Consider the following 72,089-nt stretch of genomic DNA (forward strand, 5'->3'; position numbering starts at 1 on the left):
ATTAATGAAAATTTGGAGTTTTGAGTAACAGCGATGGTCATTTTTCATGTACTACTTCCATATAGCAGCACAGAAAAAACACCGACGCGAAACTCACTTCGACTTTAGAGATGGGATAGTTTCATTTACAAAACAGCAAAGGTAGATTTAACGTTGTTAATTCATTGAGCGACATCAAGTTTGGTGCCATTTTCGGTAGAAATAACGTTACTTAGATATACAAATTTTTTATCGCCTTCGATGTTCTACCCATTAAAGCGGTGACCAGTTATACATGAACCTTGGCTTTCTTAATGTTTATTTTCTGTTCAACTCCACTTCTTTTCATGACCTGGAAACATTTGACAAAGATTGATGACCTGGTCAGAAAGCAAGAAGATGTCATGAGCGGAGTCGAGATGTTTGACGCAAAATGAGATCGTTCATTGAACCACTCCACGTCCTCCAGCCAAGGCAGCATGAAGAACATTACCCATAACAAGAAGCAAAAGTATCAGCGAAATAATGCAAGCCTGGCGTCTTTGGCTCAACATTTCCTATGAAATGTTACCTGGATACAGCATGTGACATTTTGGGCCGTCTTATGTCGCTCTCATAATAGCTTTCTTCGGAAGAAAATGAAGAGTAGATTGATTGAAGATCGAATCTCCGCATACTCGTTCGCGATGATCCGAAGCATATTAATATGGCCGGTACGGGTCATTCAGAATGGAAACAATCCTGCCCTCTGCCGATCAGACTTTCGATATATTTTTCCATTCGTTCCAGGATCGTTTTAAATAGTATATTCGCGGCGGCAGGAAGCATGCAAATACCTCTATAGTTGACGTACTCAACCATATTAACCAGTCATTCAAATTATTCCCTGCTGGTCTTTATCGGCGATTAAAATGGATAGAAATTTTTGGTTAGCCAGCTTCACATTTCCAAACTTTCGTGCTACATGTCTCGGATAATAATAGGCAACGAAATCCAAAGCCCCCAGAACGCTCGCTTTCTCTAACTGCCTCTTGCGGCATTGTGTTATTGCACTCCGGAAAGCCTGACGGAAGCAATCGTGAATCCGGTGTTGAATTGAAACTTACTCGAGAACTGGTTTCAGACAGCATATTGACAGACAGACGTCACAGAATGAGAAACATTTCAGTAGTCTAGTGCTGCAAACAACCGGCGAGCTTCCGATTCAGAGAAGAAGAAGGCGTTCTATGAGCAATTAACTACAATCCGGGATAGTCTTCCTGAAGGTGATATTGATAGGTGATCTGAATGTCAAGGTGGGCTCTGACCCGTTGCTCGGACATGTGATGGAGAAAAGAAAAATTCTAATAGATAGTATTTATGTGGTTCTTCCAACAGTGCGAATCCCAATGCAGGGGTTCTGCCAACTTATTAGGATAGTATAATTACACAACTTTTAGGATTAACAAGGTATATGTATAAATATAATAACATATTGGTCTTTACCTTGTTAATCCACTGATGTAGGTGGTAAGTTGCTACTGAAATGTGCATATGGGATAATAAATAACTCACTGACTTAAAGGGATAATTTTGCTTCAAAAAAATTTATATAAAGACAGTCAGTGCAAACAAGCAGATTCTACTTAATATCCACCATCTTATTTTGTTTTGGCAGGATGTCGAGGTTATGTATTTCGCCGGATAACATTCTGAGGCTGTGAGACTAATCTGTGTCCGATGCACTGTTTATGTTCCGACAGCAATCCAGTTTAGCAATTTGCGGATTACTAACCCATGCATTTTTTAAATTTTCAATCCCCATTTACAACAAGCAGGGGATTCCTTGAGTGGTCTTGCTTAAGTTAACTGTGGTTAATATTGATACGGTATGGAACATTCTTCCTAAGATGCCTGGGTATTAAACGGCTATTTAGACTATGGTCAAATTTGCAACATTACACATTGACTATGTATATTTTTAAGGTTTTGTGTAAACATAAAACCTTATTAAAATCTATTTACTGTCTGTCTGTCTGTCCGTCATACGCATTTTTCTCCGAGACGGTTGTAGCGATTGGCCCCAAATTTGGTAGAAAGGTGGGAACTGTGAACGCTCACGCATATAGTGAGTGAGTGCAAAAAAGAGGCAAAAGAGGGGTTCGTTTTGAGAATGAAGGGGGTCCTAAGTCCGCATCAACTTAATGCAGGACCGGACCAATTGAGGAGCAACTTACTCCTTCTTTTCTGGTCCACGGACCCCTCGCTTAGGGCTTGCACCCAAACTTTTTTAAAAAAAAGCACCCAAACTTTTTTAAAAGAAACCGTAAAGCCGTCGTCGCTTGACTTTTTTTTTTAGAGGGGTGTAATTTTTTTTTCATCAAATGTAGTCATGTGGGGTATCAAATTAAAGGTCTCGGTTAGTACTTTTCGAAGCCGACATTTGTTGAGAAGGTGGGGAGTGCGGGGGGTTGAAAATGATCATTTTTTCAACGAACCCATTCTCAGAAACTACTGAACCGAAAAATCTGAAAAAAATCAGAGGGCTGCCACTATATGGTGCCTAGGCTCCGAAATACCCTCCATACCGATACCTGTTCAAATAAAGTTAATAATAGTACAATACTATAATTTTTAGTAATTGAAAACCCACCTTAAGTTCACCCTAGAATCACAAAATTTTGCAGCAATGGAGGCTACACCATGGAGCATGATCCTGCCAAATTTGGCGAAAAATGCACTATTACTAACAAAGTTATGCTAGGTCAAAACTGTCGCTTCTCTGCAAATTCAAGGCTATGATTTTTTCAGATTTTTGGGTTGGGTAGTTTCCGAAAATGAGTCCTGTCCTGTCCTGGGGTAATGGAGGCCTGTCAGACTTCATAGCTCCAATATGTTCACCAAATTTCATTCGGGCCGGTTTAGTCGTTTTGGAGAAAAGTGCGTGTGACAGACAGTGAGTCGATTTTAATAATGTGTAAACACAAAACCTTAAACATGAAACTGAATTTTTGCAGACGTCCATATCTTTGCGCTTAGTAGACAGCAACCGCACGAACTCTAGACAAACGGCAGTTATATGTTCTTCTAAGAGCATTGCAGATTCTTTAAGTATATGGCTTCATTAGATTTTTCCCAAGTGCAAAAGCTTCATCAGCTACGAATTTTTGCGTCGTATTTGACAATGGCGATGGAGCTCGTATATTTAACAAACCCTCCTCATACATCTCCCAAAACTTCGTGTAGAATACGCCACCCTCAAAGACTTGTCCATTTTTACTTACTTCCTTATTTGATTTCACTGATGCCATAAGGACTATACTATGATGACATTTATAGTTATAGTCAAGGAGCTCGAACGGGCCGGTTTTTCAATGGCAACATGTTTACCGTCTAAATCTCCTTTGCAATCCAACTGGTATCAATGAATCCGTTTCCATTCGTCCCCTGTTGAAGGCATTTGTAATGTAAAATATAACCACATTAAGGTAACATGACTGTCATGATCTATACATTAATATATAATAAATGCGTATGTAAACATCTACTAATGTTCGATAATTTCTTTTCAAGTCTCTAAATCGTCTAGAGACCAATCAACAAATCTTTGCAAAAAAGGGGATACATGACATTTTGTTTGAAACGGAATTAGGCAATTTGTTTCATGCATTTTCAAAGCAATGGGAAATTTAAAGTCAAATAATCTTTGCAGTATACAAACAAGTCGGGTTTTGAGTATTGGCCGACTATAAAAGAGAATGAACGGCGTCTTGCGGTAATGGGGACGAAATGTTGCATTGCACTGGTGTGTGACACGTTTTGATCACGTCTGAAATGTGATTATCCGCGATCAAGATGGGTTTCCACCGGTCATGCAAAAACTGCGATAAAGGCGTTTTCGGTGGTGTGGTCACGTAATTCACGCCAACGAGAATTCATTTACCAATATTGGTCTGAACATTGAAGTCAATGGTAAGCAACCAAACAACCGGCCGAAACAACGATGGCTTGATATGCTAGATGGGGATCTAAAAGCCTCGAGATTGCACCCAAATCAGGCATTCGATGGAGCCAAATGGCGAAACCGATCACGACGAGCTGATCCCGCTTGTGAGCGGGACAAAGGCTGAAGAAAAAGAAAAAGATGTGAGGAGTGACGAATGTACGGCACAAAGCTAAAAATTCCATTGCCCTCTATTTTTTAGAAAGCGGTTTAAATAAATCATTTGATGGAAACCCCTGTGTTGATAATAGTCAACCTCATATGCTTCACACTCTGAGTTTAATATTATTAGCAAATGTAACCTACATCAAATATAAACTAGTCGGAATACCGGAAGCTCGCGCTTCAGGTATAAAGGTTTTGTGTTCATCTCATGCAAAAAACTTCAAAGCACAAATCCAACATATTCCTTCATATTTTTACAAACTACGAGACATACGTACATATTACAGTCATAGATATTACGCTCACCCTAAACAAACAAACTGCCTATTTCCGAATACTGTATACATATATGCACGTATATAAATTGATCGCACCCATATTTCCGATTTACTTCTTATATCTATCTGAATTAGGCATTACCTCCAAAGTTCATTACTACGCATATACTATATACCTACATACACATGTCTGGTTGGAGTAATCGATATTCATATAAAAATGACTAAAAAACTAAAATAAAATAATTCTTTGCGACCCCATTCATAAGAACTCATTTCGATGTGGTATTGATGAATTGATATGTGATAATGACGTCATACAGGTTGCAGAGTGCACGAAATTCACAAAAAATGGCAAAGTTTCACACCCTATAACTTTGTTAATAATAATTTCATTTTCTTCAAACTTGAGCAACTTGTGCATTATATTCTTCGTTACACCCGTGCTAAATTTTATAATTCGGGGTGAACATAAAGGGGGTTGCCGGGTAAATTTCTAAAATGTGGAAATATACTATTATTAACTTTATTTGTGCAGATATCGGAACAGGATGTATTTTGAGGCCTAGATTTCGTAGAGGTGCACCACTGTGATTTTTTCCAGATTATTCGGTTGGATAGGTTCTGAGAATGAGACCTGTTACACTTTCTGGGGGTCATATTTTGAACCCTATCGCTATGTTTGACCCAATTTCAAATATGGAACCAGGTTTGAAAAGTACTAATTAAGTCCTTTAATTTGATACTCCACATGGCCACATTTTATGAAAAAAAATTTGTACCCTCCATTCACATGTATGGGGACCCCCCCCCCCTTAAACTTAACAGAAAATGGCGCTACTTGCTGCATGTAAAGGGAACAACAGATCACACACTCTTACCAATTTTCGTGACAATCGGTCCAGCAGTTTCCGAATAAATCGGCTGTGACAGACAGACAGAAATATTTCCAGTGACAGGAATATTTCCAGTGACATGGAAGCGACAGCAGTTTGTACTTCTGCCTAAGCCTGGTGAACCTCCAGGTGAACCATCGTCATATCGACCCATATGTCTTTTGGACACGGTGGGGAAAATGTTAGAGCGGGTAATCTATAATAGATTACTCCCGGTTGTTGAGAGCCAAGGCGGCCTTTCAAATCGGCAGTGTGGGTTCCGAAAAGCCAGATCAACCATCGATACCATCAAATTGGTTACTGGCTTGGCCGAAGATGCAATTCACGGAAAGGGTAGTACCAGCAAATATTGCGTGGTAGTAACCCTGGACGGGAAAAATGCATTCAATTCGGCCAATTGGAATTTAATACGCAAATCCGTAGCGAAGGTTGGTATTCCCGCCTATCTCGCTGCTATCGTCGATAGTTACTTAACTGAAAGGAGGCTCTGGTATGACACCAATGACGGACCGCAGGAGTACGTTGTTTCCGCGGGTGCCCCACAGGGCTCCGTATTGGGCCCACTACTATGGAACATCATGTACAACGATGTACTTAATCTTCCCCTTCCGGAGGAAGCCACAGTGGTGGGTTACGCTGACGACATAGCGCTGGTTGTTGTCGCAAAGTATCTCGAAGATGCTGAGTTATACTCAAGCGAGGCAATCAGTGCTGTCAAATGCTGGTTAGAGAACAGAAACGGTCCTCATCACTAAGCGCCGGAAGAGAAATTACGCCTGTGTTAGAATCGGGAATCATATCATCACTTCCAAGCCGACCATCAAATACTTGCGGGTGGTGATAGACAGGAAGCTCAGCTATAAGCAACACGTACAGTATGTTTGTGATAAATCATCCACTGCTAGTATGGCCCTAGCGAGGATGATGCCGAACATGGGAGGGCCAGGGCATACCTCTAGGTTGCTTATAGCCTAGGTGATGACCTCAATCATGCTCTATGCGACCCCAGTTTGGAGCGAGGCGTTGGAGATGTCAGTTAATACTAGCAAACTGAATGCAGTCTACAGGAGGACAGCCCTGAGGGTATGCTCTGCCTTCAGGACTGTCTCAGATGATGCAGAATTTGTCATCTCTGGAATGATGCCGATTGACATCTTGGCAGCTGAGATGACGAATATATACCATGCGAAGTCAATCTCTCCCTTATTGCAGACGAAGGACGCTGAGAGGGAGAGATCCCTAAATAGATGGCAAGAGCGGTGGGAACGCTCGGGAAAGGGTCAGTGGACTCACAGGCTCATTCCTGCCATCAAGGAGTGGTTGGAGAGACGACACGGTGAGATTAACTATAATCTCACCCAGTTTCTCACGGGACATGGAGGATATCTCCAATACCTTCACAGGTTTATATTGGAGACCTCACCCGATTGTCCAAATTGTGATGGAGTCCCAGAGGACCCAGAGCATGTACTCTTCCACTGTCCGAGATTTGTGGAAGAAAGGAGGAATCTAGAGGAGACTCTAGGAGAGGTGCTGGTACCAGAAAATCTGGTGCCGAAAATGCTAGCACATCAAGAGAATTGGGATGCGGTGAACTCCATGATCGCATCTATTCAAGATAAATTGCGAAAGGCAGAGGAAAGGAGAAAAGCGCGGTCACGTACGCCGCGTATAAAAGAAATGGGATTAAGCTAGAGTGAGCTGACTCCGCTCCGTGATGTAATACCTTATGGTGGCTCCGCGGGGCAGGGAGGGAGTCGGGGGTGCTTTTAGTGGGTAAAAAAAAAAAAGACAGACAGAGAGACGGCCAGACAGGCATCGACTCGATTCTAATAAGGTTTTGTTTCACACCAAACCTTAAAAAGAACGAAAAGGCTGACTGGCGTATAATAATTTATTTATGGCTAGATACAAATAGCCGGAACATCTACTCAAATATATAACAAATACACAAAGCCTTTCATACCTGAAGCGCCCAGCTTCCATTTTACCTACTTACTTTTACAAACAAATGAAAAATACATTCTAACCTAACACTTTCTTTGGCCCATTCAATATTTCGTGTTGGAAACGAAAACCAATTCATTACTTTAATCTACTACCTTCTTTTCGAACCACACGCGTCGAGTCCTGGGCGATGACTGACGTCAGTTTGGACTGATTGTGTGGTGGAACACACCAGTCCATCAGATTAGACAAGACAATTTCATCCGAACATCATGTTCGCCATTTTTAAGGTTTTGTTTAAAACAAAGCCTTATTAAAATCGATTCGCCGTCTGTCTGTCTGTCCCACACACTTTCCTCCAAAACGATTAAACCGATCGGAATGAAATTTGGTGGACATATGGGAACTATGAAATCCCACGCATATAGTAAGTGATATAAATTTACGTGCAGTTTAAAGAGTGCTCCCAAATATGTGTAAAGGGGGGATGTAAACATTTTTTCATCGAATATAGTCATGTGGGGTATCAAATGAAAGGCGTCAGTTACTTTTCGAATCTGATATTAATTTTGACATGAATTACAATGCACACGACTAAGGAGTCAAATGTACACACTTAAAGTGAGACAGGACTCATTTTCGGAAACTACCTAACCCAAAAATTCGAAAAAAATTAAGGAAGGTGAGCTTAGATGAAATCTAAGCCTCAAAATATATTCCATTCGGATATCTGCTCAAATAAACTTACTAATAGTATATTACCAACTTTTAGAAATTGATTGGAAAACCCCCCCTAAATCCATCTTGGGACTACCAAATTTTGCACTACACATGCCAAATTTCATCGAAATCTAGTCGTTAACGTAAAAGTTATAGTAGTTCAAACTTAGCAATTTTAGGCGAATTTACTGCTTCTAAAGCCATACAAATAAGATGCTAACATCATAATTAGCGAGAACAATTGACATTCGAGTGAAATATTTAAATTCCATTCATGAAGAATCTACTTCTCCCCAGCCCTTTTTGGTATCTGTGGCAGGTTAAGTTCACATTTGCTAATAATATTAAACTCCAAGTGTGAAGCGTATGAGGTGGGGTATTATCAATACAGTGCTTTCCATCAAATTATTTATTTAAATCGCTTTCTAAAAAATAGAGGGAAATGGAATTTTTAACTAGATACGCACGGAAATGTCATACACTCATCGCTCCTCATATCCTTTTCTTCAGCCTTTGTCCCGTTTACAAGCGGCGTCGGCTAGTCGCGATCGGTTTCACCATTTTATTTTATCAAATGCCTGATCTGGATGTAATCGCGAGGTTTTTAAACTCCCATCCAACGTATCAAACCGTTTCGCTATTTCGGCTGGTCTTTTGGTCGTTTACCATCAACTTCGATGTTCACATCAATCTCGTTAGCGGGAATTACGTGACCATACCATCGAAGACGCCTCTCTCGCAGTTTTTCCACATTCGGTGCAATCCCATATCAACCGCGGATATCCTAATTTCGAATGTGATCAAAACGTGTCACGCCACTAGGCTCACGCAACATCTTCGTCTCCATAACCGCAAGACGATGTTCATTGGTTTTTATAGTCCGCCAACACTCAGAACCATAGAGATACGTCGTTGATACGTCGATCAAAAAGAACACTATTTGTGAAACGCACTTCATCCAGGTTGCAAAGAAATTTCGTTACGCAGTTCTCCATTGGTTCAGTTCTGGACATGTCGAGTTAATTCTATCAACCAATGGAGAACTGCGTTATGCTCTTCACATAGGGAAACACAAAACCTTTTATACCTAAAGCGCCAAGCTTTCTGTTTCCCAACCTATTTAATTTGGTGATGTCATTTGGGCCGTGATTATTGAATAGTCCGTTTCGGTTTGAAAATCGTTGCGAATTCTTTATTGAGAAGTGTTAAAATGTTTCGTTTCAATTTGTGATATAGTGTGTGTGATAGTGATTGGGGCAAATTTTTGTGAAAAATTGAAAATGGTGAGGTGCAATAAATGGTTGTGATAGTTATTAAGGCAAAAGAGGAAGCGTTTTGAGATTCTTTCGTTTTCAAAAGAATGAGACTGTTTGCGAAGAGTGGAAAAAACTTTGCGAAAATTATAGGAAGATCGACTTCAAAAACGCCCGTGTGTTTTCAAAACATTTTGTGCAGGACGGTTATAAGCCCCAAGACCTACTTCTGCAGACTGAGGAAAACAAAAGGTTGTTAAAGGACTACGCTGTTCCGAGTCAGCATTTACGGCAACAGGGTAGTGAAAGCGACAGATCCAAAAGAGTAAAGTTCAGGAGACAAAAGAAGGTGGTACCAAATACTGTATCCTTTTTTGAGAGGTATGTTATCCAATTTGAAGATGAAATTTAAAAATAGGAAAAGGCTAGATATTGTCATCCAAGATGGAGGCATAATTCATCAGACATTACTGTCAGTTTTCTATCTGTCAATTTTTGATGGATTGATTGATGCCAGACTCATAGAACATCTATTATAATAAGTAACCCACACTTAACGGACCGGACTTGAGAATGTATTGGGGAGGCTTACACATGATAGGCAAAAAACTGCATCTAGATACTGCTCGATGTTAGAGCCCATGATGTTTCCAGATAAACTTCACTATAGTAATATATTCGCTAGTTCAGGAACATTGGGTGTGGCTATTGTCTATTAGATATACCGTGGCCAGACTGATGAAATACTGACATTGTAAAGTCAACCATATATACGATTATAGGCACATCACCTCGACCACAGTAGATCTACTATAGGCAGTCCCCACACTAAAATAGCCCCACTTGCGAATGTTCTGTAGAAGCTTATCTGTACACGTCAGAGACGCTAAACAAGGAAAAGGCATAATCTTCGTCAAATCATATTGGTAAAAGAGAGATCGGTGAGCTTTTGCTATTCTGGTACTACTGCCGTGCTCACCCATCTAACAAAAAGTTGTTTCACGTATTCACTTATCATAAGCAAAAACTTGCCAATCTCACCAATCCATTGGCAAGTCCGGGCGGTATGTCAAACATAGCTGATCGGATTTTCGTTGCATCTCGCTCATGCTCAAGGGTAAAACAATTTGAAATCGTGTGTACTCGCACTGATTTCCCTCCTTGAGGGGCAAGAGGGAGTGTGGCAGCTGTCTAGTCTCTAACTGTGACCTCGACCATAACGTTAAACGAGATTTACAGATCCAAAGGACCTAGTACACTAGCGGAAAATACGATAAATAACTGGGAATTTCAGCAACTAAAACGAAATGATATTTAAGGCTCACCTCACCTACTCTAAGTGAGTTATAAAAAGTAGCAGAAAATTGTAATTGAATTGACTTACATAAAATATTATAGAAATTAGAAGTTTCATTCGCATGATTTAGAACATTGTATCTCCTCAGTTGTTAAGATTTCACAAACTACCCTCTTTGTCTAAAGAAAAATTCATTTAATGAAAGAAAACATGGCAAAGTATAAAAAATATATGTACATATATATAAGATAGCTTCTAAACCCCTGAAGTTATAAAACGAAATATCCTAATCGCCAGCTATGTTATTAAATTTCATGCAAATCAATTTGATTTTGGGGGACATGTAAAAGAACCGAATATCTAAATAGTGATAGTCCATGCGGAATGACGGTTTGAATGTCACAGAATAGGTATTTATAACGCGAAGTCAAGAATAGTATTGTGTGCAACGTGTGAGAACTGTACGCCACTGGCCTGGAATACAGCGGTGGTTCTGTTTACGCTTTAGAAGAGCAATTTAGGGCGGTGTTGAAGGGAAGCCGATTCAAGTGGGCTGCAGTAGTAGTAGTGCTGAGTGCACACGTACGCACGTGGCGTACGCTGTCGTACGCGCGCCGACCAGCGTAGTAGTACGTTGCTGGAGTGAGTATTTCCCTTTCGAGTTGTTTTGCTCCACTCCAGGCCCCGCGGCCCGTTCCTAATCCTATCGTCCGGGCCCGTCTTTTGTGTGCCACTCGCCGCCGCCACTCTTCAGTCTTGTTCGCTTATCCGTCCTCGCAGATGCTGTCTCCGCGACGTGCTCGGCATTGGTGCTGTGTTCTGTGAACAGGGCGTCGAGTGAAATTGGTGTCTGGAAGGAATACGTCCCAGAATTGATTTGTTCTGTGCGGAAACCGAGATTTGCTTTCGAGTGCCTCTTCTCGAGTCATCCCTTGCCACATCTCGCGATTTCGATTTTCGGATACCAGATCGATAATTGGTACTTTCGCCGTCGAAGGTGAAGGAAAAGTGATCTCTGCATGTAGTGCGGGTCGGGAGTGCTGTCACTTGGCTTCTACCTGTGCCGCGGAGCTCCGTGTGAACCAGTTCTCGGTGCGACGACACCCGTGGAATTTAATGGACAACCGACAGCCGAGGCAAGGCTGAGTGCGACTGACTCGAGCACCAACACCAGGAAGCATCATGACGGAGCTGAAGGAGAGCCTTCCCAGGTCGGGGCATGTAACCGAAGGTCAGTGCATTCCATTCAAATTCTTGCACCTGTAGTCATCCCAATTGTGTATTTGTCCGCTCCGATCCGGGCGGCTTTAGAGTCGAAATTAAGGTCGTAGCGGTCGTGTGACCTTTCGCAGAGGCGTGCTAACGTCAATCTACGATTGTTTAAGGAGTTTGCGACTCTTTGGAAGCTATTTCACTGCAACGACCCATTCGCAGTCACAGTGGAAGAGAAAGTGAAGAAAGTCGGTGGTGAAAAATTGCCACAGCATCCGAATGCTGGTGGCCCAAAAGACCGAGTTGCCAATTATTACATTCTTCCAACATCTCCAACAAGTCAAACAATTCGCGCGGCGATGAGAAAAGAAAACGAGGTCTATCGCTGGAGTGGCTGGTGTTTCTCTTTCGAATTGATTAGAGAAGAAGCCATTGTCACGCTGGGGTGAATAAACGGATGCACGTGGGCGAATTGGGGGCCACAATCGGACGCTTGATAATAATATAAAGCTCCACAGAGTAATAGAGGACAACCACCGGGATAACTTGTGCAGACTTGATTCTAGATTTGTCAACAATTCTGACCTCCCATCTTGAAGTGGCATCCATCGGTTCGCAGGCAATGTGTGCAGTTTTTAAGGTTTCGTGTGAAAAAAAAACTTTATTAGAATACATTTACTGCCTGTCTGCCTGTTATACTCACTATTCTCAGAAACGATTACACCTGTCGACACAAAATTTGGTCAAAAGATTGATCCGTTGAACACCTTGTTAGAGCGTAAGAATGCACTCAGTCTTCCCTGCTTGGCGTAAAAGGCGATTAAAAGGGACAGAAATTTGGGAGCTAGCAACCTGCAGATTTTGACACTTTATTGCTACCGAAAATCGTCAACAACGCCTCGGATAGGGATTAATCTCACCGCTACGGCCTTTGGCTATCGAAAACCGACCATGATTGGTTTCTGGAATGTGTGCACGCTCCTCGACAACTGTAGCGAGGGCGTCTTAGAATGCACGGTTTCTCCAACGTGGGCGGGAATTCCAACGATATTACCTGGACATTCTGGGCCTAACCGAAGTAAGATTGTGAGACTGGCGAGTATTCCTCTCCCTAGTGCGGTAATGTACTTTTGTACTTTGGAAAGCCAAGTGGTAACAGACGCGAATCCGGTGTTTGATTGCTTCTGACGGCTACCAGTAGGCCCGCTCTCTTGATCTGGGAACTGGTTTCTGACAGACTTCTAACTTCAAGATTCGGGTCCAAGTTGAGGAGCATCACAATTGTACAAAGCTACGTACCAACGGAGACTTCCGATATAGTGGGGAAGGATGCTTTCTACGAGTAATTAAATATATGCCTCATCATTGGTGGTACATTGTTCGAGCAGAGAACCGGGTATAAGGTCAGTTGGGTTTCAACTAGCCAACGCAGTATGATCAATCAGATCGACCATTTCGCGATCAGCAGTATATTTAGGAATTGTGCTCTAGATGTGCGTAACAAGAGAGGCGTTGCTATCGGCCTCGTAAAGGATCACCATCTGATGGGTCATAGGATGTGGCTGACTGCGGAGTCGTGGAAGCGGATCGCTGCAAGTTATGACGGGCGTGTTGCGTTCGAACTCCGATATCGAGCGAAATCCTGAGAAATTCAGCGTAATGTACGCCGTGACAAGAGAGAATTTGCTATTACGCTGGACAGGGAAGCATAAGATACAGAAGACCGCAATGATTTCAGAAATGTACACCGCATCACGAAAGAGCTTGCATGTGGCCGCAAATCTTTCGATGGTCTTACGAAGGACGTCAGTAGTCGACTTCTCATACACGATGACGAGCAATTGATGAGATGGTTCATGGTTCGGTTAGTGCTTTCCGAAGCCGGTGTTAGTTTTGACATTCGTTGAAAAGGCGGGGAGTGGGAGAGGTCGGAAGTGATAATTTCTTTAACGGACCCATTCTCAGAAACTACCCAACCGAAAAATCTGAATAAAAACATCATGAAGCTGTCTCTATGCGGTATCCAGGCTTCAAAATACTGTCCATATCGATATCTGCTTAAATTAAGTTAATAATGGTATATTACTACACTTTTGGGGAAATTGAATTAGGTTTATCCTAGAGTTATGAAAATGTGTAGTAAAATAGAATATAATATGAAGCATGTTAATTCCAAGTTTGATTAAAATCATACTATCACTAACAAAATTACAGTAGCTCAAAGTTAACTTAAATTGTAAATTTACTGCAAATTAATATCAATCAGATACTAAAGTGAATAGTCTGACATATACATAACGGGCTACATACAAATGGGTTAGTTCTGCATTCAAATATGCTCACAGAAAAAGCAAACAAAACCTTTCATACCTGAAGCGACGATTTATTATTATGTGCTTGCACTACTCGATCGACTTTTTTTTTAAATTTCCGACTCCTTTGTTGTGTCGAAATAAACAAGTAGAACGCTCAAGCCCCCATGCTCACACCTCGTTATTTATTCTAAGATGTTGATTGTGGAGCCAAAAAACCGTGGCAGTTGGCAGTTACAACATAAATCCGCCTGCGAAACCCTGATGCAGTTATCTTGTCTACCAAACGATCCTCCTTAGTCTTAGTATTACGAGCTTTAGCTTAATGTCTGAGAAATTTGACAACAGTTAATGGACTGCTTCAATTTTATTTCAAGGAGTAATGGGAAAACAACAGAGTCCAAACTTTGTAGTATTTGTTTGTTACCTCCAAAGGAGGTAAGCATGGTGCAACGTCACTGCAATTCATCTGATAGCTGCATTGATTCCTTCACTAATGATTAGAAAGGAAAAAGCCGGGAAACCGGAAGCTGGGCGCTTCAGGTATGAACAGTTTTGTTATTTCTCTTATAAAAATATTTGGGTAACATATGCATATATTATATGAAAATATCCACTTTCGCGTGATGCTGACATTCAAAGTCTAGACTAGCTTGGGAAAGGACTAACCGATACCTTTCACTTGATATAATATAACTATATTTGGTAAGAAAAAAATTTACACATTTATGCATGTACGGGACCCCCTCTAAATTCAATGTAGAATAATGTAACTGACTGTATGCATGAACGTTCACAGTTCCCACCTTTCCACTAAATTTGGTGTCAGTTGCTACAATTATTTCCGAGAAAAATGCATGTGACAGACAGATAGTAAACCGCTTTGAATACAAACAGAAAATAAACGAGATTAACTTGCTATTTTCGTAGCTGGTCTAATGGGTTCCCTCCTCGTACAGATGAGCTCTTTGTTTTCAGACGGTTCGCTTTATTTGAGCACTGATATATATCAGTAAATATATAGATAATATTCTATGTAGTCGCAAAAACTTCACATTCACAAACACAAACTTCACACTTTGATCTACTATAACTTCCTTATTAGAATTTCGTTCAACCTCTCCAGTGTTATATATTATATTATTATTATTTTCCGATTTGTCACAATCCCGGCAGATGTCGGATTTTACCTAATACTAGCACTAAGTGCCAAGCATTTAGCCTCGGACGATCCTACCTACTTTAATTATAAAGGGGCGCTAGTAGTGGTGGCCGGTGGTAGGTCAATGAGAGAATCCGTCGAGAACTCCCTGCAGCATCGAGCACGTATGCAGAATGGTATATTTCTGCATGGTTTGAACCAGCCTGTGTGAGGGATTTAGGTACGTTGCCTATAGCTGACAATATTATGGGAACACAACCACCCGCTGGAGACGGGTGGGCTGGGATGGAGTGTATTTTAAGGCCTAGATTTCGTATGGATGCACCATTGTGATTTTTTTTTCAGATTTTTCAGTTCGATAGGTTTTGTTTCACATAAAACTATAAAAACCATACGAAGCGCAGTATACTATTGATCTAAAATTTGATAAAATATTACAGTATGTAGGTATGGCATTCATTAAAAGATGAACGTGGCGCTGGGTAAATAATACATTTGAACTTGGTAGACTTATAAGAAAAGGGTAGACCATGTGGTGAGGAAGCAACAGAAATGGATTCAAGGTGTATTCGACAAACTATTCAATCTTATGGTTTGCCGTACCCAAGTTGGTAATCATTTCATTGTAATCAAAAATAGAAATTCGTTGTGAGAACTACTTTCACCGCAAATGAGCAGCTGCAAGTTCCAATACGTCTCGCATTACGAAGCTCTGTATTGAGCTGCTAACAACAGAGACAGGTTTTCACATCGGAAACGAGTAATTTAGCTCCAATTTTCTCCATAATTGATGGGGCAGCATAATAACACAGATTGGACTTCTTAATCTTTTTTACAATCGCTCAACAAGCAACACCTGTCGTCTTCGATTCTGTATTCAGTTCGCTACGAAATTCTGTTTGATACGTTATATGGCTTTAAGTAGAAATCTATAACCAGTTTTCCATTGAGTTCGTCTTATTAATTTGAGGAATGCTTAGAACGTAGTTGCATAAAAATAAACGTGACCCTGAGCATTTTACATGAACAACAGTGATCGCGCTAACATTGGTAATGAAGACCAAGGGAGCGACAAGGTAGTGATTAACGCTACAAATTTTGATACTCTCCATTTTGCACAATCAGCACTCGGAATTCAACTCACATCCACCAACAGCTGAAGTTCGCCGAATGAATAGAACGCATAAAGCGCGCCTCGGATTTGAGTGCAAATTTGATATTGAAAGAAATAAAAAACGCTTTTTGTAGCGGAAGTAGATCCAATTGTTGTGCTATATTGTGAGCTATATTTTGTATACTAAAATATATTATTGGACTAGAATAACTGAAATACAAAAAGATTATTAAATATTATCCAGAAAATATTGACGAATTTTACATGTGCAAAGCAGCTCACCGCCTTGATAATTTTTGAATTAGTTACAAAAATTATATAGATTTATAGATTTTATTTTATTAGAACCAAAACAAGAGACTATGGAGTGGTTTGAATCCGGTACCTAGGCTTCGAAGCGAGTTAGGGTGCAGAAATAGGCCACGAAAATGTTAATTTATTTTTTTGTGATGTAAAAAGAATTTTGTTTGTTGTTCACCTCCAGACTATTAAAATAATAAACTCAGTTTATTGTAACCTTGTGAATCATCTGAATGTAGAAATTCTCGAGAAAAATCACTTCATCAAGGTAACGCAACTTCTCACACAGCTGAAAAAAAATTACGCAAAGCGGTGAGTACAGTACCAATTGTTGTAACATCCTTCCTATTCGCCAGATTTAGTTACTTCTGACTCCTGGGTCTTCTCATTTCTCTACTAGTTCATGCGAAGTTCTTCAGGGATGGAGTCCATGAATGAGTGTGAAATATTTCTACCGGACAGTGATGTGTGAAACAACACCAATTTAAAATCGTTTCAATGTCCGTCTTCTTGTCTGCCCTTCTGTCACACAAGATTTACTCCGAAGCCGCTGGAGTTATCGTAATGAAATTCGGCGAGAATATGTGGTCCGTGAACCGCTATACGTGTTGTGTTGAGTTTAAGGGGGGGCAATTTTTTCACAAAATATGGTCATATTGGTACTTTTTGGAAATGATCTTATGTCTTATATTGAGTGAAAGGCAGCAGGGTGATGACTGAGAATGTTTGCCCCACAAAGTGAAACAAGTCTTGTCCTCTAAACCTATCCAAGCGAAAAACCTGGAAAAAAACACAGCGATGTATTTATAAAAAGTCTAGGCTTTAAAAACATGTCATTACGTTATTTACTCAAATAAAGTTAATGATAGCATATTACTATATTTTAGAAATTTACTCAAAAATTCTCCTTAAGTTCATTCTAGGCACAAAAATCCGTAAGTGATAATATTAGACATATGTACAGTGAGCAAAAGTGAAATCCGGAGAGCGTCGTAGGAAATACATAAATGATCAGAAAAGGGGTAAAAGGAGTTGTATATTTTTTTTGCAAGAACGTTACTTACAGTCTGTTAGATATAATGCAACGAAGAAGGACAAAATAAAACCGTAGCTGAGGGCAAAAAACAAAAGAAACTCTATTTTTGTATGCAAAATTGAAATCCCGTCAATGCCAAAAAAATCATAATAATGTCAAAAATTGAAACAAGTCGGGAAACCACAAGCTTGACGCTTCAGGTATAAAAGGCTTTGTGTTTCCCTATGTGAGGAGCATAACATAATTCTCCATTGGCTGATAGCTTTGACCCGAGATATTTAAATCGCTCAGTTCTGGGCAGGTTACTGCCGTTGCCAGAACTGAGCGATTTAAATATCTCGAGGGACAAGTTACTACCATTGTCAGAACTCAGCGATTGATCTCGACTCAATGCTATCAGCCGTCTCAAATCTAAAATTTACTGCAATATCGTCCGTCCGCCGCTCTCTATAGTTCTGAGTGTTGGTCGATTATAAAAGACAATGAACGGCGTCTTGCGGTAATGGAGATGAAGGTGTTGCGTTGGACTAGTGGCGTGACACGTTTAGATCACATCCGAAATGAGGATATCCGCGATTGATATGGGGTTGCACCGATCGTGGAAAAATTGCGAGAGAGGCGTCTTCGCTGGTATGGTAATAATTCGCGCTAACGAGAATTCACTTGCCAACATTGGTCTGAACATCGAAGTCGATGGTAAGTGACTAAAAGATCGGCCGAAATAACGGTGACTTGATACGCTGGATGGGGATTTAATGGCCTCGCGATTATATCCTAATCAGGCATTGGATAAAATAAAACGAAGAAACCGATCACAACGAGTCGACCCCGCTTGTGAACGGGACAAAGGCTGAAGAAAAGAAAAATATGTGAGGAGCGACGAATACACGGCAGCTCTGTCTCACATAGCTAAAAATTTCATAGCCCTCTATTTTTTATAAAGCGATTTAAATAAATCATTTGATGGAAAGCTCTGTATTGATAATAGTCAACCTCATACGCTTCAGAGTCTGAGTTTAACATTATTAGCAAATGCCAAGAATTTAACCACATCAAATAAAGTTTTACACAAAACCTTAAAAAGGGCTGGGGAGAATTAGATTCTTCTTGAAAGGAATTTTGATATTTCATTCGAATGTCAATTATTTTCGTTATTTATGACGTCAGCATCTTATTTGTATGGCTTAGGATGCTGTTAATTCGCACGAAATTGATAAGTTTGAACTGCTATAACTTTGCCACTAATAGTTGGATTTTCATGAAACTTGGCATGTGCATGCACGAGGCTATTAGTAAATTTATTTGAGCAGATACCGGAATGGGACATCTCTCGAAGATCAGATTTCACATAAGTGTTTTACACAAACTGTTGTAATATGGACACCAGTAGCACCATCTATTCATCGACTTTAAAGCCGCCTATGATAGCATAGCCAGGCTAGAACTGTACACGACCATGAGAGAATTTGGTATCCCGACGAAATTGATAAGACTGACTAGGCTGATCCTGACCAATGTGCGAGGCCAGATAAAAGCATCAGTGTCACTCCCAAGACCATTCGACATCAACAACGGTCTACGACAAGGGGATGCCCTATAATGTGTCCTCTTTAACCTGGTCTTCAAGAAAGTGATCCGTGATACTGAGGTAAATGCAAGAGATACGATCCTCTTTAATTCTACCCAACTACTGGCCTATGTTGACGATATCGACATCATGGGAAGAACCACCAGAGACGCACAAACTGCCTTCATCCAAATCGAGCAGCGGTGCGAGATCTTGGGCTGCACATCAATGAAGGCAAGACAAAGTATATGGTGGCAAAGTCAGCACTGAAAACCAACCAACCGACAACATCAAACCGCGCTGGTCAAACGAGAAGAATAAAGATGAGAATACAACTTTGAGACCGTTGATAATTTCTCCTATCTAGGGTTGAAAATCACAACCGATAACAGCTACGATTATGAAATCCGCGCACGGTTGTTAGCAGCCGACAGAGGCTGTTTCAGCTTACAAAAACTGTTCCGCTCGAAACGTCTCACCATAGGGTCAACGCTCTTACTGTACAAGACAATGATCTTACCAGTCCTCATGTATTCCTCGGAAACTTGGGTTCTTAGCAAGAAGAATTTCGAACTCTTGGCCACGTTCGAAAGAAAGAATTTTTGGCCCCCTACATGAAGATGGACGATTCCGTAGCCTACATAATGACGAAATCTATGAGCGATACCATGACCGTCGGGTTGCGGATAAAATCCGGCTCAATAGGTTACGGTGGGCGGGTCATTTAATCCGTATTGATGAGGATGATCTGTAAGTCTAAGAGTCTATAAGAGCAATATCTATGGTAGAAAACGAAGACGAGGCAGACCCTGCCTAAGATGGAACGATCGCGTAGATCAGGATGCCAAACAGCTTTTAGGGATATCGAGTTGGTGGACGTCGGCGCAAAATCGGGATGTCTGGAGTTCCTTATTAAGGCAGGCCTAGACCGGATACCGGTTGTTGCGCCGTTGATGATGATGATATTTTACACAAAATCTTAAAAAGGGCTATAAGTAGATTCTTCATAAATGCCACTTTAATATTTCACGCGAATGTCGATTATTCCTGTTAATTATGACGTCAGCATCTTATTTGCATGGCTTTGGCATAGTTAATTCGCGCGAAATCGCTAAATTTGAACTGTTATAATTTTGGCGTTAATGGCCGGATTTCCATGAAATTTAGCACGTACGAAATATTATCCTTTATGCTGCTACAAAATTCGGAAGTCGAAGGATGAAGTTAAGGGGGGTTTTCAGTAAATTTCTAAAAGCTGGTAATATACTATTAGTAAGCTTATGTGTGCAGATATCGGAGTGGGACATATTTTGAGGCCTAGATTTCATCTAAGTGCACCACCGTGATGCTTTTCGGGTTGTTAAGTTGGATAGTTTCCGAAAATGAGCCCTGCCTTACTTTAAGTGCGTCCATTTTGACTCGTCCCTCGCACACTTTGCAATTCACGACTAAACTTATATCAGTTGCGGAAAGTACTAATCGAGACCTTTCATTTGATACATTATACAACAATATCCGGGGAAAAATTGTTTTGAATTCCCCTTTGCATGTATGGGGAGCCCCGCTTTAAACTCCATCTAAATTTATGCCACTCCCTATATGCGTGGGATTTCATAGTTCCCATCTGTCCACCAAATTTCGTTCGGATCGGTTTAGCCGTTTTTTGAGAAAAGTGCGTGTGACAGACAGGCAGACAGTGAATCGATTTTAATAAAGTTTTGTTTTACACAAAACCTTAAAAAAGCCAAGTTAATACTCCGTATGGAGACTTTTAGCATCATTAACATCCTTCACTGGGCAGTGGCATGGATTTGACCAAACGTTGGATATATTTGGCTGGAATTTTTCTCCATTATTCAAGAAGACGTTCCATCAAGTATTTTTTCTTCGAAATGGGACCGATCGATCGAATATAATCCCGTTCTCAATAATATTGCAGTCCGGGCATTGTGAAAAGGTTTTGAATAGATTCGCATAATTGAACAGTACCACATATGTGTTTCCCACGCTTTATATTCCGGGCCACTGTTTCGGCATATCTTGAATGTTTGATAAATATGCATTCATATACCCCTCTACGAATACCGCATTTCCCACACCTCCGCCCCATAAAAATAACCCCACCATAACACTTCCCACTTTACTGTGAATTTCAGATCTTTTGGCTACAATTTTTTGTTAGGATCGATCTATAAAAAATACATCTCCCCAAAAAGGTTTGATCTTCAAAAGGATAATTCTGAGCAAATTCAAATCGCTTTACCAGATTAACTTCATTAACATTCATTCCGCACGATACGTGAAATGCATAACTATGGAAGTGGGGTGTACAATTTTTGTTTACTAAATATGGTCATGTGTGGTATCAAATGAAAGGGTAGTACTTTTTTTTGGGTGAAACATAGAAGCGCGAGGGCTCAGTAGTGCATCGCTACGAAATCTAGGCCTCGAAATATCTACAGTTCCGATATCTGCACAAATAAACTTAATAATAGTATATTTCCACATTTTAGAAATTTACCCGGCGGCATTAATGTAAGAGATAACATAAGGTACAATTTGGTACCGTGTCGAGAATAGTTCATCTATGTTATTATCTGACTTCTGTGATTGGATTAGTTTTAGGGCCTAGCTTTCCTTTCAATTTTGTTAACTAATTATTCCTTTCCTATTTGATTTTCCATGAGGTTGTGCTTCAGTTTCATCATGTTATGTAAGTGGTAAGCTGTTTTTTTTTCACAAAAACAAACTGTGAATATTTTTTTTGCCAATTTTATACCGTCCGCGGTGATGATTTGGGCTTTCCAGGAACTGAGTATGAAATGAACAAACCATAAAGTCAGTCAGTTCTCATTGTTAAAGCCTATCGAGCCCGAAAATCAGAAGAACTTATTATTATGTTTCTAAATGAAGCTTAGGTTTAAAGCCACTGCCGAAGTAGAAATGGCAGTGGTATATTACTATAAAAACCGTTTCTTAAATTAATTCTAGCAGCATAAAAGTTGGCATTGGCATGAATATGAGCAATAAAACAGGACACAATACTGGAACGTTTGATGGAAATCTTTGTATTATTAATAAAGTTATAACATATGATAGTTGTGTCTTTTCTGCAGTAAAATTTGTTTATTAAGCAATGTTTAAATTATGAGCTACATATACACATTGAATAAAATATTTATTGCATGAATGGACAGGTTATAATTAACCAAACTCAACTCATGATCATGGCGGCTAAACGTTATGGGAAGAATTTTATTTTAATTTTCTTCAGCTTTGTTGGCTAATTACAAAACAATTTTATAACTTAAGATTCGATAGTACGAAGTATTGTGGAAATCATACTAGTGCCCGGATAGCTGAGTGGTTAGAACACACGGCTGTCGTACGGAAGGTCGCGGTTCAAATCTGACTAGTGGCATTAGGATTTGTATCGTGATTTGACGTCGGATACCAGGCAAATCAGGGTAACAATCTCGGGCGAGTGCCATGCTGACCACATTGCCTCCTATAGGTTACTGTCATCCTATATTGTACCGTAACGGTCTTGAATGAAGTGCTCTAACGCACTTCAAGGCCCTGATCCAATATGAATTGTTGCGCCAACCGTTATTATTATACAACTGACTACCAAATGAAAATCGTCTTTTTCTTGCAAATTTAATGCATCCCAAGACATAGAATGTGATTATTATACTGTTGTTGCTTACCAATTTGGAGGTCTCTTTGGGATCCCAAGAATTTTTTAGTTTTCTCAATTTGTTTTAAGAGTTTGAAGGTACAACACAACTCAATAAGTCTCCGGTCTAATTAAGAAAAACATTTTTTTTTAGAAATTTGTATTTATTCATCAACATACTGTGCTTGTAGAGTACCTGAGTCAAATCAGGGTAATAATCTCGGGCGAGCGCAATGCTGACCACATTGCCTCTTAGTGTACCGTTACGGTCTTGAATGAAGTGCTCTAACACACTTCAAGGCTCTGATCCAATATGGATTGTTGCGCCAACGATTATTATTATACTCTGCTTGAGGAGTGATACATCGCGTCCATTCTTCTAACTTTTCGATAAGCATCTTTTTGAAGCCTGCTAAGTCAGTAGTCGCTGATGGCCAGATCTGGAGAGTACGGTGGGTGAGGAAGCAATTCAAGGTGCAATTCGTTCATCTTGGGCATCGTTTTCATCGATTTGTGACACGGCGCATTTTCTGCGGAACAAAGCCTTATTAGTCTTTCCGTCTGTCTGTCTGTCACACACGATTTATTCGGAAACGGCTGGACGCAGTGTCACGAAATTTGGTGAGAACCTGTTGTGTATGAATCCCTTTACATATAGCAAGTGAGCTTAATGGATAGCTCCCCATACATTTGAATACCTATGGCCATGTGTAGTATCAAATGAAATAGCTCAATTAGTACTTTTCGAAATTGGTCTCATATTTGATAGCGGTTGAAACGTAGGGGAGTGAGGGCTCAAAATATGATCACTAAAAAGTGTAACAGGTCTCGTTCTCAGAAACTATCCAACCGAACAATCTGAAAAAATTACAGTGGGGCATCTAAATAAAATCTAGGCCTCAAAATACATTCCGTTCAATATCTGCACAAAAATAATACTACATTAATATATTTTAGAAATTTAGCCGGAAACCTCCCTTAAGTTCATGCTAGAATACATGAGTACAAGGGATATCATAAAGCATAACTTTGCAAGAAAGCCAACTATTATTAACAAAGCTATAGAAGGTGAAACTTTTACCTTTTATGTGAACTTTGGGCACTCTAAAACGTATATGGCGTCATCGTAAAATATCAATTCATCAATACCATAACAAAGTGAGCTGATATGAAAGGGGGGTTGCAGATAACATTTGGTTTTAGTTCGTTTATATCAATATCAATTACTCGAGACGCATGTTTATATACTTTTATCTATATACTAATGAAGCTTTGGGGTTGTGTCTAATTCAGATAGATGATGTATTTGTACATTAAACAAGCGGTATTCAATATAAGCACTGTATATGTAAATATGTATCCTTTTGTGCACGAAGTAAATCGGATATATGTGTACGAGCAATTTATATACGTGCACCTTCTTCTTTTCTTCTTCTTTTTCTTCAGCCTTTGTCCCGTTCACAAGCGGGGTCGGCTCGTTGCGATCGGCTTCGCCATTTGGCTCCATCGAATGCCTGATCTGGGTGCAATCTCGAGGCTTTCAAATACCCATCTAGCGTATCAAGCCACCGTTGCTTAAGTCTGCCTTTTGGTCGTTTACCATCGACTTCGATGTTCAGACCAATCTTGGCAAGTGAATTCTCGTTTGCACGAATTGCGTGACCATACCATCGAAGACGCCTATCTCGCAACTTTTCCACGATCGGTGCAACCTCAGAACGATCGCGGATATCCTCATTTCGGATGTTATCTAAACGTGTGACGCCACTAGTCCAACGTACCATCTTCGTCTCCATTACCGCAAGACGCCGTTCATTGTCTTTTATAATCGACCAACACTCAGAACCATAGAGAACCACTGGACGGACGACATTGCGGTAAATTTTAGATTCGAGACGTTCGTTGATACATCGATCACAAAGAACATCAGTTGTGGAACGCCACTTCATCCAGGTATCGTTACTGCGTGAAGCAATTTCATAACGCAGTTCTCCATTGGCTGATAGCGTTGACCCGAGGTATTTAAATCGCTCAGTTCTGGGCAGATCACTGCCGCTGACAGTGATTGTGCCTGTTTCATGGGGATCGGTCGTCAAAAATTCAGTTTTGTTTAAATTCAAACTGAGACCGTGTTGCATGAGGCGATCATTCCACTTTTGAACAAGTTGCTGGAGATCATTTTTGCTATCAGATGCTAGGAAAACATCATCTTCATAAAGCAGTGTGTAGGGCGCTGGACGTTAGATATCCCGTATGACGGTGTCCATAACAAAAACAAAGAGGAGTGGTGAGAGGGCGCTTCCTTGATGAACACGAACAAAGACACGAAGCGGTTTTGATACACCCGCCATACTTCGAACTTTACTTTTCGGATGGTGGTAGAGCAATTGAACCCAGCGCACGAGTTCTTCTGGCACGAAGTGTTGTCGCAAAGCATACCAGATGAGTTCATGTAAAACACGATCAAACGCTTTCTCTAGATCCAGAAAGGCAATGTAAAGAGGATGATGCTTCTCACGGTGTTTCTCCATGAGTAACCGCGCAGCGTGTATTGCGTCAGTAGTTCCGCAGTTCTTGACAAATCCGGCTTGATTCACGGTTATTTCAACGATTTAGCGAATATGGTTGTCAAGAATGCGTTGAAAAATCTTCATGGTATGGGAAAGTAACCGGATCGGACGATAATTTGAACATTCTTCTGGACTACCTTTCTTTTTCCATATTGGAACAGTAGTACTTTCTTGCCAGTAAGATGGTGTTCTTCCTTTCTGAATAACCCGATTAAAGAATTCACTGAGCCACAGTGTTGGGTCCCAGCTCTTCGCATTCCAGAGCTCAGATGCGATGTCGTCAGGTCCTGTTGCTTTCCCCGATTTCATTTGTTTTATTACCTCCTTAACTTCAGTTGCGCTGACTGGTGGAACTGCTCCAAATGTCGGCAATGATGGTGGAAGTGGAGGATGAGCAAATTCTTCAGTTGAAATCTGCTCGAACTATTCTCGCCATCTATCCATTGCGGCTCGACGGTTGGTAAGCAAAGTGCCGCTCTTGTCATTAACGCAACAGAAGTGTTCGATATCCTGTGTGCGTTCATTACGGCAGATCAGACAGATCTCTCTCGCCATGCGGAGTGTCCAGTGTATCATAAAGATTTTTGAAATGGTTCGCTCGGGTGACAGCGACCGCTTTCTTTGGTTCCCGGTTGGCATTCTTATAAATGTGCCAATTAGCAGGCGTTTTATCGTCGAGAAATTTGTGGTAGAGGCGTTTCTTTTCACGGACCTTCATTTCAACATCATCATTCCAAAGCCAAGTATCTCGGTTGATGTACTGTTTATCCGGCTTGGTGACCTCGAGGGTTGCAGAAGCCGCTTTGTGGATCGTGTCTTTCATTTGGTTCCATGATTCTTCCACATTCGTAATGGTCGGCAATCGTATGAGTGAGACCGTTTCTTCTTTCTTCTCACCAAATCGCCACCATTTAATGTGCGGCGGGCCAGTGCGTTCCTCACGCTATTTTATCGGCTCGCAGGACGGCAATCAACGGCCGATGTTGAGGTGCGATGGTCTCATAGGGAACGACTTTGCAATCAGTGACAGTGGTAAAATGTTGGCGTCTTATGAAACTATAGTCGATTTGCGTTTTACTGTTCCCACTATAAAATGTGGGAAGATGAGACAATCGTTTGATGAACCATGTATTCATAAGTACAAGGTCATGGGTGTCCGCAAAATCGATTATACGCTCGCCACCCTCATTGCGCGCTCCGAACCCCTTTACCCCATGGCACCTGTTACCGTCTGTCATTTCACCCACAAGACCATTAAGGTCGCCGGCAATGATTATGTAATCGTCAGCAGGCACGCGACAAATCTTTTCATCGAGAAGTTCCCAGAAGGCATCTTTCTCGGCATCAGGTCGACCTGTCTATGGTGCATACGCGGTGAAGAAGTGAATAGTGCGATCAGCTGATGTAATGGTGGGCTTCATCAGCCGATCATCAAATCGTTCGACTTCTTTAATGGCATCACGGAAACCCTCTGAGATGACAATGCCAACACCATATTGAGTGTGTGGGTTACCAAAATAGAGAAGTTTGTAGCCATTTTTACCGCGTTCGCGTTCAATGTTGCAGCTTTTGGCACCAGACCATCAGATTTCTTGTAGAACGCAGATATCAATGTGCCTTTTCCGAAGGGCTCTTGCGAGTTCCTCGACCTTTCCAGTTAGGGTATCAACATTTAGCGTGCAGACACGTATTTGTTTTGTTCGTTGTGTGCGGACTAACTTGCTTACGTCCTGACGCCGTCCATGCGTCAAGAACCCTTGCTCATTTCTCGACCGGACCGGGGCCTGTCCTGCCTCGTCGACTGAAGTGGGCGCCCTAGCATTTCTCCGAGACTTGTAGCTCAATCCGATCATGTGTTCGTAACGACATCGTATGCATTTTCTTGGTCGGCCTGTTGCGGGACCTGTCACCAAGAGAGATCAGGTAGGATTTAGCATAGTAGAATAACTCCAACTATACTCTATTTAGCTCTTTCCCTGATCTCAGAATTTTATTTTTGTTTTACTGAGGATAGTACAGAGTACGTTGCCTCAAAACCTCCTCCTTCACCTGAGCTTGAGACAAGCATACTATGTTAATAGCATGGCGGAGTTACGTTCATGTAAGTATAGTATTTGGTTAAAGGCAATGTTTGTTTAAGGTGAGCATAATATCTATGTCTGTGTGTGTGTGTGTCTTTGAGATGGAGGAGAGGCAAAGCCTCTGAGCACTCAGACCTCAGTGGTCCATTGTACTCGATTCCCTCGTCTAACGGCATATTCGGGATTCGTTTATGTATCGCAGGATTTCCGTTACTGGATGTGATGCTATCCGCTGCAGTTGAAGCATATCAGCTCCAAAAATCTGATGTCTGATGCGTCCATAGGCGGGACACTCGAATAGAAAATGTTCCGTGGATTCCGCTTCCTCATTACAGGATGAACACGTATCATCTTGGAGAATTCCTATTCTGAACATATGCCTTAGTCAATTATGGCAACAATACTTTGCAAGTTTTCTGAATGCCCACAATACTTCTGCAAATTTGCCTGCTTTTCGACAGGATAAACTTTGCAGTATGTATGTTTGGTTCTGATAAAAAAAGTTTAGTGTGTTTTTAGGGGCTTGTATTTAACAACGTTCAATACACAATTTCAAAAAAGTACTATTGTAATTCAGGGATATTAGAAATTATACTGATTTCCGTCCGTAACTATTTTCTTTCTGCACAAAACTCTTTCTTTTCACAATGACTGCCAACTATCTTCTTAACTCTTTTTTCTTATTATTATTTTTTATCTGACGTTTCTCGCCACCTACTCTGTTCCTCACTCTTGTAGCGAGGTCTGAACTGAGTGGAGCGCCGGTGGCGTTATCTGTCCGCTGGTATTCGCGACATTCGAAATTTATTTCGAATCCTGCCGCGCCACATGTTTAGCAGCAGTAAGGTTCCACCACCTGTCATTATGAGAAGCTTCTTCCTAGTTTTTGATAGCAGCATCAGTCAGTGCTATTGACACCCTAGTTGCTGGTTCCGGTCCGAGCATGGGAGAAGTTGGAGTCTCTTTTGCTAAGGCATCCGAGATTTCATTTCCCTCTACACCACAATGGCCAGGTACCCAGAGTAATTCCACCGTATTGAATCTAAAAACAGAGTTTAATCGGTTTTTACATTCCTGAACGATTTTTGAAGTGATCAAAGTACTACTCAACGCCCTCAATGCAGATTGATTGTCGCTACAATCATCCAGGTGTAAAAGATGTCAATATATCCTGACACGCATTGTTCTGGTTCGTCCCAGCTTCCTGTTCGTTTCAAGATAACATCATATCTTCTACCAAATAGATGTATGGGGATAATCGGAAGGCAATGTGAAAACTAGATTCAGTTCTCGCAATGACTCCTCCTAGGCTTTATGCCCCCCAAGTCCATTGTTTCTCCATAGATCTAATCGAATTAGTTTATGAGCTGCTCTCATTGCAGTGCACTGAATAAACAAATCCAAGGGCTGCGAATTGAATAATGCATTCAGAGATGCGGATGTGGTGCTCATGGCACCGATGATACCTAGACACACAGTTGTTTGCGTGTGGCTAGCTTACAGCGAAAACTCTTGTTTCACCTTAAACCACCACGCCACACTACGGATGCATAAGCGAACATGGGTCTAATGATAGCAACATATATCGTGGCAAAGGTCCGCCTTTACAGCTCGTTTCATCTTTATTTCTAAATGTTTGTTCCAAAGAAGCTTCTTGTCTAGAATAACTCCTAGATATTTCACTTTTTGGAGAGTTGTGGTTTTATTTAGATTTATTGAAAGTTCATGCCTGAGACACCAACTGTCAATCAAATCAACGGCGCGTTGTGTATTTCTACACACCATTCCGAGATCTCGATCAACAGCTAGCACAGCTACGTCATCCGTATAAGCTTGAACGTGTATTGGAAGATTTTGCAGTTCGCATAGTTGTAAGTTGATCAGCATACTCCACAGAAGTGGAGATAGCACACCTCCTTGGGGGCAGCCTTTCCTCGCTTCGGATGATAGGTAGCGATCAACACCCACTTCAGCACACAGCAATCTCTACGTTAGCATATCGTAAATCTACTTTATTAGATTTTCGCCAACATCATGCTCTCTGGCGGCATCACAGAGCTTTTAGAAGGGCGCATAGTCAAAGGCCCTTCAATGTCCACGAACACCCCTCACCGCGTACTCACCCTTCAGAGTTGCATCCTCTATCTTTGAAACCAAAGAATGAAGAGCAGTCTCACAGGACGTTCTCGCGAATGTGACGCTCAACCAGTCTCTCCAGACATTTAGGCGAAGATTATGTTAAGCTGATTTGCCTGAAGTTCTTTGGATTTGAATAGTCATCTTTTTCAGGCTTCGGTATGAAAAATACCTTCACTTTCTGCCAAGAGGAAGGCACGTAGCCCAGAGCAAGACATTCTCGAAAAATATTTCTTAGAAGTTGCTCTAAGTGCTCTATACCCTCCTTTAGCATCGTTGGGTAGATGCCATCCATGCCAGATGCTTTGAAGTGTTCAAATGATAGTAAAGCAGCTCACGCCTTTTCATTGGTAACAACTGCTCTCGCAGTGTCCCAATTCCCCTTGCAACACCTTCGTATTGAAGGGTTTGCATAAACCGCCAATTCTCTTCTTCCCACTTCTGAGACCTGTTCTCCTGAGTGGTGTACTTCGAAGAGAGTCTGTATAGACTCAACTCTGGAGTTCGTAGAAGTATCATCGGGTTTTCTATCCTTATTAAGGACTCTACACAGCCTGAAAGTCTTCTTTTCATCTTCCAGTTCCTCGTAGTATGCTCTAAAATAGTCTCGTTTCGAGCGTTTTAAGGGTCTCTTATATTCACGCTGTGGATTCCTCAAAAATCAACCAGCCTTCATCTTTATTGCTTTTGTAAGCACGATTTAGAAGTCGTCCAGTTGATTTCATGAGTCTGCAGTTCTCGGTTCCATCATAGAAGCGTTTCACCACGTTGACTTCGGGAAATAGGACAAACCTCTTCAAGGCACTCTAAAAGTGTGCGATTCAAAGTTTTCAATTGATCTTTTATCGTCAAAGGAGCCCTTAGTTGCATAGAAACTCAACTTTGTCGCCAATAAGTTCATTGAACTTTGTCCAAACCGTTTTCTTAAGCTTCCGTCTTTACGGACTGTTCGCCTGCAATAAACTAAACTAAGTAACGGTGATCTGAGAGTGAGCCTTCATCGGCAGTTTTTAATCAACCCTAACAACTTTGAAGTGCAGATTGTTGGGTAAATTACTTCACTTCTTGGGTCCACGAACGTGGGGGCGCACCCTACGTTGGCGGTCATCTGACCAACTGAAGTGATGAAATCACTTTGCCTCTAGGATTGCACTTGCTGCTGTGTACACTACCCTTAGTTTTTGCGTCGGCGGAGGGCAGTAGTTACGTAGTTTTTAACAAATCCGGCTTGATTCACGGTTAATTCAACGATTTCGCAAATACGGTTGTCAAGAATGCGTTGAAAAATCTTCATGGTATGGGAAAGTAACCGGATCGGACGATAATTTGAACATTCTGCTGGACTACCTTTCTTTTTCCATATTGGAGCAGTAGTACTTTCTTGCCAGTCAGATGGTGTTCTTTCTTCCTGAATAACCCGATTAAAGAATTCACTGAGCCACAGTGTTGGGTCCCAGCTTTTCGCTTTCCAGAGCTCAGATGCGATGTGGTCAGGTCCTGTTGATTTTCCCGATTTTATCCGTTTTATTGCCTCCTCGACTTCAGTTGCGCTGACAGTTAAGTGCTTGAGGGTTTTACGTGAGTACCTGTCTGGAAGACTTAATTCCACGGTCTTCTTAGGACACGGATTGATTTGGTGACCAAAATCAAAGCCCCGCTGAGACAAGCACCAACGGTACCAGTCTATAGCAAGTGCATGGCTTAGCATTCATACTGGATGGGATGGATGCAAGACCTACCTAAATCTCTAAATAAGGAGTACGGCAACCGTGTTGAAACGCAACACCACGCCGAGGTCCGAAGGTCTCTTCTCGCTTGAGCGTAACCACAACCCCCATGAAACTTCCACTAGGGGGCCTACCGCAAGTAACCGAGCTGTACTCACATGCAACGGGAGTTCACCCGAAGTATGAGAGTCCAGGAGCTATCCCGGTTTCCATGGTACCAATATACCCCTGGTAAGGTTTTGGAGCATTCGCCTACTGCATTACGGCCGGCAAGCTAAAGTGAGTACAATGTCTCCCGGTGCCACTACTATGGAGGTTCTCCTCGACCACTTGGTTTTGGTTTGGCCGATAGGGTTGCCGCCCCATCTTCCTCACTGCCACCTCTGAGCAGTTGAGCAGTTGCGGTGACAGGTGGAACTACTTCAAATGCCGGCAATGATTGTGGAAGTGGAGAATGAGCAAATTCTTCAGTTGAAATCTGTTGGAAGTATTCTCGCCATCTGTCCGTTGCGGCGCGTCGGTTGGTAAGCAAAGCACGGTTCTTGTCATTAACGCAACAGAAGTGTTGGATATCCTGTGTACGTTCATTATGGCTTTTAGCAAGTCGGTACAGATGTCTCTCGTCATCCAGAGTGTCCAGTTTATCATAAAGATTTTTGTAATGGTCTGCTCGGGTGACAGCGACCGCTTTCTTTGTTTCCCGGTTGACATTCTTATAAATTTGCCAATTGGCCGGTGTTTTATCGTCGAGAAATTTGTGGTAGAGGCGTTTCTTTTCACGGACCTTTATTTCAACATCATCATTCCAAAGCCAAGTATCTCGAGGGATGCAGAGGCCGCTTTGTGGATCGTGTCTTTCATTTGGTTCCATGATTCTTCCACATTCGTAATGGTCGGTAATCGTATGAGTGAGACCGTTTCTTCTTTCTTCTCACCAAATCGCCACCATTTAATGCGCGGCGGGTCAGTGCGTTCCTCACGGTGTTTTGTCGGTGGCTTAATTCGTAGGACGGCATGAACGACCGATGCTGAGGTGCGATGGTCTCGTAGGGAACGACTTTGCAATCAGTGACAGTGTCGACATCTTTTGAGAATATAGTCGATTTGCATTTTACTGTTCCCACTATAAAATGTGGGAAGATGAGACAATCGTTTGATGAACCATATATAATGGTGGGCTTCATCAGCCGATCATCAAATCGTTCGACTTCTTTAATGGCATCACGGAAACCCTCTGAGATGACAATGCCAACACCATATTGAGTGTATGGGTTACCAAAATAGAGAAGTTTGTAGCCATTTTACCGCGTTCGCATTTAATGTCGTAGCTTTTGGCACCACACCATCGGGTTTCTTGTAGAGCGTAGATATCAATGCGCCTTTTTCGAAGGGCTTTAGCGAGTTCCTCGGTCTTTCCAGTTAGGGTACCATCATTTAGCGTGCAGACACGTATTTGTTTTGTTCGTCGTGTGCGGACTAACTTGCTTACGTCCTGACGCCGTCCATGCGTCAAGAACTCTTGCCCATTTCTCGACAGGACCGGGGCCCGTCCTGCCGCGTCGACTGAGGTGGACGTCCTAGCATTTCTCCGAGGCCTGTGACTTAATCCGATCATCATGTTTGTAACGACATTCTATGCATTTTCTTGGTCGACCTGTCGCGGGGCCTGTCACCAAGAGAGATCAGGTAGGATTTAGCATAGTGGAATACATCCAACTGTACTCTATTTATCTCTTTCTCTGATCTCAGAATTTTATTTTTGTTTTACTGAGGACAGTACAGAGTACGTTGCCTCAAACCCTCCTCCTTTACCTGAGCTTGGAACAGCATACTATGTTAATAGTACTCATAACTCATTACCAAGCTGTATCTGCTCGCTATGTAGAGGCCTCAAAATACTCTCCATATCGATATCTGCTCAAATTAAGTTTTTTGGAGAAATTGACCCCCCTTAAGTTGATCCTAGTTATAAGAATTTGCAGTAATATAGATTAATATGAAGCATGATATCCCCAATTTTGATCGAAATCATACTATTACAAACAAAGTTGCAGCAGCTCAAATTTGGCATTCTCGTGTAAATTTACTGCAATCCAAAGTACTAAATATCAATATCACACTGAAGTGAGTAGTCTGATATGCTAAATGGATATACATTATGGACTACGTACAAATGGGATGGTTCTGTACTCAGATATACTCTGACAAGAAACAAACAAAACCTTTCACACCTGAAGCTCAAGAGGAGAATCCGCCAAAGAATTTTTGGCCTCCTACATGAGGATGGACGATTCCATAGCCTCTATAACGATGAAATTTATGAGCGATACCATGACCGTCAGGTTGTGGATAAAATGCGGCTCAACAGGTTGCGGTGGGTGGGATACCTAATCTGTATGGATAATGGTGTCTATAAGGCAAAATCTGTGGTAGAAGAGAAGACGAAGCAGACCCTGCCTGAGATGGAACGATGTCGTAGGCCAGGACGCCAGACAGCTTTTAGGGATATCGAATTGGTGGACCTCGGTGCAAAAAGGGAATGTCTTGAGTTCCTTACTAAGGCAGACCCTCTAAAGATACCAGTTGTTGTGCCGTTGATGATAGTAATGAATTATCTGTCCAAAGTCACTCACGCAGGAAAACACAAAATGTTCCATATGTGAACCGTCCAGCTCCTGATGTCTGGACCTCTTTTAGATGGGGAATTGCACCATCATGCCTTCCACAATACTTAATATTTCTTTACTGTGAAACAGTGAACTCTACTGTTGCAGTTAATGTAGACTACATAAAATAAGCATACAAAACCAAACTTAAAAATCTTAAAGAAAATTACCATGACCGTCCGGTTGTGGATAAAATCCGGCTCAATAGGTTACGGTGGGCGGGTCACTTAATTCGTATGGATGAGGATGATCCCACCCGGAAAGTCTATAAGGGCAATATCTGTGGTAGAAAAAGAAGACGAGGCAGACCCTGCCTAAGATGGAGCGATGGCGTAGGCCAGGACGCCATCCAGCTTTTAGGGATATCGAATTGGTGGGGATGTCTGGAGTTCCTTATTAAGGCAGGCCTAGACCGGATACCGGTTGTTGCGCCGTTGATGATGATGATGAAAGAAAATTAATTAAACTGTTCAGGTCTTGCAGCATTGAATTGTAGCTTAACGAAGCAACCGTAGATATTTTTTAGGTGGCTGTACCACTTGGGTATAATACTAAATATCTAAAAAAAAACATATAGTCTGCACTTAGTGAAACTTTGTTAACTATTATATGATTCATATAAAAATTTTGTTTGTTGTAGCTTATGTACAGCGTCAGACTATGAATTGTTCGTACTACAAACGTGAAAGCATGTATACCTTAAAGAAGTTTTCGGATTTATTAATACATGTAAATTTACTTGTGTAAAACAAAATGTAGTTAAAATTGGTTCACTGCCTGTCACACGCACTTTTCTCAGTAAGAGAGGGAGCGCCAATTTTTTTTTCATCGAATATAGTCTTGTGACGTATCAAACGGACGGTTTTATTGGTACCTTCCAGTGGTTTGACATTTGATGCAAAATGAGGGAGTTCAGGGACTGGAAAATGACCTTTTCTTTCACGGACCTGCTCGGTTTCTAGCCTCCAAAATACCCCATCATTCCGATACTGCTCAAATAACGTTAAGAATGATATATTATTAGGTTGTTGAATTTGAAACTATGTAAAATTTACAAAAATTTATTTATTTAATCAAAATAGGTGCCAGTCGATTCAAAACACCGATTCATCCCAGCGAGATTCAAGAGCATTTATGCCAGTTTCGTAGAAGTCCAACTGTCGGGTGTTGACAAATTCGTTGAAGGCAATTTTGATATCCTCTTCGTTCCTAAATTGTTTTTCCGCCAAAAAATGACCCAAATGCTTAAAAAAGTGGTAGTCGGTTGGCGAAAGGTCCGGTGAGTATGGTGGATGAGGCAGAGTCTCATATTGCAATTCGTTCAACTTTTGAACCGTTGTTCTGGAAACATGAGACCGTGCATTGTCGTGAAGGAGTATCACACCATCTCTGTTGACCAATCTCGGGTGTTGAATACTCAATTTTTGGTGCATTTCCTCGAGTTGGGCACAGTATTTCTGTGCATTTATCGATTCTCCAGGTGCCAAGAAAGAATAGTGGATAACTCCAGCTGTAGACTACCAAACAGCCACCAATCCCTTCTTCGGATGGAGGCTCGGTTTCGGCAGCTGCTTCGGTGGCTCATCAGCATCTAGCCATTGTACTGATTGGCGACGATTGTCATATAATATCTACTTTTCATCACATATCATTATTCTGTGCAAAAAGGGATCGGTTCTGTTGCGGGTGAGTAGAGAACTGTTAATTTCCATTCGAAGCGCTATGTTTTGCTCTGTAAGGGCATGCGGAACCCATTTGTCGAGCTTTTTCACCTTTCCAAGTTGTTGTAAGTGCCGGGAAACTGTCGAATAGTGTACGCCCAGTTTCTCTGCAATGTCCCTCACAGACGTGTGTCGGATTCGACTAGGAAACGCAGCTCGTCGTTATCAATCGATGGTCCTGGATGTCCACCTGGCTCACTTTGCCGCCGCCGTGTGATTCGTCCGGTTACCGTTTCAGCTCCAAATGCGCTGTTAATGTTCTTGGTCGCCTCCGCCGCTTTATGATCGAGTTGGAACTCATACAGAAAAAGTATACGTTCTTGGCTCTTTCCATCCTTTTATCCATTATTCGATCCGAGTAACCACTACTCCCTGCAAGAATCAGGAGTCCTCACATTGTATGTTGCACCAAAATATCTTATAAACAGAAAACGTTTTTTCTAAGCTCGGAAATTAAAACCATTTCTGATTTCAGAGCGACACATAATTACTTTACTTTTGTGACAAAAGTAGCTTATTTCATTAAAATCGGTTCGGCGGTTTAAGCTTGAAAATGTAAGTAACAAAGTTACTTTCGCATTTATAATATAGTCATGGGTTAGGATTAGGAAGTTATGATTCGGATTTGTTTCTGAGAAACACATGCTTAATAGATAAATTAATCATTAATAATAATTAAGAGTGTAAATTAATTTTAAGGATTTTTTTCGTATAATCGAACCTTTATTGTGGAGAAATTATTGCATTATTAGAAATATTGTCCTACGTTTTACTTTTTCTCATTTTTTTGGTAGCATACGGACTCCGTATGAAAAGGGCTCCTCGGTTTTTGATGTAATACACCGATCGTCCCATTTTTTGGTTTCTTGCTAAGACCGAAAGTGTTGGTCAGCCACGCCATGCATCATTGATTGGAAAAGGCGGTAATCCGAAGGAGCAATATCCGAGTTGTATAGCGTAAAGTACTAATTGAGACCTTTCATTTAATATCCATATCACCCCCTTTTGCAATGTAGATGTAGAACAGTTCTCATCTTTCCACCGAATTTGGTGTGAATCGCGCAAAAGCATATATATGTACATATACAGTACGTATATTAAATACGGCTGGTTTAATATACAAAAAAAACTAAAACAAAATAATTCTTCGCAACCTCATTCATATGAACTCCACTTTGTTGACCAATTGATATGTCATGATGACGTTGTAGAATGCAGGAAATTCATAAAAAAATTCACCCCCTATAACTTTGTTAATAATAGTTTGATTTTCTTCAAACTTGACCAAATTGTGCCTTACGCTATCCCTTATACCCATACCGTAATTCTACGATGGACATAAAGGGGGTTGTCGGGTAAATTTCTAAATGTGTAAATATATTATACTATTATTAACTTCATTTGTGCAAATATCGGAACCATATGCATTTTGAGGCTTAGATTTCGTGGAGCCGCACCACTACGTGTTGTTTTTTAGATTTTTCGGTTAGACGGATTCTGAGAATGTGACCTGTTGCACTTTTTGGGGGTCACACCCTATGCTTCATCCGATATCAAATATGAGACCAATTTCGAAAAGTACTAATTGAGTCCTTTTGATACTTTACATGGCCACATTCTGTGAAAAAAAAATTTCCCCTCCATTCACATGTATGGGGAGCCCCCTTAAACTCAACACAATGACGCCACTTTCTGTAAAGGGAACAACAGATCAGACGCTCTCACCAATTTTCATGACAATCGGTCCAGCCGTTTCTGAATAAATCGGGTGTGACAGATACACAGACAGAATTGATTCTAATAAGGTTTTGTTTCACACAAAACCTTAAAAAGGGCTGGGGAGAGAATGGAATTCTAATATTTCACTCAAATGTTAATTTGGCGTTAATGGCCAGATTTTGATGAAATTTGGCACGCATATGCAAGATATTTTCCCCTATGCTGTTGCGAAATTCCTAGGATGAACTTAAGGGGGTATATCACTCAATTTCTAAAAGTTGGTAATCTACTGTTCATTCGAGCGGATATTGAAATGGCAGATATTTTGAGGCTTAGATTTCATCTATGCGCACCACTCTGATTTTTTTTTGGAATTTGGGGCTGGGTAGTTTCCGAAAATGAGTCCTGTCTCACAAAACTAATATTAGCTTCGGAAAGTACTAACCGAGATCCCACACGACTATATCCGGTGAAAAAAGATTTAAATCTCCTCTTTGCAACTAAATTTATGTCATACGCTGTATGCGTGGGATTTCATAGTTCCTCTCGGTCCACCAAATTTCGTTCGGATCGGTTTTGCCGTTTCAGAAAAAAATGCGTGTGACAGACAGACAGAGTGAATCGTTTTCAATAAGGTTTTGTGTTACACAAAACCTTAAAAGTAAAGCTTCCCGGAAATTGAGTTTGGTTGGCACGAAACTTGACATGTTTGAAATAAAAAGAAATATATTGTGTTCACTACCAAGAAATTACATATACTGCGATCTGAAGCCTGGCGATGACATTTCATCATGAAGTTGGCGAGTATTTTGAGGTCTGTACGCTGTATAGATGATACCGGGTTCGCATATTTACAAAGCTTCAAAAAAAGTCTGAAGCGCAACGTGTGGATAAGGTGACATCTATATTTATAACACTGCACTGTTGTACTTAAAACTTTTTTTTCGTTTTGTAGATTGCACACTTAAATAGCGACTAACGCATTAAGGAAATTTAAATCATTTATAACTATGAAAGCTCAATTGCAAACATTTATGAATTATGAAAACTCAATTACAAAACAATGCCGTTTATATTTTTTCACATTCAATTCAGAAACTCATTCTTAAGGTTTTTGTGTAAACACAAAACCTTATTAAAATCGGTTTACTGTCTGTCTGTCTGTCTGTCCGTCTGTCTGTTTGTCCGTCACATGCATTTTTCACGGAGACGGTTATTAACACCAAATTTAGTAGAAAGGTGGGAACTGTGAACGCTCACGCATACAGTGAGTTGCATCCTTTTACGTCTAATTTAAGGGGAGGTCCCCATACGTGCAAAAGGAGGGTGTATATTTTTTTTGCATCAAATATAGGCATGTGGGGTATCAAATTAAAGGTCTCGGTTAGTACTTTTCGAAACCGATCTTAGTACTTTTCGAAACCGATCTTGACATTTGTTAGAAAGGTGGGGAGTGTGGGGGTTGAAAATGATCATTTCTTTAAGGGGGCTATTCTCAGGAACTACCCAACCGAAAAATCTGAAAAAGATTAGGAGACTGCCACTCCGAAATATCTTCTATACCGATATAATATAATTTTTAGTAATTGGCTGGAAAACCCCCCTTAGGTTTATCCTAGTACGACGAAATTTTGCAGTGATGTAGGCTGAGATATAGCACGATCTTACCAAATTTGGTAGAAATCGCACTATTACTAACAAAGTTATAATACGTCAAATTTGTTGCTTCTTTGAAAATTCAAGACAATGAATGTCAATTTCATCCGAAAGTGGATACTCTCACATAATATATGCATATATCACGTGCTGCGTGCTAAGAAATACACAAAACCTTTCGTACCTGAAGCATCCAGCTTCCGGTCTCCCGACTTGTTTGCATTTACATTTTTGACTTTCACGATTGCTCCGCCAACTTCGTGACTTTCACCCCGCCGCGAGTGTTACTCCGTGGTGAATTGCATCATTGCATCGTGTGGAGCTCGGACGAATCGTCGCTAATTAGCTAGCGCCTCTACAGTTGTACTGCCCTTGACTAAGTGCCTTAAATTAATTGAACATTTTCCAAAAAGCTCATGCGTAAAAACAGAAACAACAATAAAAATATATATGCGCGTGTACTTCCACCAAGCTTCCTATAGAGGAATTTCGAAGCATCATTTGCTCACAGATTCCAATAAGATCAATTGCCATTAACCGTGAATGAATCATTAAAGAAGCTTTGCCATTGGTTCCCGCTGGGTTGTGGGAAGCGGCAAACGTATTGAGGCGACTTAGTACTAGCCACAGACGTGGATCCAAGTTGCGCAACTTACCAACAGACGTGCAATCTCGCTCCAAACAACAATTTGGTTGACAACTTGGGTGCACGTCTGTGGTTAGTGTAACAAATTTGCACACGATGACGATACAAATACGCAAAATCAAGGCAAATATTTTTGGAAGTTTGGAGTTTGAGGCAAGTGGCAAGTGTTTGGACCCGACTTCAAATTTTTTGATTAAGGCAAGAAATTTGGCAGTTTGGCAAGCTTTTGATTATTCAGTTATCAAGTTTCGCAGTATTTCTCATTGGAAAAGTACTCCAAATTTCCCAAATTTAATGTATTTGTCTAATTTTAGGATTAAATCGTTTAATTCGATTTTTTCTGTGCTGCTTCGCGTATCAGAAAAACACGTTTTGTAAAAAAGCCTTTATTATGATTTCTATTGTAAGGGGCCTGTTCGATGCACGCTTCGAAATAGGCTTGTAAAATTGTAGTGATTGCGGCTTCGCGACGGGAGTGGAATTTCATTCGCATTTTTCTGGATTAATTTTAGCTTAAATAATGCATTCTATAGTGTGCAATTACCTTAAACACCGCATATTGCACATTATTGAATGCATTCGGACGAGCTGATACTAACAGAGGGGGGTGATTTACCGCATCCGTATGCGCATGCGTATGCTGCTGGCAACCTGAACGCTCGAAGTTCAAGACGATCGTAACGGCATCGGGATCTGTTCGTGGGGGACAGCTGATTATCCGCCGATGGATTATGAACTTCGCAAGCGAGGCGGTGGATGACAGGAGCCTTACGAGAACTAGTGACTCGAAAATACAGTGATAACAGTGAATTTGTGTTGATTTAAACATATTTTTCAAATAAATTGAAGTTGTGTCCCAAAAATATGTTATTACATCAATATTTTAATTAAAGCAGTATTTAAAAAAAAACTAGGTGAATGGTGAATACCGGCATTTCAAAATTTCGTCGCTTTCACTAGAACCGTTCATCGTGGAATTCGTTCAATCGCTTGCGTTTAAAGTAGATTTTTTGTTTCCCGTGGATCCCAGTGGGTTCAGGGTGTTGTTCCACTAGCAACCAAGTCCAGGAAGGACCTGATCGCAACATAGCAAATAACAATTTAATTCCTGCACTCTAAATCCGGGCAAATCATGGCGTCGGGATGGCAAAACTTCATTAAATCGTGAGTATGTGAAGTTGTTTCCGAATTCATTCGCACAAAAACCCAAAAAATTGTTCTTCGACTGTGTGTTAGCAGAAAAAGTGCTATTGAGAGCTGAATTAACCCTAGTGGCAAAGTGCGGTCCAGCATCCGCGTTTTCTGTAGGTGCCAAGGGCAAAGCAAATTATGCGAGGAATCCTCCAGATTATTGGTTTCGGTCGGAAGTAAAGCCTCGTATGATCATTAAAAACAAGTCGGAATACCGGAAGCTCGCGCTTCAGGTATAAAGGTTTTGTGTTCATCTTATCTGAGAAATTTCAACTAACATTTTTCTATCCGTATACAGCTACAAAACTACGAGACATACGTACATATTACAGCCATAGATGTTACGTTCACCCTAAACAAACAAACTGTCTATTTTCGAATACTGTACACATATAGGCACGTATATAGATTGATCGTGCCCATATTTCCGATTTACTTTTTATATCTATCTGAATTAGGCACTACCCGCAAAGTCCATTAGCACGCATATACTATATACCTACATACACACACATCCCGTTGGAATAATTGATATTCATATACAAATGATTAAAAAACTGAAACAAAATAATTCTTTTCCACCCAATTCATACGAACTTACTTCGTTGTGGTATTGACGAATTGATATGTGATGATGACGTCATGCAGGTTGTAGAGTGCACGAAATTCACAAAAAATTGTAAAGTTTTACCCCCTATAACTTTGGTAATAATAGTTTCATTTTCTTCAAACTTGACCAAATTGTGCATTATGGTCTTCTTTATACGCATGCCAAATTTTGTACTTCTGGGATGAAGATAAGGGGGGTGCCGGGTAAATTTCTGAAATGTGGAAATATACTATTATTAACTTTATTTGTGCAGATATCGGAACCGGATATATTTTGAGACCTAGATTTCGTAGAGATGCACTACTGCGATTTTTTTCAGATTTTTCGGTTGGATAGGTTCTGAGAACGAGACCTGTTACACTTTTTGGTGGTCATATTTTGAGCCCTCACTCCCCTATGTTTCACCGAATATCAAATATTGAACCAGTTTCGAAAAGTACTAATTGAGACCTTTCGTTTGATACCCCACATGGCTACATTCTGTGAAAAAAAATTTTGCACCTTCCTTTCACATGTATGGGGAGCCCCCCCCTTAAACTTAACACAAAATGGCGTCAGTTGCTGCATGTAAAGGGAACGGCAGATCACATACTCCTACCAATTTTCGTGACGATCGGTCCAGCCGTTTCCGAATAAATCGGCTGTGACAGACAGACAGACAGACGGACAGACATCGAATCGATTCTAATAAGGTTTTGTTTCACACAAAACCTTAAAAATGATTATGTTAGTAAATCAAAAGTAGAGAAGAACAAAGAAGACAATTAGAAGTTAACAAATGCAGGTGTTCATATTTTTTTGAAGGAAAAGATATGCGGATTGTGGTAAGGAAATATATTTTGGGTTATAAAAGCAATTTATATATATAAAAAAAAAAAACATCAATGCAAATCAATCACTCAGAGCTCTGAGTGGGATTGTGAGAGTGAGTTTTGTTGTATTGGAACAATTTTATTACTTATTATTATTTTCTTTTTCTTTTCTGAATTTGCTTATTCTCTATTGATCTCTGTTATGAATTATTTCTTTTTCTTTTTTCCTTTATTTTAATTATTATTTTATGATTTATTTAATTTTATTATTTTAATTATCAATTGTCATTTATGACTTATAATATATGAGATCATCAAGCATAATTTGGTTTCCTTGATCTGAGGACTTGCTTCCACTCTCCTCCTCCTTTATCTTGCAAAGTTCGTACTTCTAGGGACATCCTCCAAATAATGGCCTGAGCGTGCCAAGGATGAGAGGGAACCTCAGGGTCCGCGCCTCAATAATCATCTGAAGCAGGAGAAGCAAGGATCGAGTGATCCGTTGTTCCCTTTACATACAGAACGTTGCGTCATTTTGTATTAAGTTTAGAGGGGGGCTACATGTGAATGGAGCGTGCAAGATTTTTTTTCACAGAATGTGGCCATGTGGAGTACCAATTAGTACTTTTCGAAACTAGCCCCATATATGACATGAAATGAAATGTAGGGAAGTGAAGTCTCGTTCTCAGAACCTATCCAATCAAAAAATCTGAAAAAAAACACAGTGGTGTATCTAAACGAAATCTAAGCCTCAAAATAATATTTAATTAATATGTACGCATTTCTTGTAGTTTGAAAAAAATATGAGGGAATATTTTGGTTTTTCAGTCATATACGAATGGAAAAATTTGCGTGAAAATTTTCTCACATAAGATGAACACAAAACCTTTATACACGAAGTACCAGCTTCCAGTATTCCGATTTGTTAAAATTCTTTCAAACGCCGACATTAATGTGAGGCTACCTCGTTTTACTATAGTTCATTAGTTCTCATATTCAGTGTCAATGATATCACCGAAATTTTTCAGAGTTTTCACTCAAATACTGTAAATGTAAAAACATGAATACAAAGCAATACATTCGGCGTCCACAGGGAGGCAATCTGAAGTTATTTTGATTCAACTATTCAATTTGATGTGGTGCTGACATTTTGTCTCATGTGGAGTGGTTATTTGACGCAAAAGGGCAACTTGGATCTCCTATAACTTTGTTAATAGTAATAACTATAAACTTTTCAGTATTATGCTTTTCTTAATAAAAGACTTTAATAGTCTATCCTCCTGCAAATTTTTCGGATCTTTCAGAAAACGTGTTCTGTTTGCTTTTTAGTTAGTGACTTGCATGAAATTTCCTGACTTGCCTTATCTTAGTATCTTAGCGGAGAATATCTTATAGATTGTACCTCTATAATTGTTGCACCATGTGATATCTCCCTTATGAGACAGATAATGCCTCTTTGCCAGTCGTCATTCATTGATTCGCTGTCCCACACCTTGAGCACTTGATGAACCACTCCATATTTAACCAATTCGTAATTCTATCGGCTCTTGGCGACCTATGGTTTTTAAGCCGATGAATTGCACGGCCTATTTCTTCTATGCTTGGTGGTGGTAGTATCTGTCCGTGGTCTTCAGTTTGCGGACCTCCAACTCGTCAATGTTCTGGTTGTTCAATAGTTCATCAAAGTACTCAACCCATCGCTCCAATCTGTCCGTTCTGTCGGAAATCAGATTTCCCTCTCGGCAGGATGATAATCGTGGTGTGTAGAGCTGCTAACTTGTTGGTAAAACTTGCGCGCCTGATGCGGTTGCTCCCTGTACTTTTCGAGTTCACAGACCTGTTGGTTCTGCCAGGCTTCTTTTTTCCGTCTGTGAAGTCGCTTCTTCATCGTCAAACCAGCCGTTCCGACTCTTTTTGCGGCTCGGGCCAAATTGATAATGTCTATTATTAGTTTTTTGTACGTCTCAGGTCGTTCTTCCCATGATGTCGATATTGTCAGCATGGGCCTGTAGTTGATGGGACTTAAAGAAGATCGTACCCTCACATTTACCTCCGCATCACGGATCACTTTTTCCAGCGCCAGATTACAGGGGACGCATGATAGGTATTAGACCGTTATTGATGTCGAATGGTTTCGAGAGTGATCTTGCTGCTTTTATCTAGCCGTGCACATTGGTCAGGATCAGCATAGTCAGTCTTATTAATTTGGTCGGGATACTAAATTCTCTCATGGGCGTGTATAGTTTTACCCTGGCTATGCTATCATAGGTGGCCTTAAAGTCGATGAAAAGATGGTGTAACTGATGTTCATATTCCAACAGTTTGTAAAGTTAGTAAAACTTGCGCGCCTGGTGTGGTTTCTCCCTGTACTTTTCGAGTTCACAGACCTGTTGGATCTTGCAGGTGTCCTTTTCTTGTTTGTGAAGTCGCTTCTCGGCTCGCCAAAGTTCGTGATAAGTCTCCGCGCGTGCCTGCATCCTTTGAGAATTAAAATATTAAAACTTGGTTTTTCTATTCGCTAGTGTCTTGCAAATACCGATATTTCGGGAATCACTTCTTTTTATTATTTCAAATAATCGTTTGAAATGTCGCGTAATTACACTTAAATGCAACATTACTCGATATGCAGCACTCTTCCGATCCGTTGCTAGCTTACATTCATCGTCGAACCAGTCGTTCCGACTCCTTTTGCGACTGGGGATAACTATATTTGTGGCCGTATTTTTATGGTAACGTTCTTCAGGTGATTGTGAGGATCATTTGTTGATGCTTCATCTCCAGGATCTCGGTTAACTGCGATTATTATGGCATCCATTTCCACCTTCTAGATGTTGCGGAGGGCTGTGCTGTGGATGGCTTCAGTCTTACCTCTCACCTGATTTTCAGAGGGATTCTACGTGGTCTTGTTATTCGAGCTCGGAGCACCATGCCAACGAGATAGTGATCTGAATCTATATTGACCCCCCTATATGTTCATATTCATCAAGGCTGAAAAGTTGCCGCGTTCGATCAGCACGTGCTCAATTTGGTTGAAAATGGTCCCGTCTAGAGACGCCTACGATTGTTTGTTGCAAGCAAGGTACTTTCAACGGCCATTTCGTGTGACACTGCTAATTGAATAATCAAACATATCGTCTGCTTACGGGCTCCGTCCCTACTTGGCTGTTAAAATGGTGATTTTGATATCATACCTGGAACAGACTTCGAGGGTTCGTTTTACTGCCTCGTAAAAGGTATCGTTCTCCGACTCTGCAGTTTCCTTTGTAGCGGCGGGAGCGTTTATCAGGCTTATATTTCTAAATTTGCCTCGCAAGCGCGGAATGCATAGCCATTGGCTTATGTTTGCAAAGCCGATAACAGCAGGTTTTATTTTTTGCTTGACTAAGAAACCTACTCCGAGCACATGGTTTACCGGATGCCTACTATAATATATGGTGTAGTGGCTCTTCTCCAGGAAACCGGTCCCTGTCAAGCGCATCTCTTGCAACGCTACTACATCAGCCTGTCAGCCCTCTCCAACTCCCAACCTGGAGAACTGGTTGGTACAATTTATCCCGTTTTTAGGCGCAGGAGATTCGCCTTCATCTTTCTCCGTCTGCAGCTTTTCGTTAAAAAAGAACTCCTAGTGGTTACCACCGAGGTGGAGATAGGGTTTGTAGGAGAGCTGTTGGTGTTAGTTCGGCAGGTTTCCCAAGCTTTATGCTCCATCGTGGGTACCAATCCATGTTTCGCCCTGGGACCTATACTACCCTTTGACCATCCACCACCCTATAGTCATTTTGTGTTAATTTGCAATCACTTGTGCAATTCCAGCGGCCGTAATTGATTTAAAATTAATTGGAGTTTGCTACTTTTCACTAGCGAATTCACTACAAGTTGTCGCCTATACCTTTACTAGTTCCGATGCATCCTCTTCCGACAGCGGCTTCTAGCAAAATTCTCGAGTTGAGCTGTTCGCCGATCCACCTTCCTCACTTTCTTCAAACCCTCTCTAATTTTGTTTTCGGTAACCCCGACTTTGAACTTCAAATTGAATGTTAGCGGTGGCATTTGCAAAAATTAATGCAATTAATTTTCATACACTAAATTCCTACACCTCAGAACGTGACGAAAGGAAGCAATGCTGCATATTAGCAAATGCACTCTCTTCGTCGCTGGACAAGGCGAATGACCTCCATTGTGCAATGCCCCTCAATCCAGGTTATGCTAATAAATCAAGCAGTTTTATAGTGCAGTTGACCATTGGCTGAGTGCATCAATCCCAAGTACATAAGTTGCTAAGAGAGACACGAAATATACCTGGTAAACTTCGAACTTTACTTTTCAGATCACAGCGCAGTGAGCTCCTCAGACATCACGACTGTTGCCGTTGAGTTTGAATATGTTTAAACATATTCTCTGGATATATCTAAAGTATACAATATAGGGAGGGCAATGCTTCTCACGGTATTTCCATGCGAAACCACACACTACGTATTGCATTAGCAGTTCCGCAACTTTTGACAAAACGGGCGCAGTTTATAGTAATTTCAACGTAATCGCGAACCCGATTGTCAAGAATATTATCCCAAATCTGGATGGTATGGGATAACTATAATTTGAACATTCCTTGGAACTGGCCCTCCATGCGAACGGTTGTGCTTCCCTTTCCTATGGTGTTCTAACCTCCAGAGCTACAATGCCGTCAGGTCCTGTTGCTTCGCCTGATTTCATTCGTTTGATTGACGATTAGAAATGCTCCAAATTCAATAATGATGGATAAGCACACTCAGGAAGGAGGAAATTAATGCAACATTTAATTTTTGTGTATTTTTATTCGTAAATATAACTCCATTTTTATCACTGTACCAAAATTAATATTGACTAATGTAGTTTAAGATAAAATAATTTTTGAAGATCACCGAGCCTAACAATTCAATTGTTAATAACAAACAAATAACAGGGTTTTCACAGGATATTTGCTTTATTCCAGCTATCGGTTTCCTTACTCACCATCCTATATTTTATATATTTCAGTATGCAAGGAGTGGTTAGTACGAGAGGATGGAGCATTGGCGTATCAACTTCAATCTCAAGAAAGTAATTCTTAATGTCTATTGATTTACATATCCATGTATTCACTTTTAATTTGCAGTAAACGAATTCTACAATGGGAATCGATTCCGGAACGCCGTGGTAAGACAGGATTTCCCAACCGCGTTGCATGAGCAAATCAAGGAACGAGAGGACGCTGTGAAACAAGCAGAGCTTCACCACATGCAGCTGTTGGAGCAGTAAATTTTCATTGAGTTCTCCTTAATTAAGAAATTTGAAAATGTTTTCCTTGCTACAGAGAACGTGCTGATGCTGAACTAGCAAAAGAGATTGCTGACAAATTAGAATTTGATCGAGAGCGAGAACGGTTAAGGGAGTGCACTAAAAACGAATCGGTGGCCAAATTGCTACAGGTAAATATATATTCAAAGCAAATTGATGATTATCTATCTCGCAACCATTTTGGGCTTTCAGTTTTATCCTAGCCCGTCATGTAGTTTTTCATCTTTTCTCGGTTTTGTACACCAGAAATTTTATTAAAAAAAAATCAAAGAGATTTGTCGTAATCAGTACGATTCAGTTGTGCTAATATCAACCATTTTAAGGCAGGTTTGAGTTTGAAGAAACATACATTTTTCCATAAAATACCGTCAGTACAGGATGTCAAATCAGTAAGGTCGAGGCGAGCGATAAAATGAAACGAAAATTATAATGGCGCTACTAAATAAAATCAATATATATCAGTTATTTCGGGCGATATTCGCTTATTTCCTTTCAAATGGGCAACGACCGGTTCAAATGTTTTATTTTTAAAGTTTTGTGTGAAACAAAGCCTTATTAAAATTGATTCAATGTCTGTCACGAAATTTACTGAGAAGTTGTGGTTGTAAATCCCTTTACATATAGCAAGTGGCGTCATTTTGTGCTGAGTTTGAGGGGGAAGGACTCCCCATATATGCGAAAGGGGGTTGTACATTTTTTTCACAGAGTATGGTCATGTGCAGTATCAAATGAAAGGCCTCAATTGGTACTTTTGAAAATGATTTATTTCTTATATTGGGTGAAACACAATGGAGTGAAAATTGAAAACGTGTACTCCAAAAAGTGAACTACTATTAACAAAGTTATAGAAGGTGAAAATTTTTCATTTCATGTAAATTTATTGCACTCTAAAAGGTGCATCACGTCATCATCATATAAAGTGCTTATATGACCCCGTCCACGGAGATATTTTAGTTTTCCTTTTTTACCTTTTTATAATTATTTCTATATCAGTATGAATTACTTGAGGCAGACATGTGTATGTTTTTGGATGTGCTAATTAAGTTTACCGGTAGTCCCATAGGATAGACATGTATAACGTTGGTACCAATAGTATTTACTTTAAACACATATATGTTTGCTTTTGTGCATGGGGTAAAGTGCAAATGCGTGAAGATGCGTTAGATCAATTTGGATGCTTCCATATATGTATCAATCAATATGCCGTAATGAGTGACGTTTGTTTATTTAGAATGCGCACAATATTTATGTCTTTGCTATGTACATCTGGAGGTCAAAAATTAATGAAGGAGTAAAGAGGAGGTTTGGATTGAGTGGGAAATTCTGCATAGAAATGAAAGTTTCCGGTTGTTGCCGTCAAGAAACCTGAGTAAATCAAAATATTTAGCACTAATATAACTTTGAATGTGTATAATAGCATATTAAAATTTGAGAGTGACTGGGTAAGTCTTTTTTTAATCTTCCACGTCAACTTCAAAAATATTGCTGTGAAAAAAAACGTGTTTAAAATTTGAATGTGATGTGAAAACCACAATCTTTTTTTAGGAAAACTTTATCTACATTTAATCTGTGGTGCTTGCACCAAGAGTACTGTTCCGCCTTTTCATATGTCTCCTCTAAACATATATAGAGTATATATTTAGAGTATAAGAAAAATAAGCGGATGCTGTATAGTAATAATAATAAAAATAATAGTAAGAAAGCTATATACAGGACATTCATCTTCCAGCGCTTTGCTTGAATTTGGATGGCGGAAGGAAAGAATCGCAAATGTACTACGCTCTTCAAATACTTAAGCGATTTCGCTAGTTGGCTCTATCAAATACCTGATCTGGATGCAATCTCGAGGCTTTTAAATCTCCATCCAGCGTAATTCTCCGTTGTTTCGGCCGGCCTTTTGGTCGCTTACCACCGATTTCGATTTTCAGACTAATCTTGGCAAGTGAATTCTCGTTAGCGCGAATTACGTGACCAGATCATTGAAGATGCCTCTCTCACAGTCCTCATTTCGGATGTGATCAAAAGGTGTCACGTCACTAGTCCACACCACATCTTCGTCTCCATTGCCGCAAGACGCCGTTCATTGCCTTTATAGTCGACCAACACTTAGAACCATAGACGAACGACATTGCCGTTAATTTTGGATTTGAGACGTTGGTTGATACGCACGAGTTTTCTGGCACTAAGTGCTGTCATAGAGCATACCAGATGAGTTCGTTTGGTACACGTTCAAATGCTTTCTCCAGATCCAGAAATGTAATGGAAAAAGGGCAGTGCTTCGCACGGTGTTCCTCCATGAGTAACCACGCAGTGTGTATTACGTCATTCGTTCCAAAGTTTTTGAGAAATTCGGCCTGCTTCACAGTTGTTTCAACGATTTGGCGAATACGTTTGTCAAGAATGCACTCAAAAATCTTCATGGTATGGGAAAGTAACCTGATCGGACGGCAGTTTGAACATTCTGCTGGACTACCTTTCTTTTTCCATATTGGAACAGTGGTGCTTTCTTGCCAGTCAGATGGTGTTCTACCTTCCTGAATAACCCAATTAAAGAATTCACTGAGTCAGTGTTGGGTTTCAGCTCTTCGCTTTCCAGAGCTCAGATGCGATGTTGTCAGGTCCTGTTGCTTTCCCCGATTTCATTCGTTTTATTGCCTCCTCGACTTCACTTGCGCTGACACGAAAGTCCTGGGGGTTTAACGTGAGTACCTGCTGTGAAGGCTTAATTCCACGGTCCTCTTCGGACACGGATTGATTTTGGGACTACAATCAGAGCCCCGCCATGCAGGCACAGCGGTCCTGGTTTATACTGAGTGCAGGCTCAGCATTCATACCAGTGGATGCGAGGCCTATCTAACACCTCTGTCGCAACTAAGGGATAGGGCACCCGAGTTGTACAGCGCAACTCCACGCTTGAGCTCCGAGGAGCTCTGCCCGCGATGTAGGCATAACCACAACCACCATGAAATTCCCACTAGGGGCCAACCGCAAATAACCGGGCCGAGGGCACATCCTCCAGGATTTCTCCTGGAGCATATGCTCTCAGAGGGCCATCCCGGTTCCCATGGTACCAGATAACCTCCGGTGAGGCTTCGTGGCAGAGCCACTTCAGATGAGTTCTTTGCAGACTCGGGTCTGATCGCCCTTCTCGAGTACGTGGGGACGAAACTCCCCAGCGCCGTTGTGCTGACAGGTGGAACTGGTCCAAATGTCGGCAATGATTGTGGAAGTGGAGGATGAGCAAATTCTTCTTGGTAGGGCTGACAACCCTACATGGAAAACAACTTGTTACGAATCCACAACAGAAGTCTCGGACTGGACGGATAACACAACGACGAACCCGGCAACGACAAAGGAATAACGATTTGCGCATTTTCTCATGGTCCAAAGATGAAGCTGCCAAGCAGCTAGCCGATACCCTGTCCTAATATAGGGCTGATGTAACAGCGTTACAGGAGATGCGTTGGACAGGGACCGGTTTCCTGGAGAAGAGTCGCTACACCATATATAATATTATAGTGGCCACCCAGTAAACCATGTGCTCGAAGTAGGTTTCCTAGTCAGCCAAAAAATGAAACCTGCTGCCTCTCCAGAAGGGACCACTTTCAACCAAATTGACCACGTGTTGATCGAACGCCGCCACCTCTCAGCCTTGATGAATGTCAGAACATATAGGGGGGCCAATATAGACTCGGATCACTATCTCGTTGGCATGGTGCTCCGAATTCGAATAACAACACCACCCAGAATCCCCTCTGACAATCAGATGAGAGTTAACACGAACCCGGCAACGACAACGGATTAACGATTTTCTCATGGACCGTACACTCCCTGTACAGATCGAATGCTGCTGAACAGCTAACCGATACCCTGTCCCAATACAGGGCTGATGTATCAGCGTTGCAAGAGATGCAATGGACAGGGAACGGTTTCCTGAAGAAGAGCCGCTACGCCATATATTATAGCGGCCATCCAGTAAACCATGTGCTCCGAGTAGGTTTTTTAGTCAGTCAAAAAATGAAACCTGCTGTTATCGGCTTTGAAAATATAAGCGAAAGCTATGCACACTGCGTTTCCGAGGCAAGTTTAGAAATATGAGCCTCGTTAACGTTCACGCCCCTACAGATGAGACTGCAGAGTCGGAGAAGGCAGTTGAACGGACCTTCGAAGCACGTATTCAGGCGATACGTCGGCTCCCATAGCTTACATAGGGATACCAATGATAACGGACTGCGGATTCTTCAGTCAGCAGTATCGCATGAGTTGCGAGGCCAGATAAGAGAAGCAGGTTCACTCTCAAGACCATTCGACATAAACAAGGTAAATGAGGTAAATGCAAGAGGTACGATCCGCTTTAAATCCACCCAATTACTGGCCTATGCTGACGATATCAAAATCATGGGAAGAGCCACCCGAGACGTACAAACTGCCTTCATCCAGATCGAGCAGGCGGCCATTGAGGCGAGATCTTGGGCTCCATATCAATGAAGGCAAGACAAAGTATATGGCGGCAACGTCAGCATCGAAAACCAACCAACCAACAATATCAAAACGCACTGGTCAAACATGAAGAATAAGGATAGGAGAAGATGACTTTGAGACCGTTGATAATTTTTCCTATCTAGGGTTGAAAATCACAACCGATAACAGTTACGATGAGGAAATCCGCGCACGGTTGTTGTCAGCCAACAGAGCCTATTTCAGCTTACAAAAAATGTTCCGCTCGAAACGTGTCACCATAGGGTCAAAGCTCTTACTGTACATGACAATGATCTTGCCAGTCCTTATGTATTCCTCGGAGACTTGGGTTCTTAGCAAGAATAATTGCGAACTGCTGGCCGCGTTCCAGAGAAGAATCCTCCGGAGAATGTTTGGCCCCCTACATGAAGATGGACGATTCCGTAGCCTACATAACGACGAAATCTATGAGCGATACCATGACCGTCCGGTTGTGGATAAAATCCAGCTCAATAGGCTACGGTGGGTGAGTCACTTAATCCATATGGATGAGGATGATCCCACCCGGAAAGTTTATAAGGGCAATATCTATGGTAGAAAAAGAAGACGAACCAGACCCTGCCTACGATGGAGCGATGGCGTAGGTCAGGACGCCAGATAGCTTTTAGGGATATCGAATTGGTGGACCTCGGCGCAAAACCGGGAAGTCTGGAGTTCCTTATTAAGGCAGGCCTAGACCGGATACCGGTTGTTGCGCCGTTGATGATGATGAAAATCCGCAGGAATAGGCCGCGGTGGTCAGGTCATCTAATGATCGATCCCGGGAAGCCCATATGGGCAGTATCTATCATAAGCAAGTCGAAATACCGGAAGCTGGTTTCAAGTATAAAGGTTTTGTGTTATTATATATGTAGCTAACAATTCAAAGTATTCCTTCATATATTCCTAAACTTTCATACATAGTATATACGGACATATCTATCTAAATTGATCGCACGTTCGCACAGGTTCAGCCGTTTCTGAGTAAATCGGGTGTGACAGACAGACATGAAATTTTAGTAAGGTTTTGTTTCACACAAAACCTTAAAAAGAACACGTGTCAAGCTCTCGACTGGAGTCAATCATCAATATAAACTAATGACATCTATTTTAACTGAAGAATATCAATATTTACCTCAGTATAATGCATATACATATGAGGAGCAATAGCGCTACATATATGTTACATGTATTGAAATATTGAAAAAATTCAGTAAAGTTGTAATTTTATTCCTATAAGTAAAATCCCGATAATTCGTATGGCCAAGGGACTGAGGATTTGGGACGGCATATCGGGATTACCAATTATCAGGAGTACAAAATAATGAAAATTAACTCTGGGGACCTACAAATTTGTACGAATTAACCGGAAATACGAATTGTCGGGATTTCACTGTTTATATCAATGAAATATTTTCAGAGCCTATTATGAACAAATTTGAAACAGGTACACTGGTTTACGTGTATCACGTCTGATAGTTACTCTATTTTATTTGAAATAATTAAGGCTTGCCTTTTCTTTTCGCTAGTAATATTTATTAACTTTACAAATACTGATTTTTCAGGGACCACTTGTTCCCTTCATCAGTGCTACAAGTCTTGTAGGCAAGTCTAGTCTAAAATAATTTAATCGCTAGAAACACCGCGAGATTACACTTGATTCTATTTGAGTTTTTCGGGTTCGATCATTTCCGCGAGTTGACTTGTGTCTGTGATTCAGATTTTCTAGTAAAGTTCGATAGAAGCACTGTTTTAGTAATTTTGAGAAGAAAGGTGAATGCATGGACCCCGATTTCTAATATCAACCCATCTCTGCTTTGCCGTGCCTTGAAATAAAAAACTGAAGAAAATCATGACTATCTCTGACGTTATATTTTAAATTGAAGAAAATTTGTTGATTTTTTTCAGCGCACCTACATTGAAAGAGCGCAGGTGAAAGACAATGCTGATTATCCGACACCATCACCCTCAAATGTTGCACATAGAAATCTATTACATTATCAACAGCACGGTGATGTTGCAAATATACGGGCCACAAAAGATTTAGATTTGCACGTGCCTAAAATTCAACAACATATGAGAGCACCCAATAACAACCCCACGCTTCCACCTTGCTTTGAAAATGCTAATATGATTTATAAACCGCTGCCACCCGTTCCACCACCTGCTAGAAATGCTTTACCGCCAAAACGTGTTCCTCAAATCCCCCAAAATAGTCCTCCTCTCCAGCATTGCCCCCTTAGTGATCGAAAGGGTTTTCCGAATGACAATTCCCTCCATTGCGATAACGTAGCTGAAAGTATTAGACAATATAACTTGAACGATAACCTGGCATCCGAATCAAGATCTGCTCACCTAAAAGCACACCAATTACAGCTTTCCCCAGAGAAATATGATTACATAATGCAAAATTTGCAACTGGATAATATGGACGAGGTGGTTTTTCCTGAAGATGTGAAAACCATAGATGACTCCCGCCAGAATGTTACAGCTAATGGGATGCGACTAAATAAACCTTCGCTTGCAAATATAAAAAATGTTACAGCCCTAAAAGATTTGGGGATTCCTCCGGAAGAAGTTTTGGAGTTGGACAGAAAATTAGAACAAGAGAAACGTGATGAGGTAAGGTCATATTTTGTATCCATTATCAATTGCTTTTTCAGATAATCCCTTATATTCTCTATATAGGAGTTGGCTGTTCGTCTACAAAAGGAAGAAGCTAGGGAATCTTTGTCACAGGAGGAACGAGATAGATTATTGGCAATCGAAGCTCAAGACAAAGAATTGGCTAAAATGCTGCAAGAAAGGGTAATTTCCACATTTACAAACCATTCCATTTCCTTCAATTTATTTATTAAAGAGTTTGTATACAAAATTCTATGGCACGAATTTCAGGAACGGGCAAAAGCTAGGCGTGCAAAAGAAAAAGCCCGTTTGAAAAAAATGCAAGCACGACCTCAATCCGACTTTGAGGGCCATTCCTTTTCACAACGATCGCCCGGAAATTCCCAATCGATTCGATCTGCTGATTTCCTTACCGATGGCGATTCCTACTCAAATCCTATAGATTTAATAGCGAGTGGCCACAGTTCCCTAGAAAGTAGCTATCGCCATGAAAGGATGCACAGCTCGATATCGGCTGAACACGCCGAACTCACCCTCAAAGATGATGAGATCTACACATTGCCCATAGAAGATGAAGTTAAGGTGGAAAATCGGCCAAATTCACTTGCATTGCCTGATGACGGTCAGAAACAAATTTTAAGGTAAATATTTCAGCAGTGTAATATGCAGGAGTAATCTGAACAAAGAAAACTTCTAGGAGCAATCAATCACCAGAAAGTATCGGAAACATTGCAGCAATTATTGACCCAACATATACAAGCTCTAATGCCGCTGCTCAAGCAAACTCACCCATGTCGGCGTCGATGGGTATGTATTTCTGAAATTCTTTCGCAACGCCATTTCGTATTTGATGGTTTATTACACGGCAGGTTATAATTCAAAGAATGCTCCCCCTTATATGCCAATTCAAGGGACAAGACGGAGTGCATCACTTGACGTTAAGAAGAAGAAACCAAAAGATAAGTGTTCGCATCAATAGTTCAACAGGGTCAAAGATAGCATGGAGCCTCGTAGCACCTATTTCCATTTCTTCTGGTAAATTACGGACACTTTTTTCAAATATTATGCAGCTTTTATTTTCTCTAGGATACTTAAAAGGTGAAAGTGGATAAGCATGAAGGGAGTTTCGCAAATGTTCGCTGACTCTAAGACGTTTGTGTTGCTGAACATGGTTTTAAACCCTTTTTTTTTAAGTTTTTGCTTGACTACATGAGAATATTTTTATATGAATTTTGTGCAAATCTTTTATTATAAAATGTAAAATTGTCGATGCGGGAACATTGGACTTTTCTACGCAACTCTTTCAATTTACTTCTACTCAGACATTTATGTCATATTCATTTAGTTTCAAGTTTTCACAGTACTGAATGCATTTTTAATTAATACCAAAATTCTCTTTTGAGAATTTCAAGAAACCAAATGTTTTAGTGTGATTTAATGCTCACAAAGGTAAAAGTTTTTTAATATTTAAATATAAATTCCCTATTGGAATTCCAAATATATGTATTTATTACAATAAGGAGAAAACAGAAGAATTTACAAAAAAGTGTGCCTTACAGTTTTCAAACAGAATTTTTTGTACTTTTTCTGATGAGAAGAAGAAGAGCTTATGGTGAAATCCATGGACGCTAACTGTATTATACAAGTCCGTTGAAAATTTTCTCAGCTATGAAGTTAGTCACATTTGATTCAGAGTGGTTTCTTTTCTAAAAGCATGTTACCGTGTAGTGGCCAATAAATAGGGAGAAGTAAGATGCAGTTATGGTGGAGGAAATACTTAGTACTCAGATGAAAGATAAACAATATCGGCAACGAACACGTTTTTTAAATAACTCGAAAATCTACAAATTAGAAATAGATATGAAAAATCATAAACCCAGAAAAAAATTGTGGAAATTAGCCTCTTTGGTTGAATAATGATCAACCGTAGTTTGTAATACTTGGAAGCTCAGAGATTTTCAAAATATAAAAAAATTTAAGAGAAATTTATTGTAAAAATGCAATTGTCCTGACGGAAAAGCAAAAATAAGATTATACATATTATATATTACAATAAAAACGTAAATTATCAACAAATTACTTCAATTTTTGTCCTCTTCTAATCTCTAGAAAAGAAAATATATCTGTAATTATGAAAAACATTAGCATAAAGACATTGAAAGGTAAGGGTGTGGTGATATGTAATTGGCCATTCGTAGTTTCTTGTGCAACATATGGTATAGTAGAATGTTAACATGGTATTCCTCTTCTATTTGATTTTATTATTTTAAAAGTATTACCGAATATTATATGTTGTTGTTTGTCCCTTGGGACCCGGCAGGCTAACAGTCCAAAACGAAGCTGATACTACCCACGAAGTACACCAACAGGAGTGATAGTAGGCACTTAGCCTATGTTGCCAGAAACACACTATCGTTTATGGCCAAAAAAGGCCAAAAACAAATTTATTAAGTAAGATTTTTTTGTTTAGCCGAAACATTTACAAACACATGTATGTCAGAGCCTGCCCGGAAAGACTGGACACGTGTTGCAAGCTTGTACATATTAGTCCTTAATGTTTTGAGATTATGAGCGTTTAGCCGTTAATGAGTTGCGATCGTTAAGTTGATGATATTAATTCAAGCGAACATGCATCATGTTAGCAGTTTTAGCCGTTATACAGTTGAATCATTGGCCAAGATTTCTTTAAGGTTATACTTGGTAGTCGATGAGATCAATAAAGTTTTAGCATTGAGAATGTTTAGTCGATGTTGCGTTGATGAAGTTAGAGTGATGATATTAAATTTACAACCGAAAAGACCCAGAACGGACCAGATGGCCGGTAAAATTTGTCACACGGACGAATGAAGGCTGCTCGATAATATAACTGTATCCAACAAAGTGTGAAACAAGAAGTTCCCCGCGACTCTACTCACCACAGCGAACCATTGGAGCGCAGAGGAGCACAGATATATCAATGCCAAGAACCGAGGACGGTGGTGGCAGGAAATGCCGCGCCGCGAGAAAAAGTATCATAATCTGACTCTCATCATCATCAACGGCGCAACAACCGGTATCCGGTCTAGGCCTGCCTTAATAAGGAACTCCAGACATCCCGGTTTTGCGCCGAGGTCCACCAATTCGATATCCCTAAAAGCTGTCTGGCACCCTGTCCTACGCCATCGCTTCATCTTAGGCAGGGTCTGCCTCGTCTTCTTTTTCTACCATAGATATTGCCCTTATAGACTTTCCGGGCTGGATCATCCTCATCCATACGGATTAAGTGACCCGCCCACCGTAACCTATTGAGCCGGATTTTATCCACAACCGGACGGTCATGGTATCGCTCATAGATTTCGTCATTGTGTAGGCTACGGAATCGTCCATCCTCATTTAGGGGGCCAAAAATTCTTCGGAGGATTCTTCTCTCGAACGCGGCCAAGAGTTCAAAAATTTTCCTGGCTAAGAACCCAAATCTCCGAGGAATTTATGAGGACTGGCAATATTATTGTCTCGTATAGTAAGAGCTTTGACCCTATGGTGAGACGTTTCGAGCCGAAATAGGCTCAATTGGCTGACAACAACCGTGCGCGGATTTCATCATCATAGCTGTTATCGGTTATGATTTTCCACCCTAGATAGAAGAAATTATCAACGGTCTCAAAGTTGTATTCTCCTATCTTTATTCTTCCCGTTTAACCAGTGCGGTTTGATGTTGTTGGTTGGTTGGTTTTCGGTGCTCACGTTGCCACCATATATTTTGTCTTGCCTTCATTGATGTGCAACCCAAGATTTCGTGCCGCCTGCTCGATCTGGATGAAGGCAGTTTGTACGTCTCGGGTGGTTCTTCCCATGATGTCGATATCGTCAGCATAGGCCAGTAGTTGGGTGGACTTGATGAGGATCGTACCTCTTGCATTTACCTCGGCATCACGGATCACTTTCTCTAGGGCCAGGTTGAAGAGGACGCATGATCTGACTCTAGTCTCTTTACAAAAATATAAAAGGACATCAATCATGCAGGGATTGTACTCAACAGGATTTGTTGAAGGTTCAAATACTTGTTATACTCTTTACACCAGAAGATTATGTATTCATTATTTTCCCTAACTTTACAAGTGTTACATATATCCGAAGCTTTGTTTCCAAACCTCTTTAGAAAGATTTTATTATGCGTGTGATTGAAGACGATTCAGTAATTTTTCTTCGGAAGCTGTAAGTACACGCGTGGCCTCCGGTTTAGTTATAGGTAAAGTCGCGTGGCGTAAAAATATAAAAATAAAATGACATTGGCAAAAAGTCCTTATCCCACTCCTTGTAGTAGTATTCCGGAACAAGCTTCAGGACATCAACAGCGCTGGTTCCTCCCACATCATAAGACAAAACGGCCTGAACCTTATTTGAAATCATGTTTAGCCAAAACGAAAATCTGGTACAAGCGGGTGGTTCTGGTCGGCCCCAAACATCTTCTCAGAATACAAGTAGATATAGTCTTAAGTTTGTTTTGTAAGCATTTGGGCGAATTCATGGTGGACGTAGCTGCATACCCTAAGATAGGCCATACCACTTATCTATAGAGATTGATGACCTTCTGTGGTGTGAGGGCCCAAGAAAAACCAGTTGCAAAATTAATCAGCCTTCAAATGATCTCTGGCCGAACAAGTCCTCGTTATTTCCCTGCCTAAGAAGGTGATGGACTTGACATGAGCAAGGGTGTCATTATTAACTTTAATGAGCAGGGGTCTGTGGGATTTGGTTTTGTTGATTGGTAGGCTCAATCTACGGGATTCATCAACAAAGAGATTAACCTATCTTTGCAGACATTTAGAGGTGGAACTCCAATTGTCTCCGGTTACCAAAATAAGGAAATCGTCCGCATATTGGAAGATTTTAATATTATCACAACATTTATTGTCCGTGGATGCTGAATAAAAGTTGAACATTTTAATTAAAACGCATCCTTGGGGGTGCCATTGCCAACTTGAACGCTGTCCAGCCCTAGTTGAAAGCGTTGATTGGACATTATCCTTGACACTCATAGAACAATTTCAACAGGAAAACGGAGACGTGACATTATGTCACACAGAGTCGCAAAATCCACCTTCTCGTAGGCATTCTTTACATTCAGCACCACAGCCAAAACCTGCTTCGAGATACTTGCAAGCGATTCAAAGGACTCAAATTTTTTTTCATATAAAAATGTTATCTTCCGTATAACAAACCCTGGAACTTGCAATTCGAAATGGATTTTAAGTTATAGGTCTTGGAATTTCCGCAATTCTACTGGAAGGAGAGCATCGACCTTTTCGTAATCTCTCCCATTCTGATTCGCTTTAGACAACTAACTGTTGTATATAAAGATATATAGTCAACCAATTAAAAATTTAGATAGTTGCGGCAATACAGTTTGAAATCAAATATCTGGAAAACCAGCTGATGTTTTTGAATAAGTTATGAAAGAGAAAGCAATAATATTTCATGTGTGTTTTCTACGGTTATTATTATTTTTATTATTTTATGTTGCACAGAAAAATTGCTAAAAAATAAAAAAGTTAGCATTTGTCGTGGCCAAACAAAAACTTGGATACTTCGAGTTATCATTTCGTATCGGCAATATGTAACAACGGTTCAAACAGAGTACGGTTATGTTTCGTATCGTGTCCAGAAGTGCTGCGCTTCCTAGTATCTATTGCCACGATTAGTTCGTTGCAAGTATCGCACGGTATAGGCCCGAAAATTGACAATAAGCAGTTGTGACTTAAAAGAGCTAATCATTGAATATTTCAAGAATAATAAAAGTGTACGGGAAATAACTGAAATAATAGAAAAACCAAAGTCCACTGTGTATTACGTCATAAAAAAATTTAAGGAAAGTAGATTCGTTTATCGCAAAACAGGGAGTGGCCGTCCTGTGAAAATCCAGTTAGTACAAACAAAAATATAAATTTTGCGGGACATAAGGAACAATTTGAAGACAACTGTAGTATCTATCGCACAGAATTTAGAGAACAAGGGTATAGTGACAGTTCATTCTCAAACCGCCCAAAATTTTCTCCATAGGAAGGGATACAAAAGAATATTAAACAAGTCGGGAAACCGGAAGCTGGGCGCTTCAGGTATGAAGGGTTTTGTTTGCTTCTTTTGTCAGCATTTTTGAGTGTAGAACTATCCCATTTGTACGTAGCCCGTTATGTATGTGCATTTAGCATGTCCCAGCACCCACTTTAGTTTGATATTAATATTTAGTTTCAGTGAATTTACACGATAGGGCCAAATTGGAGCTACTGTAACTTTGTTACTAATGGTAGGATTTTGATCAAACTTGGGGACAATATACTTCATTTTATATTTTATACTACTACCAACTTTTATAACTCTGGGATAAACTTAAGGGGGGGTTTCCTCAATTGGTAATATACTATTAGTAAGTTAATTTGAACAGATATCGATATGGAGAGTATTTTGAGGCCTGGGAACCATATAGAGGCAGCTTTAAGATTTTTTTCAGATTTTGCGGTTGGATAGTTTCTGAGAATGGGTCTGTTAAAGAAATCATCAATTTCCATCTCTCCCACTCCCTGCCTTTCTAAGAAATTTCAAAACTAACACCGGCTTCGAAAAGTACTAATCGAGACCTTTCATTTTATATCCCACATGACTATATTCGGAGAAAAAAATTTTTCACCCCCCTTCACATGTATGCATATTGCCCAAAGTGTCCAAATATTACAGAGGACGCAGAACACGTCATTGCCCCAGATTCGAAGCCCAAAGGGCTACATTAGAAGCTATAACCGGGGAGCATTTTACACCCGAAAATATAATGGAACTTATGGTGAAAGCAAAGGGGATATGGACCGAAGTCGAAAAAGTGATTGCATTCATCGGAAAGAAGCTTAGGCAGGACGAAGTCACCCGAAAGAATGAACACAAGAGGAACACGAATATTAACATAACGTAATACCAAATGGGAGTCCCGCGGGGAGAGTGGAAGGAGAAGGAGTAGGTGGTTTTAGTGGGTAAGAGTCCCACATAACCGAGTGGCAGGAGCCTGCATTGGCTTTTGAAACTTTCCACCTTCCATCGGAAAAAAAACAGACAGATATTGAATCGATTAAAAATGATTTGAATATGCTCAGGAGTTCGTTTATAACCAGAAAAGTTTTGGAAAACAGTTATTTTTTGCGAGGAGTCGAAATTAAACATTTCCGGTTCCGATGGCCTGCAATTAGTGTAGAGAAGGGTCGACACTGCCTTCGAAGACGGTAATATTGCACCAGCAGTTAAACACGACGGTGGGAGCATCATGTTGTGGGGTGCTATGGCATCTAAAGGGCCAGGACCTTTATATCTAATCCAAGAAAGCCTCACTAAATTAGGCTACGCTAATATACCATGGCAGCAATCAGCTACAATAGCGATATTGGGGTTGCCATCAGATATCATGCTAGTTCATGGAAACGATCCAAAACACACAGCCATGGTCGTTAAGGAATGGCTGCTTTACCATGTCAAAAAGACCATTGCTCATCCACCTCAGAGCCCGAATTTAAATCCTATAGAGCACTTGTGGGCACACGTCGACAAGGACCTACTAGAAAGGGAGATATGGAACAACAAGGATTTAAAATATTACGTAAAGGATGTTTGGAGCTCCATTCCTGCGAAAGTTACCGAAAAACTTGAAGGGTCGATGAAAAGAACCCTTCTCGCAGTTGTAAAAGCTAATTGTCACCACACCAAATACTAATTTACCTAATTGTTGACATAAATTTATTTCATTTTGGCTATGCAAAATACCCAATCCAAAAATCCGAAAAAAATCCATGTGGTGCGCTTAGAAAAAATCTAAGCCTCTGCTCAAATAAACTTACTAATAATATACTATCAAGTTTTAGAAATTGGCTGAAAAAAAACCTTAAATTCATCCTAGACATATCCTAGAAATATGATGTTGTTGGCTGGTTTGTTTTCGGTGCTGACGTTGTCACCATATATTTTCTCTTGCCTTCATTGATGTGCAGCCCAAGATCTCGCCTCAATGGCCGCCTGCTCGATCTGGATTAGGGCAATTTGTACGTCTCGGGTGATTCTTCCCATGATGTCGATATCGTCAGCATAGGCCAGTAGTTGGGTGGACTTAAAGAGGATCGTATCTCTTGCATTTACCTCAGCATCACGGATCACTTTCTCGAAGGCCAGGTTAAAGAGGAAGCATGATAGCGCATCCCCTTGTCGTAGACCGTTGTTGATGTTGAATGGTCTTGAGAGTGATCCTCCTGCTTTTATCTGGCCTCGCACATTGGTCAGGGTCAGCCTAGTCAGTCTTATTAATTTCGTCGGGATACCGAATTCTCTCATGGCCGTGTACAGTTTTACCCTGTCTATGCTATCATAGGCGCCTTTAAAGTCGATGAATAGATGGTGCAACAAAATCTATTTCCGCACCAGACAAATTTCTGTGTCTGTCTTACACATCAGTCAGACAAATATTTGAGCCTGCAGATAGAAGCTTGTCTGATGTTTGAGCCACACCCAGAGATTTGTCTGACACAGAAACAGACAGCCTGAAGCAGACGTTTGGCAGGAGCAGACATTTGTCTGACATAGAAACAAAAACTCGGATGTCTGAAGCTGATTGAGACATTTGTCTGACAAATGTCTGTTCGATGCGTGAGACAGACACAGTCTGCTGCAGGAAAAGACTGTGTGAAACAGACATTTGTCTGTCTGATGTCTGACGCTGCATCAGATATTTGTTCGTCTGTTGTCTGAGGCAGCTGACACTAGTGCAAATAGACTAGACAATATTCTGTCGTGCCGTGTCGTTCACAGTGAGTGCTAACAAAACTGTCGTGTCGGTCCCGGTGGCATGGTCCTTTATTATTTACGTAGAGCATTTCGTGGACTTGGTCAAACAACTAATAGTGAATCTTCGATCAGACAATTTTAGAAAAACTGCACCATCAGAAAAGCCGTTTACAACATTAGCGAATTACGATGATGATTCCTTGTTTTTCTTTTTTTATTACATAACGTGGCAGTCTTTTGTATATTTGTCTGTTATGTTCTTAAGGTTTTGTTTTACAAAAATCGGTTCAATGTCTGTCTGTCTGTCTGTGTATCACAAGCATTTTAATCAGAAACGGCTATACCTGTTGACACGAAATTTGGTGAGAAGGTGGGAACTGTGGACCCCCAGACATGCAGTGAGTGATATCTTTCTAGGTTGAGTTTAGGGGGAGGTCCCCATACATATAAAATGGGGGTGTAAAATGTTTTTTTACCGAATGCAGTCATGTGGGGTATTAAATGAAAGGTCTCGATTAGTACTTTTCGAAGCCGGTTAGTTTTGAGATTTGTTAAAAAGGCGGGGAGTGGGAGTGGGTGGAAAGTGATGATTTCTTTAACGGACGCATTCTCAGAAACTACCCAACCGAAAAATCTGAATGAAGCTGCTTCTATATGGTGCCCAGGCCTCAAAATACTCTCCATATCGATATCTATTCAAACTAAGTTAATAATAGTATATAACCATATTTTTGGGGAAATTGAGTAAAACCCCCCTTAAGTTTACCCCAGAGTTATAAAAGATGGTAGTAGTATAAAATATAATATGAAGCACATTATGATCAAAATCATACATTGAAGTGGGTAGTCAGACATGCTAAATGCAAATACCTAACGGGCTGCGAACAAATGGAATAGTTCTACATTTAAATATACTCACAGAAGAAGCAAACAAAACTTTCATACCTGAAGTGCCCAGCTTCCGGTTTCTCGAATTGTTTATTTTTATAGCAAATAAAAAATATTCTAAACTCGTTAAATATGTTTTTTTTAAAATTGGAACCAATCTGATTGAATATGAAATAGTATCTGCCTAACGGCTGGGAGTTGCTTAACGAAATATCAAAGTGTTAAACTTAATTTCGCTCGTGAATTGTCAAGAAGGACGGTGAAATATTTTTTTGCGCCTTGCTGGTCATCTAATTGCGCAAACCCCCACTGAAAGCTTTTTTAGCTGTCCCGAAAGGAAATATTCGTAAGAAGTACATCGCCACCGCCCGACGGAGTCAGTTTCTTTGGAGATCATTTCAATGTGAGTCAACATTTTTGAAACTTTCACTCCAATCTTAATTGATAATATATGATTGTCTTTTTAATTCTGTGTCACTATTATTCAAATTTAAATCAAGTCACAAGGGAAGTGATATCCCAAAATATTCAACCAGCCCAAGGTTCGAAACCTGCTCAGTGCAAATTAATTTTTTTTCGCGGCCTATGATTCTTTCAGAAATGTACGTTTTTATCAGCAGTATAAACATTACCCTTGCGCATTAACTGCACTCCCCCAATGCATTGCCTCTATAACTTGTACGTTGGGACATGTAAATCAATTATGTAAAAATATGGCGAAGATTTACATTAATTTAATTTCTCACACTTGTAAATATTAATCCACATTACAACACTATTATTCTACTAGTTGTACTTGCCATTATTTGTTATATAGCTTATCACCATTACTGCCGAATTAACAACTGATTCATTATTTTAAAAGTAAAAAATAAACACTAAACCGTACGCTTTCACGTAGATAAGATTCAATTTGATCGCTCCGTGAAGTCATATGTAGTGTCAGCCAACCACCGCATTTTTTTCCGTCTTCTGAGAACTCAATTTTTGAACCATTATAATTACTAAAGGAGCTTTCCGAAGTGATTTTTTCAACGGATATGGTAATTGGGCAAGTGAAACTACAATTTCGGCGTCAACAAACATATATCTAGTTATTTTCTAACGCCGAGAGCCTATTGCATCACCTATTGGAAGCTAGCATTGTGTAAGGAAAATTATGGAAAAATAGTTTATAAACAATTTAAGTTTCTAAGATTTTACTAATTTATCATAGAAATTCAAAACAATACAAATGTTGTCGAACTTGACGTTGAACTTTTCTCTTGGTCCCTTCAATTTCCTACAGTAATGTTGTTAAAAAATTCCGGATAATTCGAAGCCTTTTCGAATTTCCAATTCATTTTAAAAACTCGTGGTTTGTGCCTTTGTCCTGATACAAAATGATCAAATTATAGAATGTGAACTTTAAAAGATTAGGCATATGTAATTCGGGCGATAGAAAGAGGAAAAATAGTCTATGAAGATTTTACAGATGAGTATATTTTGGAAGATGTGAAAAGACAGAGAACCGCTAATGGCAGTGTTCAGACGAGAAAACCATAATCGAAAAAAAGGAACACTTTCATTGAAACTCATGACAACGTAAACTTTTCGAAGTTGTTGCACATATATATATATATATGCTTCTTGTCTTTAGGTACATACTCCCAACTTCCGTCATTTGAATTTTTAATAATTCGGAGGTTTTCATTGAGTCCTTCCACGTCATAGTTACCCAGGTACGACTATACCACCCTCTTTCCTATTAGTACCTACGTGGCTTCGCTGATTACACTGAACAGATCGCTTACCAATTCTGTGAATTTGTACAAACAGATCACTGACCTCCGCGATCTAGCATGTTCCTATAACTTAATACTAGTAATAAGTGCCAAGCACTTATGCTCGGACGATCCTACCTACCTACCAAACTATGTGAGAGTCCCACGAGATCAAGGTAAGCCGTGAGGAATTTAGGTACAATACTTGTAGTTGACAATATTATGGGAACTACAACCATCCTCTCGAGACGCCAAATTTCTTTGATTTCCCGAGCCAGTGGCTCAAGGTTCACCTTCTTCTCCACGTATTTCCGTTCAATGTTGCTATTATGAGGGATAGTAACATGAATAATATACACGGAGCTACCCGTTTTGTCAACTAACAGCACGTAAGGCTTTTTGTGTGGAATATTGCGACTAGTTAGAACTTGCCGGTTCCAATACATGCTGTAAGCAGAATAATAAAGTACTGCTTGTGGCGCATATCGGTAAACCGGACATGTCCCCGTGATAAACCCATGCTTTTATCAAGGTTTTGACGGATGACCTTACATACAGCATCGTATATAGTCTGTATTGCACTTGCGACATAACAGTGCAGCCAGAAAATAGATGGTCCAAAGTCTCTAACGCCGAACCACACATTCTGCACTTTTCGTTCTCCCCCGCTCTTTCATTATGAGTTTTTTATAAGCTCGGTTAGCGACCACACCGTCCTGAATGGTACACATAAATCCCTCCGTCTCAGCAAAGTGCTTCCCAGAACACAGCCATCTGTTCCACAAATGTAAATCGACAAATGTCTGCCAAAGATAATTCACGTATTTACCGTGCATTGCCAACTCCTCCCCACTCCGATGTCACGAGGTCGGTTCATCCGCTCCACGGCAGGGTTTGGAATTTGCACATAGTAGTTCGTATCTACCGTTGGACGTTTTCCAGATTGGTTTTCGTCCACGGCAATATTCCGGATGCATAAGCTACGCTTATTTTATTGTACCTTCAAATCACCAACTCGAGCAGAATTCCTAGGTAGCATGATTGCCGTTCAAAAAGAGTACCGTAACGGTTAGTTCCTTGCAAGTATCGCACGGTATAGGCCCGCAAATTGACAATAAGCAGTTATGACTTAAAAGAGCTAATCATTGAATATTTCAATAATAATAAAAGTGTACGGGAAATAACTGAAATAATAGAAAAACCAAAGTCCACTGTGTATTACGTCATAAAAAAATTTAAGGAAAGTGGATTCGTTTATCGCAAAACAGGAAGTGGCCGTCCTGTGAAAATCCAGTTAGAACAAACAAAAATATAAATTTTGCGGGACATAAGGAACAATTTGAAGACAACTCTAGCGTTGAGTCTTACGCTTCTTTCTGCTTCTTTCGTGATTTTCTTTGTCGGAATCAAATAAAATACCTCCATTACTGGAACGTTGGATGGTGGTTAGGTAAATTGCCCTTTGCTGGTGCAAACAAAGGTGCTGATGACCCTGTTTAATTGTGCACATATAATAATTCAGCGATCAAAATGCTCATAAAATCATAACTTTTATGCAAGGTCTTTATACGGACGGCGCGAAAATGAGATTGTGAGCATGTAAAAGGTTATTAACCTGAAATCGACATGGGCAACAAAACTTTATGTCGGCTCTACATGTTTGGTACTTTCCACAAACTATCAACCTCTACAAACGTTTGGCGGACCAAACCCCGTCATTGATGCAAGTGGGTTAGTGTTTTCTGAGCAAGCAATCAAATTCCCTTTGATTTGTCCAAAAAACCGATACTCGATCGGATGGGTGGCAAGCACTTACGACCCTACAGAAGCCAAATGCGCTATGTACACGTTCAAATTTGTGAGGACTTGTTGAGGTTTGGCACATAGATCCGACATTAGTTTCAGATTGAACTGGTCGGTTGAGTTGAGATTTCAAATTATCATACAACATCAAAATTACCGTTTGTTTTTTTCTGTAGGGTGTTGTCGAAACGACCAGCCTCTGGGTTATCGAGTAAGGATATTAGTCGGCGCGAAGACTATATACAGGAGGAGCAATTTCAGCGGCAAAGAGGCACGGAATCTCATTATCCACCTTTTGGATAGAGACGATGTAAGTAAGTGGTATTGGTGTGTCGATCTTATCCCAGCAGGAGACGGACACATCCAAAAGATTGATCTTGGATATTTCTACTTATTTCCTCCTCGTTTCCTGAGAGAGCAAACATGGATATATTGCCAAGACCCATTACCATTAATCCAAAATGAATCTTTAAGGAAGTTCTGTCGTTTGTTCCTGCTGGGATGTGGGCATCTATAAACAGCTGTGCAATGTCTATTGTTATGGAAAATGCTGCCACGTGTTCGCAGCAACTCAGATGCATGCGCTCGTAACCTCGTGGACGCACACCAATGCACTGCATCGCATACACGATGCTAGCACCAGCCCTTATACGGAATTTTTCTCGCGCAACTCCCGTCGCGGTCGAACCTGTGCAAGACTTTTCCGTTTCCATAAAATTTCAAAGAATCTTCTAGGAGTTGGATGTGCTATGTATAGTTTTCTTGTGCGAGACTCTAGCAATTATCCCGGATGATCGTAACTCGTCGACGTTGGCTTTCTTTTTTGAAAGCAAGTGGCCTTTCAAATATAAAAGCGAGCTTCAATCGTTCAGTAGAAACACTAATTTGTTTAAGAATTGAGGGATTCCTAAGTCCGCCTTCCAATTAATGGCGGACCGGACCAGTTGGAAAGCAACATACTTTCGCGGTTGTGATCCACGGAACCCTAGTTCTTGGGCAAGCACCCAAGATAGAAAATTTAAGACTTGTGGTTTCGTCCAGGTTTTGTCAAGTCTTAAATTTTGCATCTTGGGTGCTCGCCAAAAAACAAGGGTTCCGGGGACCACAACCCAGTCCAGTTCCAGTTCGCCATTAAGTGGATGGCGGATTTAGGAGTCCCTCAATTCTTAAACAAAATTTTATTTTAGCCTCGGTCGGTGTAGGCCTAAAAATTTTACAAGGCGGATTTGTGTTCGTTATAATTCATACACATGGCGTGTTTTTAAATTAATAAAAGGGAGCTAATACCACCTTGCAACCACTTCGGTCGCGCTGCTCCCTGAGCAGAGATGATGCAGTGTCTGATGAGTTTCCCCTGCCCTGGACGAAACCGCAAGTCTTTAAACGTTAATCTGCTTGTCGTCCTTTTGAATCGTCTACACACGGTCGGATATTCGTTCCACAACGTTATGCGGGCCCGTATATGGTTGTTTGCAACGGTCTCTTATTCAAGTCTACCTTCAAAAAGACGTGACTGCAAGGTAATAAATCTGTGTAGATGAAAATGCTGCCCGAGTGATGGTGTGATGCCGGTGTTGGTTTTAATTGGTGAATGTCGCATTTGAGTTTAGAAAAAAAACTGTTGGATTTTTTGGTAAATTGTCTTCAGCGAAAAAATCTCCAGGCAGCCTCACTGACATTCCAAACAGCATTTCCGGAGACGAACAATTCAGATCCTCTTTGATATCGAACATTTTGAGAAACAGGCCACTACGTTAATATGAACCTAATCAAATCGCTGGTCGGTTGATGCAAGGTGCATCGTTTATAGCACCTTATGTCGCTGCACTTTTGGCCGTTGACCACTGATGCAATTTTTTGTCCAAGTCATTATGTTTTTGTCCATACTAGGTCATACTAGGTTCCTTTATTATTTTTTGCTGGCTTTGATACCAGGATGTAGTAACGATGAATTGAGTCAAAAGCTCGTCGCCCCAGCATTTTAGGAATGAACGGTCTGGCCACTCTTGTTGACACGTCACAGTACAGGTGGTGATCATTACCCACAGGAAATTTTTTAGCTGAATACAATACATTAGAGATAAATGATTCGCCTTGATAATAAACGACCTTCCTTCTAATTTACCTTAGCGGTGTTTAAGAGTAGAATAAATTACCTGTAACACTCTATCATATGTACTGTAATTGCGTTGCGCGTTGCTGAACTCCCTCGAGAAAAAAGTTCAAGTGGCTTTTACACGGAATTTTGCAGTTGTTCAAGTGCCGCTCCTATAGCGAATTTCGATGCATCTATGATTGGATGAGCGAGTAAAGTGGTATTTTCCAGCATGGTTTCGCTCTTGTTACAAGCATCTTCTGTTCCCGAAGTCCAAATGATACATCTTCGATCATTTTTTTAGGTTTTGTGTGAAACAAAACCTTTTTAAAATCAGTTTACTGTCTGTCTGTCTGTCACACGCATTTTTCTTGGAAAGGTGGGAACTGTGAACGCTCACGCATATAGTGAATTACATCATCCTAGGTCGAAGGAAGGGGGGTACAATTTTTTTTTCACACAAATATAGTCATGTGGGGTATCTAATCCAAAGTAGCGATTAGTACTTTCCAATGCCGGTATTAGTTTTGATATCTGCTGGAAAAATGGGGAGTGCGAGGGGCCGAAATTGATCATCTAATGGGACAAATGTGCACTCAAAAATTTTTATTTAAGAAATACACAAAATCCTTCATATCTGAAGTATCCAGATTCCGGTTTCCCGACTTGTTTACCGTTGCTGGGTAGATTGTTTAATGGCTGCAAAACTTCTGCTACGTTTCGCTTAAGACGATGGTAAAAATCCAATAATTCTAAGTATCTCCGCAGATCGATTATTTTTTCCGATTTCGTGGCTTGTTTTATCGAATCAATCTTTGACCGAAGTAAGTACTTTACTTGTTGTTGGTCAAAGTGACAGTTACTTAAATTGATCTTCACATCGTATTCAGTGAGCATCCTCTGGTGATAATATGGTGTTTGACTGGATGACCGCGTGCATTATTATTAGTGCTAAGATTCGCGATCGCAGGAAACGTAGAAAGTATTTGGTGGAAATCGTCTCCTTCCTTCACTGTGGAGATAACTCGTGTCACTGTCTCCAACGATGCTTCGCCATCCACAAGTTTTTTCCTTCTACAATCAAGTTAAAAAAAAAAATTTAAAAAATCGGCTCTCATAATCGGTTTCGACACTTCTGCAACACAGAATGCCCATCGGAATGGTTTTTTAATTCAAGGTTTAAAATCAACGTTTTTTTGCCAAGTATTCCGATTTTAGAACTATTTGCAGCAAATAAATAATGTGTCGAAGATGGTGCATCGTTTTTGTTTTGTTGTCCATGCGGTAGTACAGAAATGTCAGCTCCATTGTCGACAAGAAAAGTTAGTCTAAGTGACTCTTAGTAAAGTCGCCACTATTGGTCGCATATGATGACGGTGCAGGATTTACTTTTCCGCCTTCTTCGAATGTGCAAATGTGTACGGTTCAGGGCATTTCTTTGCCTTAGTACCAAATGTGCTTTGATAATAACACAAGTCACCTTTCCGTGGGTTACCTTGAGTGCGAACATGATCGATTCTGTCTCTTTGCCTTCTCACTTCTCATTTCAAAATGCTCGAGCCTCTTCAGGAGTTGACTTAGGACATCGATTTCAGGAGGCTTTTCTGTAGCAGCTGTCGTCGGCAAACCATCAAATTCCTCAATTATTTTATCGGCCGTCTCGGTTAAAGGACCAGTGTCGGCATTACCAGCTACTGATAAAATAGCATAAACTCGCGGCGAAAATCTTCGCAGCCATAAAACACGCTGCTTCCTAAGAAAATAGGTAAACGGCCATCTAACTATATTTCCGAAAGCATCATATTATCACCAGAGGCTTCTTTCAGGTCTATCTGCGAACCCTGCAAATAAGTCGCGCTTCAGTTCGTCATATTTGTT

At 40.5% G+C, this 72,089-nt stretch overlaps 1 protein-coding gene across 5 annotated transcripts; it reads left to right on the forward strand.

Moving 5' to 3' along the window:
• The first annotated feature begins 10,821 nt into the window (after positions 1-10,821).
• LOC119655190 (coiled-coil domain-containing protein 50) lies at positions 10,822-56,836 on the forward strand. 5 transcript variants are annotated; one of them, XR_005249883.1, is made up of 10 exons: positions 10,822-11,748; positions 47,451-47,513; positions 47,569-47,707; positions 47,767-47,881; positions 54,156-54,869; positions 54,936-55,055; positions 55,143-55,513; positions 55,570-55,679; positions 55,742-55,907; positions 55,959-56,836. XR_005249883.1 is itself a non-coding variant. In XM_038060957.1 (10 exons), exons 1-10 carry the CDS (start codon positions 11,700-11,702, stop codon positions 55,849-55,851), a joined length of 1,347 nt encoding a protein of 448 aa, XP_037916885.1. In that variant the 5' UTR covers positions 11,027-11,699; the 3' UTR covers positions 55,852-56,836. The 5 variants fall into 5 exon arrangements, 3 of the variants coding, with proteins under 3 accessions (XP_037916884.1, XP_037916885.1, XP_037916886.1); XR_005249884.1 differs by having other exon boundaries at positions 55,971-56,836; XM_038060957.1 differs by having other exon boundaries at positions 11,027-11,748; positions 54,156-54,179; positions 54,624-54,869; positions 55,742-56,836.
• The last annotated feature ends 15,253 nt before the right edge of the window (positions 56,837-72,089 follow it).

Source organism: Hermetia illucens, chromosome 4 (genome assembly GCF_905115235.1).
Source record: "Hermetia illucens chromosome 4, iHerIll2.2.curated.20191125, whole genome shotgun sequence".
NCBI lineage: Eukaryota > Metazoa > Arthropoda > Insecta > Diptera > Stratiomyidae > Hermetia > Hermetia illucens.

Excerpts from the sequence above, each read along its gene's own strand:
- LOC119655190 (XM_038060956.1), top strand. The coding sequence starts at position 11,700 with ATGACGGAGCTGAAGGAGAGCCTTCCCAGGTCGGGGCATGTAACCGAA. Across the intron at positions 11,749-47,450 it reads GTCGGGGCATGTAACCGAAG|TATGCAAGGAGTGGTTAGTA; the intron begins GTCAGTGCATTC and ends TATATATTTCAG. Across the intron at positions 47,708-47,766 it reads CACATGCAGCTGTTGGAGCA|AGAACGTGCTGATGCTGAAC; the intron begins GTAAATTTTCAT and ends TCCTTGCTACAG.